The sequence below is a fragment of the Diadema setosum genome, chromosome 5 (assembly GCF_964275005.1).
Source record: "Diadema setosum chromosome 5, eeDiaSeto1, whole genome shotgun sequence".
Lineage (NCBI taxonomy): Eukaryota > Metazoa > Echinodermata > Echinoidea > Diadematoida > Diadematidae > Diadema > Diadema setosum.
The window spans coordinates 212,632-284,720 of record NC_092689.1 but is presented as its reverse complement, the minus strand read 5'-3'; the positions used below and the strand labels follow the sequence as shown (position 1 = coordinate 284,720).

Here is a 72,089-nt window from a genome sequence, read left to right as displayed (position 1 = left end):
TAGTACACTTTTTACTCGTGAGAAGTACTCCTTCTTCACACTTAAATAGCTTTGTTCGAGACAGCATCAAATTCCAACACACCGAGGTATTTGTAATCTCTCCTTCCTCCTTCCTCCAAACTCTGTAGTATTCTTCCATCGGGGAGTGGTATTCCTGCACTCTTCACTCGTCTCCCTCTCTTCACAACCAGGGTAGCGCACTTGTTGATGCCGAAGTCCATGCCGATGTCTTTGCTGACCAGACGAACCGTTTGGACTAGCTTGTCTCACTGCTTCTCGTCTTTGCAAAAGAGCTTAAGGTCGTCCATGAACATCAGATGATTGAGAGAGCCATGATTTCCTCCGAGATCATAACCGGCCGATACATTTCGCAGAACACGTGCAAGTGGGATGAGTGATATAACGAAGAGGAGAGGTGACAGTGAGTCCTCTTGAAATATTCCTCGTTGTATTCTCACCTGACCAAGATCTTTGCCATTCGATGTGAGGGTTGTGCACCATGCCTTCATAGAATTTGACAGTAAAGCTCGGATGTTATCTGCAAGTCCAAATATCTGCAAGCAGTTATCGATCCAAGAGTGAGGCACCATATCATATAAGCCTTCTTATAATCGATCCAGGCTACACACAGGTTGGTCCTCCTTCTCTTGGAATTTTTCATCACCATTTTGTCAATTAGTAGTTGGTCTTTAGTTCCTCTGCACCATCGCCGCTCACCTCTTTGTTCAACATAGAACAAGTCCTTCCCTTCAATGAAGCTATAGACCTCATTCGCTATGATGCCAGTCATTAACTTCCACATCATGTTTCAGCAAGTTATGGGTCTGTACTTGGAGGCAACATTACCTTTGGATTTGTCCTTCATGAGGAGGACCGTAATGCCTGTGGTCATCCAGTGGGGAACCTCCCCGCTCTCTAGGGCAAGCTGTAGTTGTTTTGCTATTCTCTCATGGACTGCCGTGAAATGTTTGATCCAAAATCCATGCAATGCGTCTGGCCCTGTTGCTTTCCAGTTTGGCATTTTGCTCAGTAAATTGTTTCTTCACTTTTTGTGTATCAATGTAGATGTTTTCTTGTTTCTCGACATGTTTGAGCTGTCTCCTGACATCTGTTAGCCATTGTGCATCCTTGTTGTATTTAACTACTGGATTACCCCAAATCCTACCCCAGAACTGCTGACATTCGACTGGGTCTGAATGTTCCTCCTGATGATTTCTATAGTGCCACGCAATTCCTCATATAATCTCTTCTGGTTCGTCTTGAAGAGCTTGTTCTGTCTGAATTGCGTTACACGTTGCTGGTATCTATTGACCTTTGCAACCTTCGCCGTCACACGCTGCTTGAGCTCTTCAATGACGACAGTCCTCCCTTTTTCTTCTACATTATTATTATTATTATTATTATTATTATTATTATTATTGTTATTATTATTATTATTATTATTATTATTATCATCATCATTACTATTATTAATATCATTATCATGATTATTATTACTACACGTGTACTACGACTACGACTACTACTTCTACTACTGTTACTATTATACTACTACTACTATAATTGTACGTAGATGCGACAGAGGTGTCAGTACTATTAATTGGATATGTGACGTGCTTTTCTCCTTTTTTTTTTTTGTAGATCCCTGTGTTCGAGCAAGTCTCATATTAGGAGGTAGGAAATTCAGAAGAAAGAAGACAGCAGTAAAGGAGTCTGAGCGGAACCCCGTCTTCAACGACAAATTTTTCTTTGCCATTGAGCACGAAAAACTTCATCGCGTGCAGATACTGGTGTCCGTGACAAACGAACGAGATTCCGGACAAGACTCGGACACGGATACTGGTTCGCTCGATCATGAAGTTGGACAGGTGCTTCTGGGCTATCGCAGCGCGCCCCGTGCTCATCATCACTGGCAGAAGACACTTGAGAATCCGCGCGAGACTTACGCGCAGTGGTATGAACTTACGGCGTGAGTACCTGGAAATCAGAACGCCCGAACAGGATTTCGAATGCATTTACTGTATATGGAATGGTGACAGCAAAATGACTGAAAGGGAATAAGCTGAGATAACTGGTAGAGAGAGAGAGAGAGAGATAGACAGACAGAGAGGGAGAGAGAGAAGGAGAGAGAGAGACAGAGAGAGATGGAGCAAAAACTCGCTGACAAAAAGACTATCATGCAACTATTTTTTTTTTTCTCTTGCCAAGGTGTGCATTAATAAATCTTAAATTTATCAAGTATTCTGTTCTTCGGCAGTAGATCTGTAGATGCCTGATTATCGTTGTTACAATAAGCCAGTTCGGGGTTAGCTCATGTACAGCTGGGTACAAATGACCTTTCTTCTTTCTCAGTTGTTTAGGCACTCCACTAGTCTTCAAGCAACAGAATGCATTAGCTTGCCCAACGTAACAATTCATGGAATTCATCAGTCATGTTTTCAAACAAAGGATGTACTCGCGTAGACCAGGTGATAAGAATGATCCATAAATTGACATTTCGGAAAACATCTATTTATTTTGCATTGAATGTAATGACAATCTTCTTCTATTGATATTGCAAAATACTGCTTTTGCTGCAAGGTGGATGTGATGGCAAGCACCACTTTAATACAAGGATTACTTGAATAATCATTGCATCACAGATGCTTGTCTCAGTGAATTTAAAAACCAACATTCTCTGCTGGTACAAATGACCTTTTTCTGCTCATGCTCAAAGTGGAACTCCGAACAAGCTTTATATAAACACAAGGGCTGCATAACGCTGGGGGGGGGGGGGGGGAATTGCCTCTTGCCCTTTACCCTCACCATGAGCACGTTAAACAGGAAGTCCCCCAAATGCATGTGGATTGAGTGAATACAGCAGTATTAATAAGTGATGATGAGGAAAATCTGACCATCCGTTCAAAAGTTTTGATGCTGCCATCGCTGGATTTGAAGACTACATCACTTTGTGACGTCACTGCAGAATAACTATGTTAAGAAAATGTAAAGATAATTTCTTAACATTTCATTTTAAAGTGCACATTCCTTTGACTAGCTACATAAAATCAAGTAATATCATCCCACCTTCTTTCTGAAAGCTGCAAGTCCATTGCTCTTTCATTACCCTAGAAAAAAAGAATTTGGGGAATTCTCTTTATAAAGTGCACTCCCATTACGAGGAGCACAGCTATAACAAAGTAAAAATTCAGGTCAAAAATTTCTAATCTGTATATCTTTGCATACTATTTTGTTCGGCTATAATGGAATTTTGAATGAACAAAAGAAAATTGCTCGTCCCCAGAACTCTGTTATAACGGGAGTCACCTGTGCTGAATAAAACAAATGGCATGCAGGACAATCCAATGTGCAGTTTTCAAGGCTGATTGCTTACCTGAAATTTACTAGACTTGCACATCTAGTCATGACTTTTGTAAATGGATAGCATGCAGTCTAGAATGATGTGTAACAAATCATGCCATAGTTTTATTATCAGGTATCTGGAATCTAGGCCCAAATTCATAAAGGTAGCCTATTAGAAAAGTGTGAATAGACAGACCTTTCACATGCACGTACAGGTATTCAATATTGGATGACTATTGGTGTATGGAAAATCAATGCTCTACATTCATGCTACCTTTATGAATTCTAGCCAGAGCTTGAAGGCTACTACGTAATTCATATCAATTCCTGCGTGTAAAAGCAGTCATACTGTTCAACCCTTCATAATAATGAGAGCAATAAATATAATGTGGTGCTATTGTCAACTCTTTCTACACGAGTCATAATTTTGAAATGCACTATTATATGTACAGTATTTTGCTAAACTTATAGATACTATAGATACTTAGATATATTCCTCATATGACATATAATAAAGAAATAAGTAGATACAGTTAACAACAACATTATTTATACCCCTCGGAAATTCTTAGTTTTGAGCAGATTTTTTACAAATGAAGGATGGAGTGATGGTGATTGGGTGTGAACTTTTTAGTCTTATTTGTCCTCTATAAATTGACATTAATTCCAGTTTCACCTTATTTGCATAACAATAGAAATGTTGACATAGATATTTAGATTTTGGCCTTTACAGAATTATTCATACCCTTATGAACACACTGTCAATGTCATTGATTTTTTTCAGAGGACAGACCAGGAAGTGTTCTTGTGTTTGGTCACTGAGTTTGTATAGGTCTCCACCAATGCATTTGTTGCTCTTTCTGCCAAGAAGACCTCCATTAGCTAAAGATTTTAGAGTGTCCATGGCAGCATGTGATATCTAGTTCCCAACTCAGATTAAAGATTGCTTCAAGAATGTAGAAATTAATTATACATTGGAGTACATTTGCTGTAAAAGACCCATAAACATTACTTTCAACATCAAACCCACAAATTTTGCACCTGGGTTAGGCCAAGTGGCCCTAAACTGGCTGTTCTCCTTGAAGACATTGCTGTAATAACAGCCTTGTGGAAGTCTTCTCCCGATAGTCTGACTCTATTATCCTTGAGATTGTTTCGGATTGCTTTGATTGTGATCTTTGGGATGGCATTGTTCCAATGTTGCCATGAAAAGCTTTACCCTTGAGCTCCAGACACATCCGAAGAGATTTGTCACAATGTGAAACTGTCCATTCTCGAAACAGTAGTTGAATATTGAAACTACAGACATTTATGACAAAGAGTATTCACATTCCTTTCTCATTGAACAGGCTAATTGGTTAGCAGTAGTACACTGCATCTCCCAGCAAAGATGAAAGACATTTAAAGACATGTCTGTAGTGATATGAGGTGGTCAAGAGTCACTAACGCCTTAAACAGCATACATCCAAGGTGTGCGTTTTGTTCAGTACAGAGCAGAATCCTTCAAGGTGTGTCCGGACATCAAATTTGTCACCTTCTTTACCATGGAGAGATTGCTAATGAGTGACAATAACCTGAATATCACATCAGAGACATTCCAAGTGCATCTTGGGCAGGAATAGATCCAACTTATACTGAGACAAACTCCTTGAAGCATTTCACTGTCCAGGATTCCATGGACAATATCCAGAAAAGAGCCTCTCCTCCAGCAGAGACACAAAATAGTCTGGTATGGTATTTACAAGTAATGGTCTCAGGACATTACTGTTGATGTTTTGGGGGAAGACAAACTATTTCCAAGGTATTGAATGAATATCTAATATGCATTGTAGCTATAAAGATCACATGTCGGCATGGACACTCTGAAACCTCAAGTTACTGGAATACTGGAGGTCCCCTTTGAGAGAACTTGGAAAAATGTCTTTTGAAGACCTGCACAAACCCAATGGCAAAGCAAACAGACTCTTCAAAGTTGCACTAATGAATAAGTCAATGACAATGACAGTGTTTTCATAAGGGTATGAATAATTCTGTAAAGGCCCAAATTCAAATATCTCAACATTTCTATTGTTATGCAAATGAGGTGAAACTGGAAGTAATGTCAATTAGTAGAGGACAACTAAAAGTATAAAGTTAACACCCAATCACTCACTCCATCCTTCACTTGTAAGAAATCTGCTCAAAACTAATAATTTCTCAGGGGTATGAATAATTTTGTTGTTAACTGTATATTATACAAATGAATAAATATATACATGTATATATATATATATATATATATGAAGAGTTTGTTTGCAAAAACCGATAAGTCCATTTTTGAAGATTTTGAAGTACGGTCTCTGTTATAAAGTACAAAATAATACCTTTCAAATGATATATTGGTCACTACATATAAAGGTACATTTTTGAAGTTATGGTCAAAACAAGCAAAAATTTTCTTATTATTCTCTTTATTTTTCTTGACCTTTAATCGCAAATATCTCCATTTGGCAAATATGGACTTATCGGTTTTTGCAAACAAACCCTTCATTAAATGTGTATATGTATATATACACACACATATATATATATATACATACACATAATATATATCATATACCTCATATATAGATTCCTCTCATCTGATTGGTTAAAAGTGGAGTCATGAAAATAGCTGTGCCCCATTTTTGATCAAAATGACGTCATGATTTACTGTGCCCTGTAAATAGGTTTGGATACAGTCGCAACCTCGTATACATAGATCACTCATATGTACGCACCAATGATACGACCGCCGCGCTGTTGATCGGCGTTGATTACGAGTGCTGTAAAAGAGACTAGAATGTATATTTTCGGTATCTATATTTCGGAATCTTTATTTTCGGTATATAAAACAAATAATGACAGCTTTGATATTCGGGGCACAGTTAAAATTATGTAGGCCCTCGGTGATGTGAAAACAATAACTATGCCCTCGCTGAGGGCATAGTTATGGTTTTCACATCACCTTGGGCCCATAATTTTAACTGTGCCCTCATAGCAGTCATTATTTGTATACTATTTCCAGCCATAAAGGGAAACGCAAAATGATGGGGGAATTTTGATTAAAAAAAGCATGGTAATATTCAGAAAAAATGCAAATATTCCCCTTTTGAAAAATTATGCACTAATATTGGCTCAATGAAGCACTGAATTGAAAAGCACAAAATGCATCTAATACCACTTACATGTAGTTCTGTATGTTAATGAGATAATACAACTTTTTTTAGAGAAAAAAAAAAAAACCTACATTCCCCTAATAACTCGATGATACAGTCCTCAATCTACATGCACCATGCCATCCTTGTTCTACTGTGGAGTAGCCTGAGGCCACAGATCAATGGTAAGGCATTTAAAAACTTTACCAAAACGGTAACGGGAATAAGAAAATTCCCCTTTGGATGCTTACAGGTATCCCACACACAATATGTAGGGGGGGGGGGGGGGAAGGAGTAGACAAATTCATGCATCCATAGATCACCAAGAGAAATCTTTCACATTTCTTTGTTGACAGTGTCACATACCAAGTACAGCAATAAACATAAGATCTGGCGCCATATGATATTTATTAAACCTGTTACATCAACAAATTTATTTTCTGATACAATTCGCAATGACAACATGCTCACTTTCAGACAACCACAATCCACATACCAGGGTACTGATTGTACACAGAAGCACCATGTTTGGCACAATGTCAATATAGCCACAATGACCATATATACATTATTGGGGCAGGCTTGGAATACAATGACAATTGTGAAGGATAGAGTAAGGACAATTCAAGCAAAAAAATCTACACACTCTGCCACATCAGAGAAGCTACTGAATAAGATTTTATCCACTTGTGGCAATATCTGTTCTTGACGTAATGTTTTCTAGTGTACATGCTTGTTTGAGGTTGGAGGGCTAAAAGAAAGGCTTGTAGTGAACTGCCTTAACATTTTACATCATTAAAAACAACCTAATATTGTGGAGAACATTATACGTACTTATACCAAAATGTATGACATAAAAATACATTAATCGAGCGTTAATTTTAAAATAAGGCATAGAAAAAATATGTTATCTTCAATATAACTCTGTTACCAATATGCATTAATCGGCTCACTAGTAATTGCACTTGTTCTCTTGTCAACAGAAACATCAAACAGTAAAAGGTACTATGGGCTAATCAATTCAACACATTTAATACTTACACTCATATAATTACATTGTCATCTTATTATTAATTAACATGATTCTACTGTTGACCCCAGTTTCCCACTGACAATTGCAGGTATAAACCTTCAAAAATATGGCTTGTCATAATAATTCTTAAAATACAAACAAACAAACAAACAAACAAAACAACCCCCCCCCAAAAAAAAAAAAAAAAAAAAAAAAAACACACACAACAAATCTAACAAACAAGACCCATGCCATCCATTTCAAATTCTCATCACAGTCAGAGAAAAAGTTCCAGTCTTCCTCCAGGGGTGTGTCAATGGCTCACACATGGGTTGTGACAAGCACATGGGTTGTAGTGTTGCCTGGCTAGTATGAGGAGGAACAGAGTATACAGAGTGTCTGAATTATCAACGCTGCAATGTTGGCACCTGGACATTGCTGTACGGGATTTGACAGAAACTGCAAAATATTACTGTTTATGCAGTCACAGTAATCTCAAATACACAGAATCTTCAAAAGTTCACCTCCATCCTGAAATGTAAGAAAGATTGTACAAGAAATCTAGTTCATTTAAATTTTGTGTCAAATTCTATGAAATTTGATTTGACTCATGATTTATCAACCCTCTCCCCCTTACCAGTTCATCAGAAACTTGAAACAAAACATCAAAAAAGAAAAAATAAATAATAATATAGGGCCAAAAAAAAAAAAATTCTCGCTCAGAGACAGTGTTAACATCATGAAAGCCCTGTAACACATGACTGAGATTTGAAGCAGTCAGTATCACAATACTTATTTTTACCACCTTTTCAGGCAGTCTGTGTTCTTCTCATTCCAGTGTATTGTTTCTTCATAAAGGAGGGGTTTTCTTAAAGCAATTAGTTATGGCCAAATGAAGCATATTATACATTGCTGGCTAATGTATACCACTATTTACAAAGGAAAATGTAATGATGTATGTATGCTAATGAACACATTACTGTATATACACACTAAATTTGCATTGAAATTGAAGTTAGCTACTAATGAAATAAGAATTGATGAATAACAGAACATACACTGTATTTAGACTTTTGTATGCATTCCTCTCAAAATTGATGTACCAATATACTAGAAAAGCACTCAGAAAGCACAGACCTCCGCCAAGTCAGCAACTCATTTCCATGTCTGTATCCTTACACGCATGCAATCTCCCAAAATAGAAGCATTTTGTTTATGTCACTGCACTGCGCCTTGCCCGAGCAGAGCACGCACTTTAGTGCAAATATGTAAACCTCCAGTAAGCACAGCTTGAACCTGAAGTTCATTGACCTTATATGCCGAAAGATGAAAAATCCTTCAAGATTCCATAAAAATTCCTGTATTATGACCAAAATTGAATGAGGTGTTCCTTGTGTCAACATTGACTTTTTAGGCAAGTTTTATTTTAATATCGTACATAGCTTTTTGAGTTATTTTGCAAACAGACAAACCAACAACGATGATCACTAAACCTCCTCCTTCCTTGGTGGAGGTAAATATAACATATAACATATAACATATAACATATAATCATTGCAACAAACACTCACTTTCCTCTGATAGAATTGCTTACACTCCTTGGTTTAATCTGGAAATACTTGCTGTGCAGGTGTCAAAAATTTCCAACACACTCCAAAGAAATACGAGACAATAATTAATACAATACCGTTTGTATGTACACAGTAACTGTTCCTCCCATACAGGTCACTGTGAGTGTAACAAGCAAATGCAACAAACCACAACATTGGTAGTAAATGACAATTTTTTTTTTTTTTTTTTTTTTACTTGACTTGATCACACTTCAATATGTCAATGGAGTGAATGTATCTCTTGTTCTCATCAGCAGCTCAGTGCAAATCACAAAAAATTATCAGTGTGAAAATTTAAGCTAGATCAGCATTACATTGGAAATACATGTACTTTCAAATAAGATATCACAGCAACAATGTGTAAATGTACTATTGATGCAGTGGTGTCAGGGCATCCAAAAGACTACTTGCATTTCATTGTTTGTACAAGTTGAACTATAACATGTACATTACCTGCAAAGACAACTGTAATTCCCGTCTTTAACATGAGGCCAAAATCACAGTTTGACACAAGAAATTACAAATCACATCTTTAAAAACAGTCAAAACTGTTTAAAACAGAGACTGCTGCCAAATATCAAATTTAATCTGCAGGTTGAAGACAAAGATTGGATCAAGTCTATGCACTTGACTATCAAAGGCTTAGCATTTCACTTCATCTTTATTCTTCTCTTGGCTGAACATATTTTGCAGTCATCATTTTTTCAAAGATTTTTATATCGGTATTTGTGAATTCAAATAATACTGCCTTATTATATGCCCTCATCTAAATACAGGTATTCATTAATATGTATGATGTGCAAGTAGTAGAAAATCTTCATTAAAACAAAACATTCTGGAAAATATCAAGTGTCCACAAAGAAGTAATGTTTTTAAGAAAGAAAAACAAAACAAAACAGAATGTTCCTACTCAATTTACACCCTGTGTAATTTAGCTTTCAGTCAATATATTCAAAGTGCTTACCCAGGATTACGCCTGGCAGAAATTAGGAGGAAAACAAGAGTTATTACATGAACGTTTGAGGTCCATCCCAATGAGAAGGTAACACCCTGACATCACTTCACAAAAACAAGAGACCCAGGGGTTTCGCGCTCACCTGAGTATCGCAAGTTCACCTTCCATGCATTCTAGTAGACTCTTACCTGAGAACATTGGAAACTTGTCATGGAGGTAGCTTTGAGAGCTGGGGGCATGGTGCCCATTTGCATATTCCATCATACTGGTAAAAATATCTGCCAAGTACACTGTACTTTATATAATATTGGACTATGCAATTCAAAAAAAAAAAAAAAATGTTGGACTATGCAGTTTGAAAAAAAAAAAGACTTAAAGCTCTATCACTTCTGGTTCTAAAGAAGAAGTGTGTGTGTGTGTGTGTGTGTGTGTGTGTGTGGGGGGGGGGGGGGGGGGTTATTGGGCCCCCTAGGGGCCTCCAAGGAGAGCATGGTGCCCTGTTGAATAAATTGAGATCTTAATCCCCTGGCATGCTAACTGCCAAGTTTGGTGAATATTCATCAAGGGGTTTTCAAGAAGAATATGTACATGTACATGTACAATTTAAGTCCCCATTTGGACCCATCAAATCCCAATCCCCTGGGTTCCTTGGGGGGGGGGGGGGGTTCACCCCTGATTCTGCTATGAACAAACTTGAAACAACAGTAATCAATATACTGACTTATTGTATTAACTTAGCTCAATCACTTTTAATTCTATAGAAAATCTCTAAAGATTCCTTAATGGGGGTGGGTTGGGCCCTCCTGGAGAACCCCCATATGGAGCATGGTGCCCATTTGGAGAATTTAGATTCTATCCCCTATTGGATGCTACCTGCCAAGTTTTGTGAAAATTCATGATGGGGTTCTTAAGAAAAAGATGAAATTTACAATTTGGTCCCAATCTAGGCCCCCTGGGGCCCCAAGGTGGGGCAAGGTGCCCATATGATGGGCATGAGATTCTATCCCCCTCGGGATGCTACCTGCCAAGTTTGGTGAAAATTCATTATAGGGTTCTCAAGAAAAGAGATGAAAATTTATAATTTGGCCCCAGTCTAGGCCCTCTCTGGGGCCCCCAGGTGGGGCATGGTGTCCATATGATAGGAATGAGATTCTATCCCCCTAGGGATGCTACCTGCTAAGTTTGGTGAAAATTCATCATTGCATTGTCAAGAAAAAGATGAAAATGTACAATTTGGGCCCAATTAGGACCCCTCCCCAACCCCCTCCCCTGGGTCCCAAAGGGGGAACCCCTGATTCTGCCATGAACAAACTTGAAACTACAACCATCAATGTACCAACTCATAGCATTAACTTAGCTCTATCACTTCTGGTTCTAGAGAAGAAGATTTTCAAAGATTTCTTTTTTTTTTGGGGGGGGGGGCATGGTGCCCATTTGAACAAATTGAGATCCTATCCCCCTAGGGATGCTACCTGCCAAGTTTGGTAAAAATTGGCCATGGGGTTCTCAAGAAGAAGATGAAAATGTAAAAATTAAGCACGACGCACGCCGGACGCCAGACGAAGAGCGATCGCAATAGCTCGCTTGAGCCTTTGGCTCAGGTGAGCTGTTGATGCTGGCATTTTATACTAATTCATGTCCATTTGGTCATGTGTCTTGCTAATAGGGACTGCCATGTTATTTTCATGGTAAATGCATTATACTCATAATGTACAAATGTTTCACAAGCATTCTACTTATAAATTGTGAGATTGACAAGACATTAAAAGAAAACCTTTTGAGACTACTCTACTTTGTATGTGCTTGAAGAATATCAGTGAAAAATCTGGTGCGCTTATACAATTCTACCACAATGCACTCCTTGCCATTATCAAAGAGCATTTCAAATGACAGGCTATCAGATCTCGGGTTTGACAGCAGAGAGACAGCTCATACCCCAGGCCTGTCTATTCACACACAGAAACAGAAGTAACAATTCTGTCATCAGTAATGCTTATCATAAGCTCATTCACTTGGGCTATGATGCTGCGCACACACACATCAAGAAAAACATCAGATGGACTTGATTTCAACACCATGACAATTTATCTTACGGCACAGCTCTCTGTCAATACAACAATACATGGATAATAACTGAAATCAGGTGAATAACTCATCCAGCACAAAGCTGATAGGAAAAATAAGGTTAACTTTGCATCCTATAAAGCTGTTGGTCTCGCAGGAAAAACAAAACAAAACTATTGAAAACTGTGCATTTACATATTGTATACACGCACAAAACACTGAAATAAAGATCTTTGCAGTTGTACTAAGTTTCATCACCACTCCCGGTAACTTCCCCTCACAAAATTGTATTTATGATTAATATTCCTTCACTTTGAAAATAAATTCTGGTCTTTACTATTTAAAGCACCAGCAAAAATTCCATGTTATGCACATTATTATTCTAATGTTGGGACACATGCTGAAATGAATTGGTTTCAATGAGAAAATAACCTGGGTATTCTGTAGCATTTTGTCTTGTTTGGTCACCACCATAAATGCTACTACCAACAAGAAAAAAGTCAAGTCTCCAATTAAAACTTCAAGAGAAGTACTGTATAAGCTGTTATTTTCGCGAGGGGTTAATTTTGGTTGGATCGCGAATTTAACGACATGTGAAAATGCCTCCATGCGCTTTGTCGATAGAGCATTAACGTAAGCGTTGATGTCAATTCGCGAAAATAACATCTCGCGAAAATGTCTGTGACCTCGTCATTCGCGAAAAGATCTGTACGCGAAAATAACAGCGTATACAGTAACATTTTTACACCTTCATTGCCACATACATGTAATTACAAGAAGCAACATTTACATTTATCTGCAAGACCCACAACAAAAGTTTGAAAATGTTTGAAAATGACAGCTCACACTTGGGATTGCCATCAATACTAAAAACAAAGGCAAACACCAAGCAATGTCTCCCTGCATATCACAATTTGTGACTAGAGTGTTTTTTTTCTATGTGAGTTCATTGACCTTTTGACTTTTGACCTTGTCTGACTTAACTAATATTCAAACTGGACCAGAACCTTTATGTGATGTACTTAGTGGTATGAGTTTGGTGGTCATAGCTTAATGCTGTGCATAGTTAAAGAGAGTATACAAGATTGCTGATGACGCCACCACCACCACTGCAGGTGATGATGGTAAAGTGACACCTATGTCTCACTTTCGGAACATGGGCGAAATAACAACAACAGCAAAACACCCTCAAAGATAACTATGATAATGCATGTTGAACAGCTATTTGCTTCGTGATAAAATACCCTATTCCCACAACATCATAATTGGAATATTGCTGCCCATATTCTGCTTCCATGTAAACAGTTGCCTTTATGTTAATAGACTACTACTAGTATCTGTTTACCATATAAATGCTAGTACAAATAGACACGGTCTGAGTTAATAGCATGGAAAATGAATAAGACTCTAGAGCAAAGCAATGCCTAATACTGTACATCAACAAAGTTGTGTTATCAGCCTTCTGCAGCAAACTTTTGTGAGCAGTGCAATGTAATATAATCAAGAAAAATATGCAGGTGCAATACATCTTGAAGAAAAGCTACATATTCATGAACACAGTTTCTGTAGTTCTAGTGATTTCTCACGTATGATGAAACTGGCAACAAACACATGCCACAACAAGTTCAGCATGTAATGACAGAGGCTGAACTAGAGTCCCAGAATACCTTCGCATAAAGAGTTTGCCTGACATGAATCACCTCCAGCCATCTTCTCTGGAAGCCAGACAAACTCCCGCACTTCCTTCCGTGTTGATGGGGCACAGTGCACAATACCTGTAAGGAGTCACAACAAACATGCATAGATGATTAGGTTAGTATACCTTTGACATTCTTTGAGTCATCTTTTGCAAGCCACTTGCTACTGTGTACTTTGCTAAGTACATGGAGCTTTTGTTACATGTCAATATCACAATAATGACAAGGAAAAGTAGAAATTACGCGGTGCGTAATATATGTCCCCGCCGGAAGTAGCATTTTGTAACAAAATGTGCAATATAGGTAAAAAATCAAGGTCAAAGGTCAAAGAAGTCAAAGGTCAAAATTCTGTGTAGAAGTTTTGAAGCCCTCACCTAGTGCCATCACAAAAAGCAAACGGAATCGAAATCGGGTTAGAAATGGCAAAGGAGTAGCATTTTGTAGCAAAATGTACAATATAGGTCAAAGGTCAAGGTCAAAGGTCACAACTGAAATTCTGTGTAGAAGTTTTAAAGCTCCCATGTAGTGCTATCATATAAAGCAAACGGAATCGAAATCGGGTTAGAAATGGCGAAGGAGTAGCATTTTGTAGCAAAATGTACAATATAGGTCAAAAATCAAGGTCAAAGGTCAAAGAAGTCAAAGTTCAAAATTCTGTGTAGAAGTTTTGAAGCCCTCACCTAGTGCCATCACATAAAGCAAATGGAATTGAAATCGGGTTAGAAATGGCAAAGGAGTAGCATTTTGTAGCAAAATGTACAATATAGGTCAAAGGTCAAGGTCAAAGGTCACAACTGAAATTCTGTGTAGAAGTTTTAAAGCTCCCATGTAGTGCTATCATATAAAGCAAACAGAATCACAATTGGCTCATAAATGACAGAGAAGTAGCAAATTGAACATTTTGATCACACACGGACGCACACATGGACGGACGGACGGACGGACGGACGCACGGACGGACGCACAGACACACACACGTACGGAGCCCGTTTCATAGTCCCCTGCTCGAACTTGTTCGGCGGGGACAATAACAATGTGTAATTGAAATCTAGGTACAGTACTTAAAAGACAGGTTAACCTCTACATGCAGATTGAGTGAATACAACATAATTTAGTAGAACACACTCAGAGAAAGAATAAAGGAAATCACCCTTTTTAAAAAAATAATGTTCAACATCAATTTGTGAAAATATTATCCAACACAACACAAACTAAAGAAAAAAAAAAATAGTCAGTGTTTCACAACTATCATTCAAGGATTAAGAAAATGACCACTAAAATTTGTCTAGAGAAGCAAACCCCTAGTTTTTCAAGCACAAAATCCTTGCTGGTCATAAAAGGAGGAGTTTCAGGATCTTTGCATACATGTACGAGTACGGGTATCATATTCCCTCCACTGAAGCTACAGTACATGGCCTATGGGATAGTGCCAATGGTGCATGCAGTCTTTTTGGCACAGACCCCTTAAAACCAACAAGGATTTGTGTCTGCAAACTAGCAAACTCCACCCATATAAAGTGTTAAATCATTCTAGAGTTTAAGACAGTACAAGGTAAAGCATGACAAGTGTTCACATAAAAGTCATGAGAGCTGTGGCCACTTGTTTAAAAAAAACTTTATACAAGTTGATTGGTGAGAGGAGACTAAGTAATGCTTGACAAAATTATCATGTCATCGGTATGCAATAAGAATATTTTGAAAGCTTCAGCTTCCTGTGATCAGCTGTTTTTCACGTCTTCATTTCAGATGTTGTCAGAACTTGTAAAGAAAAAGAACTGTACTTTCATGTATAAAACATATGATTTGAGTATTTACAGATGACCTTGGCTTTAACAGAGTTTCACTCTGTTAAAAACACAAAATAATGGACTTCACGGGAAGAAATTAAAGTGTTCTAACTATGGGAATCAAGGTTTTTTTCTTTTTTTATTACATGAGAAAGTTGGGCTGCATACAAAAAACAAGTTGGATTGAGCAAGTTATACACCAAGCCACTGCATGAATGTTTAACGTAATGTCTTCAATCATGATTTTACAAAGTTCATCTATGCTGGTAAAGTTTAAAAAAGGAGCTGCCTGACAAAAACAAAAACAAATAGAAATGTTACTATGGTGACTGGTATGTCTCCACCATAATGCATGGTTCTCCCAACAGGTCTATAGTACATACTGACAACATGTGATGACAGTTTCACATAATTGGCAAAATGTTAAAATGACATGGGACAATCAGCATATTTGTGACAAACATGATGTTTGTCACAAATGTGCTGATTGTCCACTTTCCCTGAACTAGGTTTAATTGGATGAATGGCTATATTGTCTATGAGAGCAGGTAACCAGGTATTTGGGGATTTGTAGGATTTTTACTTGACTTTACTTTTAATAACATTTTACCCTGGCTTTTGACCCTTGACCTTTGACCCTAAAATTCTCAAGAGAATCAGCGTAGGGCAGTACATGCATAAATATATACTAAGCTTCATGATGACACCTTGGCCACTTCTGAGATGGGGAGGAAGAACTGAGATTTAGCATTTTCACCTGACCTTTCACCTTTTGACCTTTACCCTTTTGGCAAAAACCTTTCCCAGCAAATCTCTACTGGGTAATACATGTCATACACTAACTTTCAAGAAAAATCCTGCAGGCATTGCACAGATATGAGGAAAATAAGCATCGCCCCCCCCTCCTCCTCCCCCCTCCTCCCCCTCTCAGTGTCTCTGTTTAATAACAGACTAAAGTCAGCAGTATTTGAACGATGCATAAAAGTTTGGTGAGTTTATGGTAATAACAATAAATAAAGTAATAGTAATTGGGCCGGATGCATAAACGCTAGTAATTGCTTGTACTAGCCTTTTACTTGAATCTGTATGCATTACTAATGATATGCATAATGACGTCAACCCCACGCGACCCTAGTGATTGTAACTAAGTCGGGCAAGCATTCATGCGTGTATTGTCTACGATCATTACTCGCTGCGGATAATCGACAACTTTTGTTTGCTATAATCTTGCTTTGAGATGGCGTCAGCTTCAAGTTCTAGCCAAAGTTCGAGCAAGCCATGGAAGAATTGGACAGTTAGGGAATTAACTGAGTATTTTAGGGATATACGTAGGTGTGAGTACAAGTGGCTACAAGGAAAAACTCATCAAACTAGTGCAACTGCCGTAGCCGATTTGGATTTGCCCATCGATCCCGACCTCTCCCGGGCGGACACTGGCCGGTCACTGCAGGAGAAGCTCGCTCTGGTAGGCTGCTCGTTCTCCGATCCTAACAAGCTTGCTGGGTTTACATCCAACTTCGAGAGTATGCCAGATTTTGGACTCTGACGTGTTCAACTACCTGATCATCAATCGGACTGACTATGACTGGAAAAGCTATAAGGGATACAAGTCATTTGAGGACTACCGTCTTTTCGCGGATGGGAGTGTTTCAAGCCTGAAGTTCAATGAGGTTTCGGACACGAGCCCTTTTTGTGTTTTCCTAAGTGAGGTTAGGCCGACCGGACATACCTCAACAAACCAACGTACCAGACCTGGGTCGTGATGAATAAGTCAACGGGGGAAATAAATGTTGGCTACTGCGAATGTCAGGGAGGTTAGGTCTATCATTGTTTTTGTTTTTAATTTTAGGTCTACGTCTAGATCTACTCTAGATCTACTCTAGATTCTAGATCTAGTCTATAGGGCTAGGCCCCCTAACTGTTATTGTTAATAGAAAAATATGTCAAAATCGTCATTCTATTCCATGAAGTCTAATCAGTCTGAGTCTAACTTTAAAAAAAAATCCTTGGGAACATATCGATTATGAGAGATTCGTTGTCTAGTTTAGATTTCATAATCAATCATAATGCTTAAAATCATTGAAGTTTGAAGTGATGCGGTCATACTGTTGTATGTTCCGTAGCAGCAGTGTTTTCCACCCATTTTCAGAACTACTGAAGACAAAATCGAAGCCAAAATTCAATAAAATCGAAACTATAGTCCAAATTGCGTTTGATCACAGCAGAATTTTCCCTCATCTAAGGTTGGGAATTGATTTAGAGCCACACGAAATGCCAGGAGATAAAGTCAAAGTTGATGCATCGCACACATGTACACAACATACACGTAAGTCTACATGTGGGGACGTGTCGGGGACGGCTGCAGCAGCCGACGTTGCAGGCTCGCATCCTTTGTTTGCCCGAGATTGCGGCCGTGTGCAAAATTAAAGATCTGTGCATACATTACTAAACCGGCCTATTGCTTGCAAGCAGAAGCTTTTGCTAGCAAGTACAAACAATTGCTTGGAGACCAAGCATTTGCTTAAAAAAATGAATGCATAAAACATACCTTTTGCTAGTTCTTGATAGCAATTGCTTACTATTTTCCAAGCTCTGTAAAATGAGCTTGAGCTTTTGCTTAAGTGGGACGTTCCCTTTTAAGTATCATTTTCATATTCATAAGAGAAAGACCAATATCTACAAGAAATTACTCCTAAGTAGTGTAAGAAACTTTTTCGTTTCAACAACAGGAATGTCCAGAGGTTAGCACGTAAAATGTGATGAAAAACCGGTAGGATGTCTGATTTGGTGGAGAGCAAGGAGACCTCTCTCCATGTGCAATCTGGCAGATCTGGGCTACTATAAAGCAGTGATGGGAATCAGCCAGTACGTGTGTGTGTATAGATGTGTGTGAGCGTCTGTATGTGCATTTATGAGTGTCATTTCATAGCTCCTTTGCTATGTCAGCAAATGTTTCCACACACACATGTCCTTTCAAATACATGCTGTCACACTCGCCATTATTCTTGTGTTCACAAAGGCATGACATCCCTTTTGTTGAAAATGCAAGCAATTGCTTGTGCGGGAAAAGCAAAAGGTATAAGCACAAGCAAAAGGTGATGCATATATGGATTTAGACAATTGCTTGAGCTAGACCTTTTGCTAGACGAGCTTATGCTTTTGCTTGAATAGCAATTGCTTGTTTTATGCATTTGGCCCATTGTGGTACTACTACTGCTGACAGGATAAATATAATACTGTAAAAGTGGATATTTTTGCACAACTAATTTTTCGCGCTTGGCTGTGTATGAACAGTTTCGAGTGTTAATTCCGTGGAATCAAGACATCAAGTACTGGAACATATGGCACGCAAAAATATTAGTGTGCTTTTATTTTCGCGGTAGCTTCTGGTTGCGTGAAATGCGTGAAAATTTCAACACCGCAAAAATTTCCAGTTTTACAGTATCACATCATAAATTACAATATCAATAATAACATAATCATAATGCAATCTGAAGTTATGATGAAAGCAAGAGACTGCTGGGAAAAACAAGAGACCCCAGAGTCTTGCGCTCACCTGAGTATCGCAAGTACACGTCCTTCAATGTATTCTTGCAGACTCTGACATGAAAAAATTGGAAACGTGGGGCGGGGAGCAGCTTTAAGAGCTGGGGAAATGGTGTCCTTTTGCATATTCTGTCACACTAGTAAAAATACCTGCCAAGTACACTGTACATATAAACTTGTACTATGCAATTATGAAAAAAAAACAAGTCTTAAGGCTCTATCACTTCTGATTCTACAGAAGAATATTATTGAACAGCCTTTTATTTAGGAGGTTTGGGCCCTCTTGGGCCCCCATGGAGAGAATGGTGCTCATTTGAACACACTGAGATCCTATCCCCCTAGGAATGCTACTTGCCAAGTTTGGTGAAAATCCATTATGTTGTTTTCAAGATGATTTTAGATGGAAATGTACAATTAAGGCCTACATTTGGACCCCCCCCCCACTCCAAGGGGGGGGGGGGGGGGGGGAAGCACCCCTGGATCTACAATGAACAAACTTAGAACCACAGTACTACAGTCATCAATGTACTAACTCATGGTATAAACTTTGCTTATCACTTCTGGTTCTATAGAAAAAGATTTGTAAATATTCTTCAAGGGGGTCGTTGAGCCCCCTAGGGGCCCCCTAGGGGGCCCCCAAGGTGAGTATGGTGCCCAGGTGAACAATTTGAGATCCTAACCCCTTAGGCATGCTACCTGCAAAGTTTGGTGAAAATCGGTCACAGGGTTTTCAAAAAGAAGATGAAATTGTACGCATGAAAGGACGCACAATGCACAACGGACCACGGACAAAGAGTGATTGCAATAGCTCACTTGAACCTTTGGCTCAGGTGAGCTAAATATCACTTATGAGGAAGAAGTGAAATAGGGACAAATTTACCAGAGTCTCGAAGTCTGTTAATCACTTTCTCCATCTGCTCATTGTTGGCTGCAGATGCTGTCTTGTGCTCGACGATGGGTTCTGGGTAGTCCCTTCCCACAATGCAATTAGCCTTCTCTTGGACAGCCCTGGGGGCCTTCCATGGTTCAAAGAGATAGCGTATTGGCATGTCCTTCAGGACCGGTAGATATCGCCTGTAGCAGACATAACAGAAGGATTCAAGTTGAGAAAGTCAGAAGACAAAACAAAATTGGCACTAGATGCAGACAGAAGAAATAAAACTTACTGAAACTGAAACTTGCTGATCTCTATCTTGGTATAGCTACTGTCCCATATTGGAATTGAACATCAGAAAAGTCAACCTCTCATCTCAATGATTTGGTGTCATATTCATCTGATGCAAGACTAAACCTATCACTCATTGTGATTAATATACCCCCATCCACAACTGAGGGAATTAGGTCAACCAGGATTATTATTTTTTTTTTTTTACTTTTTAATGAAAAAAAAATGTTACCATGGCAATACACTGTTCAACAGTGAATAAGTGTATTGCTAACTGTCAGTCACATGTCCCACATCTCAAGTCAAGTGCTCAAAAACTGAGTGACCAAGATAAATAAACTGACAATTTCTATGATTTTCATTAAAAATTGCGTTACCATAGCAACACAAAGTTGGACATTAAGAAATTATAAAAGTTTACACAATTATATAACACTAGCAGCACCCGTGGAAATCCACGGGTCTGAGGGCCTCATATTTTTTTGAATGTACAATGTATTCATATTATTTTCGCCGCGTTTTTAGTAGTCAAAAAGAAAGACCTTTACTATTTTCTCCTTCCTTCTTTTGCACCCTCTTCTACCCATGGCGATCCCCTCCTAACACCTGAGATGAGGAGCCGGTCCATAGAATGGGACTTTAAAATCGCCCCGTTTGCTTTTATCACAGATCAACTTAGCAGCACCCGTGGAAATTCAAGGATTGTCTTCTTTGCCCAAAGATTCTTCCCGTCGAAGCACGGGGGGGGGGGGGGGGGGGTGCCATTGACATTTTGCCCTGCATATCTCCCCCTTCCCCATGCCATTCGCCCTCAGTCTCGACGCCCGTTAAAAAAAAAATACATGAGCCCTATCTGGCCCCAACGCACATACACATCTTTTCTCTTCATGAAAAAGCTGAAAAGTGGCGTCTGTCATGAATAATATTCATTTTACCACGTACGTCATTTGAAAAAAAAAACATCCCACACAAAGACAATATGTTTACATATCCTCGCCCGTTTACCTGCTTCAGACTGTACATTATCATTATTATCATTATTATATGAATACTATTATTGTATCATGATTTAATAAATATTATTTTGGGAGGGGAGATGATATAGTCATTATAGGTTTAATAAGTAGGCATCCGTGGGTATCCATGGGTGTCAGGGCCTCGTATTTTTTCTTTAATACTTCTTTTCCCACGTTATGGGAAAAAGAAGAATATTTTTGTCTTCATTTGCTCCCTCTTTTTTATTATTATCACCAAAACTTGGTTTGACGGACTATAGAACCACCCATTTAATTTCCACTTGTAACTTCAAAAATAAGCGGTCGTCAAAGCGAGGTTTTCCACTACGTCCGCACGTGTCTTATGAATTATTCATGTTTACAGCAGCTATGCAAGAAACTAATGGACAGCGGCGTGTGTAATCTGAAATGGAAGGGCACGATCGGCAAGGATGAAAATTTAAGTGGATATTTAGCCGTCCTAAACAGTCTGACTACAATGATACCTGACGTGACAGCAAACTAAATGACGTACCTGAGCTGCATAGTATCCTGTAGTTGTGCAAAATACAATAAAGTAACAGCATTCGCTGTTTTCATTTGGGCACGCCAATGGCAAACTGTACGTAAATGCCCTTTTTGATGACCGAGCCGTGTATTACCATATGAGAGCCCATATCACGTGCACGCAGATAGTGTGTTTCGTGTAACCATCGTCAATACATACACAGCCGCAGGCCTGTAATCTGATATGGAAAGGCATGATCAGCAAGGACAAAATTTAAGTGGATATTTAGCCATCGACATCACTGCTAAACGGTCTGAGTACAATGATACCCGACTTGAGAGTAAACTGAATGACGTAGCTGAGCTGCAGAGGATCCTGCGGTTTTGGAAATACAAGGAAAAGTAGAAATTACACGGTGCGTAATATATGTCCCCGCCGGAAGTAGCATTTTGTAGCAAAATGTGCAATATAGGTCAAAAATCAAGGTCAAAGGTCAAAGAAGTCAAAGGTCAAAATTCTGTGTAAAAGTTTTGAAGCCCTCACCTAGTGCCATCACATAAAGCAAACGGAATCGAAATCGGGTTAGAAATGGCGAAGGAGTAGCATTTTGTAGCCAATGTACAATACAGGTAAAAAATCAAGGTCAAAGGTCAAAGAAGGCAAAGGTCAAAATTCTGTGTAGAAGTTTTGAAGCCCTCACCTAGTGCCATCACATAAAGCAAACAGAATGGAAATCGGGTTAGAAATGGCAAAGGAGTAGCATTTTGTAGCAAAATGTACAATATAGGTCAAAAATCAAGGTCAAAGGTCAACGAAGGCAAAGGTCAAAATTCTGTGTAGAAGTTTTGAAGCCCTCACCTAGTGCCATCACATAAAGCAAACAGAATCGAAATCGGGTTAGAAATGGCGAAGGAGTAGCATTTTGTAGCAAAATGTACAATATAGGTCAAAGGTCAAGGTCAAAGGTCAAAGAAGTCAAAGGTCAAAATTCTGTGTAGAAGTTTTGAAGCCCTCACCTAGTGCCATCACATAAAGCAAACAGAATCGAAATCGGGTTAGAAATGGCGAAGGAGTAGCATTTTGTAGCAAAATGTACAATATAGGTCAAAAATCAAGGTCAAAGGTCAAAGAAGTCAAAGGTCAAAATTCTGTGAAGAAGTTTTGAAGCCCTCACCTAGTGCCATCACATAAAGCAAACGGAATCGAAATCGGGTTAGAAATGGCGAAGGAGTAGCATTTTGTAGCAAAATGTACAATATAGGTCAAAGGTCAAGGTCAAAGGTCACAACTGAAATTCTGTGTAGAAGTTTCAAAGCTCCAATGTAGTGCTATCATATAAAGCAAACAGAATCAAAATTGGCTCATAAATGACAGAGAAGTAGCAAATTTAACATTTTGATCACACACGGACGCACACACGGACGGACGGATGGACGGACACACACACGTACGGAGCCCGTTTCATAGTCCCCTGCTCGAACTCGTTCGGCGGGGACAAAAATACGGCATTCCTATAGCTTTCCGTGTACCGAGAACGCATCATGATATGCAATGCAACACAGCGACAGGCTCAATGTGTACACACATCTCTCTGCGATATATTGCCCGTACCCGGTACCCATAGTGTGTGTGTCATGTCTGGGCGAGCGAGAATGCTCACTGTGCTACCATACAGATTGTATAGAGCTCTGTGTGTGCGACCCGAGCCTGCGAGCTGGCGCGAGCTGTATATAACCCGTATACATCGTGTGCGTGTGTGTGTGTCCAAGAACGATGATAGAGCTTTCGCCACGCACTGACGCGGGATACCAGCGCACAAACGCTGCATGTCGGTGTTTGTCTTTTGTTTTTCTTTGTTTTTTGTACCGCTCTCGACGTCGACATGGAGGAGGAGCGCAGATGAAACCCGAACGGGAAATAGAAGAGACCCTCCCGCTGCCGACGGCACCGGTCTCGGGGGCCCGGAGCCGGCGGCTTCGGAGGAGATAGCCGCACAAAATGAAGCAAGGGAAGGCATGGGGCCAATCCTTACACGATTATAATATAGATAGCCGTCACATGTGCCAAATTTTAAGCCAAATGCTCAAAGGCTGAGAGGCCTAGTTGAATTAACAAAATCAGTGTATCATTTTCATTCAGAATATATTGTTACCATGGCAACACATTTTCAACACTGACAAACGATAATTTCTGCACAACTAGGTAATGTAGAGGTAACATGTGCCAAATTTGAAGCTAAAATGCTCTAAAACTGAGAGAGTTAGCTGAATCGAAATGTTTGTAGGATTTGCATTCAAAATACACTGTTACCATGGGAACACATTGTTCAACAATGATGAAATATGAAGTTTGCGCATCTCTGTGTGCATCTCTATGTGTCAAATTTCAAGCCAAATGTTCAATGGCTGAGGGGCTTAGTTGAATTCACAAAATCAGTGTATCATTTTCATTCAAAATATGCTGTTACCATGGCAACACATTTTCTACACTGACAAAAGATAATTTTTGCACATCTAGGTAATGGAGAGGTAACATGTGCCAAATTTGAAGCCAGAATGCTCTTAAACTGACAGTTAGCTGAATTGAAATGTTTGTACGATTTCCATTCAAAATACACTCTGTTACCATGGCAACACATTGTTCAACAATGATGTATGAAGTTTGCACATCTATGCTGTATTGAAAATCATGATCGTATGTGCCAAATTTCAAGCCAAATGCTCAAGAACCAAGGGAATTACCTGAATCCACAATATGATGCATCACGCGTTACCCCAGGGTTACTATGCATGCATGGTACACTGTGCTAGCAATAGCGTGTGCTTCAGTGCAGTGCAGTGCAGTGGCTACGTGTAGTATACAAATATCGACTGCTACAGAGGGAGATGGTAAAACTATTTGCACCGAGGTGATTTCTCAACAGTGCTATGTCCCGAGACGAAGTCGAGGGACATGGCACTGTTGAGAAATCACCGAGGGCAAATAGTTTTACCATCACTCAAAAGAAAGCAGTCAATGTTTGTTTTATATCCCTCTTGAGCATTTTACTAGAGTGATGACACGGTTCCCTTTTGGAAATGTGCAGGTTTAACCGTGGCTGTGCAGCAGTACATGCAGCGCGTAGCGAACGACACCGCTAGCGCTGTGCTTATGTATAGGCCACCGTGTATTAAACCGTTGTTGATCCCTACAAGCTACACAGCGTAGAACTCCGAGAGAAGGAGGTCCAGGACTAGAAGTAGGCCTAAAGCGGCTTCGTTATCCAGATCATCTTCAAAATCGGTTTTAGTTTATTAAAATAATTCCTAAACCGTACCTGACATGTTGTACTTCTGCTGCAATCTATGAAATTCCTCTGTTACGGTACTTGAAGCAGTCACTTTGTAAATTGAACTGAACTGTGTTCACACACACAAGTACGCCATCGCACCACAGATTTCTGTGATGCTATCGGCACCGGGCTAGCTAGCCACTGTCGCTAGCATGCAAGTATCGCTACTACGCGCATTGCGTACATTCTAATGTGAGAAATTTAGATATCGATCACACAATCACGATTGCGTGCAGATCGTAGATTCCCAAATGTACTATATCATGCTAGATAGTAAGCCTTTGGACCGCATCCAGCTGCTCGTAGATAGCTATAGTAAAACTACACCCTTTTCGTGCTCTGCACAATCATGTTGCAAGAAACTTTACATGAGGGATAAAACAGGTGCTAGCTCCAGCTAGCTATCATGTGTGGCTCGCCAAAATAATTTCCCACTTTTTGGCAACCTAGGGTACAACCTTAATAAAAAGATAAATATTTCAACAAAATGGCTGATTTTTATTTGGTACCCCAGGGTACCATTTATGTCATCATATTTGTGAATTATTTTCATTCAAAATATACTGTTACCATTGCAACACATTGTTCAACAATGATGAAATATGAAGTTCGCGCATCTGTGTATTATCGTGATCGTATGTGCCCAATTTCAATCTAAATGCTCAAAGACTGAGGGAGTTATCTGAATCCACAATATTTTTGTATGCTTTTAAGTAAAACTAGAAATGTTGCTATGGCGACTGATGCCTCCGCCATAATGCATGATTCTCCCAATAGGTGTTTGTTACAATGTCTTCACAATGTGTTATGACAGTTTCACAAAACTGACAAAATATTGAAATGACAGGTTTGTCAGAAATATCTTGAATGTTTACTTTCCTTGAACTAGGTTTGCTATGGAGTGCAGGTACCTGTATTTGGGAAATTGAGAATTTTTACTTGACTTCTGACCGACCCTTTTATAAGTTTATGCACTGAGTAATTTTCAAGGTATGAAGAAAGAGTGAAATTACAGTATAATATATATATATAATATATATATATATTGCATTTAAACCTGGCCTTTGACCCTTAACCTTTGACCTTCTGGTTGGAGATTTCCCAGAGAATCTCCATAAGGGAATACATGTATATATCAAGTTTTAGTTTTAAAAACAATAATGCAAGCATTGCATATAATAGTATATGAGGGCAAAAATAAAATTTTGAGGAGTTGACCTTGACCTTTAACCCCCTGACTATTGACCCATGACCCCTACATTCCCTAGAAAATCCCTGCCAGTCAGTACATGTGTATGTACCAAGTTCCATGAATATACATTGAACCATTTGCGAGAAAAGTGAAATTGTGACATATTCACCTAGCCTTTGACCTTTTGACCTTTGACCTTATGACATGAAACTCCCTCTGGAGAATCTTTATGCAGTAGTACATGTCTACACTAAGTTTCAAGAAAATACCTTCGGGAATTGCATGGATATGGGGGAAATAGCAACGTTTTTAGCATTTGACCATGACCTTTTGACCTTTGACCTCTTGCCAATGTCACAAAAATCTACTCAACTAATTGCCCCATCATACATCATCCTTGGACCAAGTTTTGGTGAAAGCTGCTTCATCCAGTTTTGAATTAACACGTAAACAGATAAATTTTAGGATTTGACCTTGATCTTTGACCTTTGACCTCTGTCCAATTTCACTCAAAAACTAATCACGTAATTGTCCCATCATACATCATCCTCAGACAAAGTTTGGTGAAATTTGCTGAATCCAGTCTTGAATTATCGCGTGAACAGTACAATTTAATGATTTGACCTTGACCTTTGACCTTTGGCCGATTTCACCCAAAATCTCATCAAGTAATTGCCCCACCCTACTTTATACTTGGACCAAGTTTGGTAAAATTCCAGTCAATATTACTCAAGTTATCGCGTAAACGAATGCGGACGGACGTACGTATGGACGTACGTACGCACGGACGGACAACCCGAAAACATAATGCCTCCGGCACCACTTCGTGGCGGAGGCATAAAAAGGCTGTTACCATGACAACGCATTGTTCAACACTGACGAAAGACTAAGTTTGCACATCTATATACTATAGTGGTCATGTGTGCCAAATTTAAAGCCAAATGCTCAACGACTGAGGGAGTTAGCAGAATCCACAATATTTTTGTATGATTTTCATGCAAAATATGCTGTTACCATGGCAACGCATTGATCAACACTGACGAAAGAATAAGTATGCACATCTACGTACCACAGTAGTCACATGTGCCAATTTTCAAGCTAATGCTAAAAAAACTGAAGGAGTTAGGTCAATCCATATATTTTTGTATGTTTGGTTAAAAAAACTGCTGTTGCCAAGGCAACAAATTTATTAACACACACATCAAAGGTGTCTTGCACAACTACACATTACATTGATCACATATCCCAAATTCAAACTGAATTGCTACAAAACTGAGAGTAGTTTGACCTAAATCATTTTGTAAAATTTTTATGAAAATCTACCATTGTCATGGCAAACGCATTATGCAATTATACTAATGAAAAAGGTGTCTTGCACATCTGCCTGTGATAACGGTCACACATGCCAACTTTGGAGTTAACTGCTCAAAATATGAGAAAGTACTTTGATTCACAAATTTTAAAGAAAATTTGTTGTTGCCATAGCAACCTATTATGCAATATTAACGAAAAAGGTGTCTTGCATATCTATCTTTGATAGTGGTCACACATGCCAAATTTGGGGTCAATTCCTCAAAATATGAGAGAGTAGTTCGATCCAAAAGATTTTTTGTTAACGGCCCGCAACGATCGCCCTGTCACTGGTACAGGCATGCTAACCTGGAAACATTAAACTGCACATTACTTGAATATGAGACCATTCTGAAGCAAATAATTTTCACACAACAATAGATATAAGTACTCTTAAATGAATCCCACAAGGATTGGAACAATCATCCCCAGCATTCCCACTGATTCCCAATGATCAGTTACTAGCCATCCCCTTTAAGAAAAGATGATGCTACTGCTTTGAAAGTTGGCAGTAATCATGGACAAGGGTTTTAATATAGCATGCCCAATTTCAGCTCAATCTCACAATCCCTTCATTGTTCTTGCTCCAATGGTTTACGTCTTGTTTTTGTCACATTCATCGCACAGCTAGCACGGCTTGGTAAAGATTAAGCGCTTGAATAGACCCTGTACTCCAGAGCCTCTTTTCTCAGTTCACACTTTTCCAGAGTGTGTGCTTTCTTTCCAATATTTAGATAGGCTAGGAGTGTCCAATGAAGCTGAATTATACATATTTAAGCTTAGAGTCTGCTCTTTCAGAATCTGCCCTTAACTAAAAATCCATGTCTAGCGACTTTTTGTTGGTTTTGTGATGCAGGGTCACAAATGAAACCTTAAACCTGTTGAGGATGTGTCCCAAGTATACTCGGGCAAGTGTCGATGGGAAATGCGTGTTGTAGCAAAATCAGCACATCCCAATGGGTAAAAGTTTGCTGCATAAACCAGTTCAAAACTGCCTTAGCTCACACAAAGGCCAGTAGGATTTGAATTACAACGTAAACTGGAGAAAGATGCTGCTATAAAAAGGGTTTAATTTTTCTTAAGACTGGTAAGTTGCAATGCTTGATATTCCACCATACCTCACATACTCTCCATTAGGGTCCATGCGCCGCCCATAGCGAACAGGGCAAAAGCAGTTGGGACACTGCAAAAACTTCTCAAAAGCAGAGCTTGAGATCCACATCCAGTTACCAGCACAGATACTCCAGTCTGCATCAAGGAGGAGCTTGTCAAACACCTTCAAAGAAACCAAAACATTTAATACACACAGTGTTTTCAAGCTTTAACCCACTGCAGACTAGCCCTGATAATACTTGGCAGGTGTCTATGGGAAATGTGTGGTAAAGCAAAATCAGCTCATCCTCAACAGGTTAACTGGCACATGTGCTATGTAAAGTAAACAAACAAACACTGACAGAATATTTCACAGACACGTGTAGTTACTGAAAGCTTTTTAAACTAATTAAAGTCCCTTTCATCTGTTGTTCATATACAGATTTTTTTTCCTCCGAAGTGACTATCAAGAGTGAAATGAAGTTACCCTAGAGGCTATATTAAAGAGGAATATAAGTACTATGCATCGCATGTTGTTCATAAAGAGAATTCTATATTATATTTTTGGAACCCACATCCTACAATCAAATGGAATATAAAATTTGTATGAAATGTGGAATATGGAACATGAATAATAAAAAAAAAATTCACAGAATTATGCATTGCATATCAAATATGTTTCTGCCTTTGACTTCCCACAGGTATGACTACCAATGACTACCACTTTTCTGCAGCTTATTCCAAAGCAACAAGGCAAGTGCCAAATTGTGTCTCGCCCATTCGTTTACAAGGAATTAATATTTTTTATAACTCCCAGAAGTTAATTGACCTGCTTATGACCTTCGACCTTGTGGTGACCTTCAACACCCCAAGGTACATTTACCATCCAGGTTTGGTCACAAACGGACAAAGGGATCAAAAGTAGTGAGCCATAATCGAAACGTGCCATAGAAACATACCATTGGGCCCTAAAAATTTGTTGGCCCCTTTCTGTAACCTTTGACCTTGTGATGACCTTTAACTCCCCAAGGGAAATCTACCATCCAAGTTTGGTCACAAATGGACATAGGGATCAAAAGTTATGAGCCACAATCAAAATGCGCCATAAAAACATAACATTGGGCCCTAAAAGTTTGTTGACCCCTGTCTGTGACCTTTGACCTTGTGACGACCTTCACCTCCCCAAGGGACATCTTCCATCCAAGTTTGGTCACAAACGGACAAAGGGATCAAAAGTTATGAGCCATAAACGAAATGAGCCCTAAAAACTTAACATTGGGCCCTAAAAGTTCGTTGACCCGTCTGTGACCTTTGACCTTGTGGTTTACCTTCAACTTCCCAAGAGACATCTACCATCACCCAAGTTTGATTGCCATTGTAGCAACATGTGCTGAGTTACGTGTGATAAGAGAGTCTTGCAAGTAAACTTTAACGTATGATCTCAAATGACCTTTGACCTTATCATGTGACCTCTTACGGCACCATAACATGAAGGTACCCCCAGTGCATCCATCACCCAAGTTTGATTGCCATTATAGCAACATGTGTCGAGTTACGTGTGATAAGAGAGTCTTGCAAGTAAACTTTAACGTATGACCTCAAATGACCTTTGACCTTATCCTGTGACCTCCAACGGCACCATAACATGAAGGTACCCCAAGTGCATCTATGACCCAAGTTAGGTTGTAATCCAAGCAACTTATGTGAAGTTATTTGTCAAAAGAGAGTCTTGCAGGTAAACTTTAACATAGAAAAGAGCGTCTTGCACATACTCTTTAATATATGACCTCAAATGACCTTTGACATCATCACATGACCTCCGACAACACCATAACATGAAGATACCCCTAGTGCTTCTATCACCAAAGTTTGGCTGCCATTGCTGTAACAGTTGCCAAGTCATAAGAGAGTCTTGCAGGTAAACTTTTACATTTATGACGGACGACGGACGGACGACGGACGGACGACATTTGGATCCCTTAGTCTCGCCTTCACCTCTGTTGGGCGAGACAAAAAGGGACAGTAATGGTAGAGGACAGGTATATCTTTCCATTAGGCAAGGTCTTATGTGTGTGTGAAAATGTGCGCATCAGCAATTACCCATCTTTTGACACAAAATTTGTCATGATCTCATCATCTGTATTCATTCAAAGACATTTCCATCTGAAAAAGGCACATCAGCGAAACAAGACTGAAATGAGGGAGGCAATTCTTTTGTTAGTGACGATACATGATCACACAATCGTTATTATCCAGACACTTGAATGTACTCATTAAGATGCATATAATCATGCGAGGATGATTACATCAAAGAAAGACTGCCGCGAACAATTGTGACCATGCACCACAAAACAAACAAGGAAAAGTAGAAATTACGCGGTGCGTAATATATGTCCCCGCTGGAAGTAGCATTTAGTAGCAAAATGTACAATATAGGTAAAAAGATCAAGGTCAAAGGTCAAAGAAGGCAAAGGTCAAAATTCTATGTAGAAGTTTTGAAGCCCTCACCTAGTGCCATCACATAAAGCAAACGGAATCGAAATCGGGTTAGAAATGGCGAAGGAGTAGCATTTTGTAGCCAATGTACAATATAGGTAAAAAATCAAGGTCAAAGGTCAAAGAAGTCAAAGGTCAAAATTCTGTGTACAAGTGTTGAAGCCCTCACCTAGTGCCATCATATAAAGCAAACGGAATCGAAATCGGGTTAGAAATGGCGAAGGAGTAGCATTTGGTAGCAAAATGTACAATACAGGTCAAAAATCAAGGTCAGAGGTCAAAGAAGTCCAAGGTCAAAATTGTGTGTAGAAGTTTTGAAGCCCTCACCCAGTGCCATCACTTAAAGCAAACGGAATTGAAATCGGGTTACAAATGGCGAAGGAGTAGCATTTTGTAGCAAAATGTACAATATAGGTCAAAAATCAAGGTCAAAGGTCAAAGAAGACAAAGGTCAAAATTCTGTGTACAGAACAACACACGCACTCGAACCTGGTTGACAGAGAAAACAAGGAAAAGTAGAAATTACGCGGGTGCGTAATATATGTCCCCACCGGAAGTAGCATTTTGTAGCAAAATGTACAATATAGGTCAAAAATCAAGGTCAAAGGTCAAAATTCTGTGTAGAAGTTTTGAAGCCCTCACCTAGTGCCATCATATAAAGCAAACGGAATCAAAATCGGGTTAGAAATGGCGAAGGAGTAGCATTTTGAAGCAAAATGTACAATATAGGTCAAAGGTCAAGGTCAAAGGTCACAACTGAAATTCTGTGTAGAAGTTTCAAAGCTCCCATGTAGTGCTATCATATAAAGCAAACAGAATCAAAATCGGGTTAGAAATGGCAAAGGAGTAGCATTTTGGACATTTTGATCACACACGGACGCACAGACGGACGGACAGACGGACACACACACGTACGGAGCCCGTTTCATAGTCCTCTGCTCGAACTCGTTCGGCGGGGACAACAAAAAGTCACACCCCTTGATTTTACGTGAGGACTCAAAACAAGTGAAATGGGTCAACTAAGCCAATCTTGAGTTTTTCATATTTTTAAAAAGAGCCATCTTTCTTCTACGTTATTCTTTAGTTTGGGATCATAACGCGAATTGGAAAGTGTGTTTTCAGCAGTTTTTCTTCAACATCTTTTGGGGGTAGAGTAGAATGATCAGGTATGTATTAGAGGCCCCTTTTCATTTCTAGAAATCCTTTGTACACTCTTCATTTTTCAAGTCTACTAACTTTAGAAAGGATAATGCTACTGCTTTGTAAGTTGGCATCAATCATGGACAGAATGTGTTAATAGAACATGCTCAATTTCAGCTTAATCTGATAATCCCTTCATTGTTGTTGCTCTGGTGGTTGACATCCAAGTGTTTCGTCACTTTCATAGAACAGCTAGCATGGCTTGGTGCAAGATTAAGCACTTGAATAGACCCTGTACTTCAGAGCCTCTTTTCTCAGTTCACACTTTTCCAGAGTGTGTGCTTTCTTCCCAGTATTTAGGTAGGTTAGGGGAGTCCATTTAAATTGCGTTATACATCATTTCAAAGCTTAGAGTCTGCTCGTTCAGAATCTGCCCTTACCTAAAAATCCATATCTGGCGACTCTTTGTTGGTTTTGTGATGCAGGGTCACAATTAGGTCCATGCTTGCACGTATGGCTAGATCTGACTGCTAGTGATCACAAAAAATTTTTGCATTTATATGTCACAGGGAGAATTGTAAATCAAAGCAATGTTGTGTCATGTCAGCTATACAGCAAATATGCCTGTCCTATTCCCTACCTTAAGACCTTCCTCCCAGCTAATCCACAGGTCTCCACGAGTCAGGAAGCAGGCTGTGGCATGGCGGCACACCTGGTGTATCCAGCCCTCATTTAGCAGCTGCACCATACAGGCATCAATCCATGGGTAGCCTGTTTGGCCCTGCATTCATTCATAGGCAAATGACTGTGGCCATTAATCACACATATTAAATCATTTCAATTGTCCTCATAATTCGTTTCAATTGGAAAATCATCATCAATCAACAGTATTAACCATTGTGGTAGCAGTAAAGTGGAGGCAGAAGTAGTGGCAACAACAATAGCATAATAAAAAATCGTTGCTGGGGTGACAAGACCTTGTATCTGCAATTTTGGTGAAAATGACTTTTTTTGGATTAATAGTCAAATAATGGGTTAAGTGATGTCCTGTCCAAATCTCAACAGTCTTACTCCAAAAATGAAGCTACCATGGCATGTCAAAGGAAAGGCTATCCCATTCGCTATGGTGCTTTGGCTGTCATGTTTTTTGGCTCTCCTGAACATTTGACATTTTGTAGATACGAGGTCTTGTCACCCCAGCGACGATATATTTAAAGTTGCATATTAAAGCATTATCTTTATACAGCATGTATAAAAAAAAATAGGTAATCCAACTGATAACGTAAGAGGGATACCGTTTCATATGTTTACGATGGAGTGCACAATGTTGGTTGTGAGAAAAGGGAACTCTTCTTCTTTCCATTAGCATCTGTAATTGTGCTGATAAATGTCATGCATGACTGAGCACACCAACTTTAAAGACAACAATGGTAAGTTGCACTTTTTCCAAGTCTCACTGACCCCGTTTACAGTGCGGGGCTGGGCCGAGCCGCGGCCGAGCTGCGGCCGAGCCCAGCCTCAATTGCGACGCTGAGCCCCGCAATTTTGTCCGTTTACACTGCCGGACTCGGCCGCGCTTTTAATTCAAACCTTTCAATATTTTGTTGTAGTGGCGCTCTGCTTGTAAACAAACACAATTTGGTATAGTCTGGTTTTCAGACCCTTTGCCAACTGGATTCCGTGGCAACGAAGTCGCCGTTCGGGCAAAGGCCTTTGCTGAAGGAAAAATCCTTTGCAGGACAAAACCACTATACTAGTTTTTGACGTTGAGGGGGTTAATATCCTGAAGAGCGAAATAGTACTGACAGAGGGTTTGGAAGCCAGACTAAAATTGGCCACGCATTTGGCCCACTTTGCGTTTACACTGAGAAAAGGCGCGGCCAAGACCACCTCCAGAGTGTGGCCAAATGCGCGGCCAATTTTGGCCTCGCATTTGGCCTTTTGCGCGTTTACCCTGAAATGAAGGCGGGCTCAGCCGCGGCCGAGCCTCGCACTGTAAACGAGGTCTTAGACATTCGTCAATGGAAATGGTCAAATAAACAGACCAGCCTGCACGACTGCAGGTTTATGTTTAAGGTTTCCTCTTAATTATATACCTTTCATGGTCCATAACCTTCAACATGGCCACCTGTCAAAAAACCTGGTCCCTCCCGCAAAGGCCAACACAAGAAATTCAGTTTTCCCTGTAGTGTACATTTTCAATACATGGTCTGTCTTTGCCAACTGTGCGTCCAAGTGTGTTGAACCCATAGGTGTTGTGCTCAGCAAAGAAAAATGGACTGTTTGGGATGGCCTTTGTCCGAGTGACCAGGTTAACGGACAGGTGACTATGTTGAGGGTTATGGACCGTAAAAGAAAGAGGAAACCCTAAACCCAAACGTGCAGGTGAGTAAGTTTATTTGACCACTTTCATTGACAAATCTCATTCACTACAGTAAGACATTCATTATTCCTTCATGATAATGCTATTAAAACTTATTACTGTTATCCTTTAGGTTGATATGCTCAGTCGTGCATGACATTTATCAACATAATGAGGTACCAATGGAAAGAAGAAGTTTTCTTTTCCTAACAACCAACATTACGCTAGCCATAATTGACAATTATGAAACAGTAGCTCTCTAAAGTTATATTACCCTTTTCCTTAATATGTACTGTATACCATTGTAATTATCCTTCTTTACAACATTTGCGTATAATTACGTCTTTGTAAATTGCTATCAATCTACAAAAGACATTTTGCTGCATTTCTATTGCATGCAAATAACAGTTCACTGGAAAGCCAATAACATATCACAATTTTGTATTTTGTCATCAGTCAGTGTGGGGCTATTAGACACTAGCAATAGTGTCTCCGCTGCCTCAGTAGCTAAAGTTACATGTAAAGTTTTAATGCACCTTAGTCCATTTTTCTAGCTTTTCCTCATCTTCCCGCCAGTCAATGTCAAGACAGATGGGATTCTCTTTCATTTTGTTGAAGTGGATGTTGCCTATCGACATGGTGTAGAAGTATTCCCTCCATATCAGCTGTGCAGTTAGATGGGATGGAGACACATCATTGGTTAGCTGTAGGCAGAGGAGTAAGAATGATAATATGAATACAAAATGCGTGGCAATGCATGTGAGGTTTTAACAGTCTCATCATAAATTGTTTCTGGATGAGAAAAAAATCAGACAGACCAAATGCAAGTTTTGCCTGTCCATATTGCATATGTTACACACTAAGTCTAGAAATGCTATGCAAAAAATAAAATAAAATAAAAAAATAATAATGTCAAACAGAATTTTAGAGTTGTTATTATCTCTTAAAAAAAAAAAACTAAATAGGCCATTCAGTTGAAAAACAGCAAAACTTTCAATGAGCACTCATTATTTCGCCGCGCATCACCGTGTATCACCACGAATCACCGCGTATCACCACGAATCACCTCGCATCGCCTCGCATCACCTCAAATTTTCATCGCTCAGTAGAAACATGCTCAATGAAAATAATTTAATTTTTCTTACATTCTAGACAATTTTCTTACAACGGTTTTCGCCTGATTGTCACTGTCTTTTCTATTTATTGCTTTTGTAGTCTTGTCACAAGTGTGAAATGTCTTGTTAAACAGGGAGATGTTTTAGGAATAAGCTTCCAGCAAGTGATCGATGTCAGTCCCACAGGTATGTTCCAGCGTGTTCTCAGTGGACAGAGCTTTGAAATTTTGCCTTTTTAGTGATACATGCATTGACCTACATGCAGTACAACTGTAAATGGTGATTTCAGAATTGTGTTTAGAGCTTAGATGTTTAAGACTTGATTTGGGGTCAGAGTTTAAAAGTTACAGTAGGCGAAAGTTTTCATCTAGGGTGGTGTACACCAGTATCTTCATGATTACCAAGTACGCTGCTGTATCTAACAAACATGTGTAATCATTACTTGTGATATGGTGATGATAACAAAGCCAATATCAATGGATCCTGTAGGCTTATTTGGTTCAAATTTATCCTCTATATTGTCAAAGAATTTGAGGTAAAAATTGGAAATGTGGAACATGAAATATGAGCACAGTACATTAATATGAAACTGCATTAGTGCCGTAGGCCAAGGGCTACCTCAACTGGTCACAGTACATTAATATGAAACTGCATTAGTGCCGTAGGCCAAGGGCTACCTCAACTGGTCAGAGTCACTACCACCATTGTAGGTCAGTTTTAGCACACCGCACACTACAGGATACTACTAGCAGTCACGATGGAGTAACAGTAGATTAATAGACCATGGAAGAAAATTGAATTGAGCCACAGTGCCTGGCTAGACTTCTAGAAGTGAGAGTAAGAGCACACTCCATCTATTTCCACCTCCCTGGTTTCATTGCAATTGTACTGTACATCATAAAATTTTCAAATTTGGATTGGTTGAGAACTTCTGAGGTGACTTAAAATAATTTCACCAGTGAAAAAAAAGGATATGGTGTGACATCAGACCTCAGTATATCTTTTGCTATACCAATATTTTGACATCGTTGCTTTAATACAATAACAAGATATTTAACAATCAGTATCTCGACAAGCTCTAGCTCTTTGCTCTAGTACTACTGTTTTCTTTGTAAATGTACTGTGTACTTTGTGTTTGAGTTAATACAATGTACTCTTTATCATTACTATCATTGCCATTTTCATCTACAATGTACATCTAGATTTTTCTCTTGTAGGATAAATGAAATATTGCCCTCCACTCTTTTCAAAGTACCAGCTGAAATTATGGATTCTTCGGTGACCACTATGCCTACTATTTTTTGAGGGGCACAGCTCAGAAAGTAGTGCTATGCCACTTACAGAGAATCCATAGGTTTAAATGGAACCTCTCAGTGCATGGTATATTTTATCAATATTCTCTAGCTTCCTTTCTATAAAATCCCAGTCTGGTCTTTTCCTGGGTCACTATTAATGGCCAGCATCTACGTACATATTGCCTATGCATGTACATGCATGCAATTACGCAATTGCATGCATGTACATGCATGCAATTACGCAATTGTATGCCTGCACGCTTTGAGTATTGTACACTGTCCATGTACATCTGTATGTACTAACATTGTACAGTGCAATCTGTGCTTACCATGCTTGAAACTAGTTTGTGACTAGTTCGCAACTCCAGAATTTGCTTGTTGCAGAGACGTCTCCTGAAAATTACAGAGTCTCTGAGAAGTTGCAAGAAATTTAAACATTTCAATTTTTTTAAAGACTTTTTCCAGTCTCCGTGAAGTCTCCGCGACATCTCCGAGACGTCTCCATCAGTTGCAGAGACGTCGCGGAGACTAACTATATCCGTGACTGCTGAGACATCTCCGCGATGTCTCCGCTATGACCTGCTGGAGACCAGAAAAACTGGTGAGAGGTCGTAGAGTCGTCTCCGCGACTCTATTTGATGCTGTTTGACCTACTTTAGAAACCACGTGACCCATCTGCGTGCTGACATCCTGCCTAGATCAAGTCAGGTGATCCTGCAACGGCTCCATCATATTTGCTTTTTGACACCTGCCATTACTTTTACAAACATGCCACCCAAGGCCATGCAGTGGGGGCCGCAAGAAGAAGGCTGATAAGTTGTTGTAGAAACTGTTACTGCTGAGGAAGCATGCGAAGCCAACATGGCCAAAGAGGCCAAACAATATCTCTGGAAAGAGGAGCATCAGCAAATGTTGGCGGACTTCTGGGAGGATCATGCTGAATTTTATGACAAATCCCACAAGAAATTCAAAGATAACGCCTACAAGAGAGCAGCTGTTGATTCCTTCCTTCTCAATAAGACAAATATGTTTGAAGGTCAGCCCCTACCTACATGTGAGTTTAAAATACTTTCAATAAAATGTATTACATTCAAGGCCAATAAATGTGAGCGTACATCTCAAAACCACCAAAAAAGCGCTAGACCGTGATTTTTTTGATTCAGTTAATATCAAATTCGAAAAGGAGATTTTTAGCTTTAAAATGATTAGGTTCAGTGAAAACGAGAAGAGAACCCAAGCTTTCTATTCGTTCAAAGAGCCTACTGCTTGAGACGTCTCAGAGACATCTTCTTGGTGAGACCACAAGCCATTTTCATATTGGAGACGTCTCCACGACTGCTGCGACTGATAAGTTGGAGACGTCGCAGAGACGTCGCTGTTGGTGAGATACAGCCTTTACTGCTTAATCAGGAGAGGTCGGAAGACAATTTTTTTTTCCCGTTTAAGCAGGGCTCTCACTTTAACGGTGGCTAATATTAGTTATTGGTTTAAGCTGGAGCGCCACTAAAATTTGTCTCCAGACCCCTCCCAATTAAGCTGTGAGCACTGAACCATGAATGACCTTGAAAATACAGTCAAGAATGTATATATCTCCATTAGGGGGTTCTGGTGTCCTCGTATTAAACGTATTACAGGCACATGCACACACACAAAATACTGTATTTTAAGCTGTTCTTTTCGTGAGGGTTTAATTTTTGCGAATTTCACGAATCACAGTTGGATCCCAAAATTGTTACCAGATGCTACAGTAATAGTACATTTAAAACAACGTTGGTGTCAATTCGCAAAAACAACATATACATACCTGCCAACATTTCAAGATGAAATATCTTACTCGTGGATTGCAAAATTTTTTTTTTTATATGCAAACTGAAGTTAAAAATCTTACTTTCGGTCAAATCTTCAGAAAATACACATGAAAGGTATATCTAAATATTTTTTTAAAATCTGATTTCTCTGACAGAAAATCTGATTTTGCTACTTTTAACATAAAAAATCTTACTGAATCTGATAAAATCTTACTAGTTGGCAAGTATGCATATAGCGAAGCAAAGATGTCTGTGACCTCCTCATTTGCGAAAATATCTGTACGGGTAAATAACAGCATATTCAGTAGCTGGATGGTGAGCATGATCCGAATCGCAAGTTTTTTTGCAAACGTTCAAAAGCTCAGAATTAACGGATTAGTGATCCCGCACCAATTCTCTCGTGTATTGCTGTCATGTGCCAAAGAGGTTTAGGACCTCTTCGTGGTGCACACGCTGTTGTGACATGTGCTTTGAAATGATTGGATGAAAAATTTTGAGCTTATTCAGTTGAGCGTTCACATTGTTACCACATCATGCGCTAATTCAGAAATAAGCAAGAGATTGCTTGGGTTTAGCATCACGCTGCTGATCGCGCTAATTTGCGGGTTTTTTGTGTCTACACATGCAAAAAATTCAAGCTTGCGATCATGCTCGAAATCTCAAGATTTGTAACCTGTTAGTTTGTGTACCTGTGAATCCTCCTATTGTCACCCACCCTAGTGATATTGCCTGCCATGTTTGGTGACTACTTCTATAGGAAAGAAGTGTTAAATTTCCCTTTTTTTTTGGGGGGGGGGATTTGTCACAATCCCCCTCCCATTGTGCCCATCTGTACAAGGGTTAGGGTTTGCAGTTGTTTGATGATGCATCTAGATACTCTTTTCTGTGTTGGGAGCAGATATACATGTTCGACGATAGTTATTGTCCCTTAAAATTCTTCCTGCTCTGTTCATTACACTTCTAGTAACCATGGCTACATACCACACAGTTTGATTTCTGTGCTAGTACATATCCAATAAGTACTGTAAAAGTGAATATTTTTGTATGAACAAGTTTCACATTCAGCCAGGAAGATGAAATTCATGTGTTTTGAATTCTGCTGGATCAAGACATTAACTAGTAGAAGGTATGGTAAGCAAGAAATATCTATGTGCTTTGATCATCCCGCTAGTTTCTGGATGAAAATTTTCACATCATGAAAATTTCCACTCTTACAGTATACAAAATACTGTGCGCAGATTCGAGGATACACACACAGAGACACAAATCCAAATCAGTCTCTTCTCCTGCACATTCTCATCAGTTTCCTTTCATATGATCATGTCAATGCCCTCATATTCCTCCAGATGTACGAGCAATTAAAATAGCACACATGCTGTAAAAGAGAAAAACAACATCAAGTATGCTGTCTCGACATCTACCATTCATTACTTGGAACTCTGAGGGGAACAATTTTCTTTATTTTCTTTCCTTTGTTTGAAAAAAAAAGTTTTAACCATCCACCATGTTTTAGCATTGACATTTTAATCACTCCTTTGTTGTGCACAGATGTGTACACTAAATGATGTACAATTTGTAATAAAATATATGAACATGAAAATATGTACTACTCTAAAAAAAAAAAGGTTCTTCAAAATGTGTAGTTCTGCAAAAATTAGAAGTGGCATGATGGTACATGAGGCAAAGGCAGCATAACAAATGAAAGCATGTGCTTGGAAAGAAGAAAAACATCTTTAAATGGATTTTTCCTTTTATTTGGTACTAATAGGTAGTAAAGCATCCAAAGATACAGTACTGACATGTTACAACATGTACCAAATTACATGAATGCCTCACCTCAGAATATGTGTCATGAATCTTCCAGTAGAACTTGCGGACAGAGAGACAGCCAAAGCGGAGGTAGGCACTGAGGCTCTTTGGGGTACCAAGTAAATCAGGCATGTATTGGTTGGGCAGACAGTAGCCTCCTCTGAAGGCCTGAGGGAAATGAGGAAGTGCTATTGTATCAACTAAGATTTGTTCTGGGAAGGAAAATACAGCTGATTTGTCAGAATACTCATGAATAACACATACTAGTGATTGAAATGAGAGAAAAAAAAAAGCTGCATGAAAATCTTCATCATTTTCCCCTTTTTTTAATGATAGTGTATCATTCATGTACGGTACTTATAAACAGTGCAAGAACAGAATATTTCCCTGAAAATACCAAGGAGGTATCATACCTTGATGAAAATGCTGTTTTTCTTGCCTATCAACTGACAAACCTTTGATTCAATCAAACTGTTATCACTTTCACTTTCCCTACTGTACTAACATTTTACAGAAGGCATAGAATGATAAAAAAGATCAACATTACTAATCAAAACAATTATCACAGACACATACTTCAATAGCAATTTTCCAGGACTGTACATGTAAACTCACTACCATTTTGACTGTGAAAAGTAAAAATGATCTAGTGAAACATTAACTTTCAATAATGAAGCGAGTTGGACCCCCCCCCCCCCCAATCATAGGAAGTTTTCTTTGAAATCAACCCCCCTCCCAAAAAAAGAGAAGAAAACAAGGACAGCCATGGCCCTGTTGGATCTTAAAGCTTAAAGTGAACATTCAAAGAAAATCATCATTTGGCACAAATCTATGCTGTGTTTATGCTAAAATCTTGGAAAGGACAAAATGTAAGATTTTTGCTCATTTCACAATGGGGAATACAACAAGAATAAAGAGAAAATTCATATGATATAATAAACGCAAGCACTTCGGATGAATTTTTGGAAAATCCGGCAAAGGTTGTACTGAAGTCACAAAATGGACCAATCTAACGGCAGCAAATGACATATCACTGCTAAAACAAAATCATACGTGCATTCATTGCTACTGAATTACTTTGAATTATGCTAATTGTGATATTCTTCAAAAGAAAAGGTGGCACATAATGCTACTATACCAGTGCCCAGTTTAGAAACTATCACTGGAAAGGCATATCTAAGATTTCAGAATGTACTGGCCATCGCATTTTCGAGCTTGAAAAGCCCATTTAACAACAGTGAATGTGAATGAACAGCAAACCACCCAGCTTGGCAGTGCGGCTGAATGCATAACTCGAACAGCAGCAAAGACCAAGCGAATGCTGCCAATGACTTTTGCTGAAGTGTTCAGGCTGGGAAAGTGCATGAGAGACATGGAATTTCACCTTCTATATGAAAGACTGCTGTTACTGTTGATTTTTTTCATTTTTTTATCTTTTAAAAGCACATCATTCCAATAACACAAAAAAGCATTAGATTCACTTTGCATTGGTATGGCATTTATCCTGGCTAAACAAATATCAATATAATGCTTACCACGGAAAACAGTTACGCCTTTGAAACTGCGCATTGTCTGTAGGATGTAGTCCGCTTTAGCTTGCTGATTCCATCCAGTGATGTCTAATATATCAGGCGTGTTCGGTGAATTTTGGTAGGTTTCCGAAATATAAAGGAAAATGGTATTCTCCTCCCTTTATGTTGCACAAATCTTTTCCATGAGGTCAGGAATTGTAATTAATGGGGCTGGCTTAAACTCTACATGTATGTGCAATTTCATAAAATATTATTCATGTTTAACATCTTTGAATTTTAAAGTTTAACATTCTGTCAGGCCAGTGATCTCAGTCAGTTATGAATTTATAATAGTTGAAGTGATGAAGTCATAGTTACAAAAGTCTCCAATCTACTTACAAACAATTCGTATCCAAATTTAAAACTTGTACATAAAACTACTCACAAATAGAAATTCAGCAATGATAGCATTTTAAAGGGGAAGATATCTATGAGAAGCATGAATAAAATCATTTCACACAAACATCAATGAAGGAGTTTAATAACTAGCATACCTCTTCCTCATGAAGGATTCGGATGCGGAATAGTTCCATGGCTCTGATCTCTCCACCTTTCCAAATCTTCTTTTGCTGTGCCTCACATTCTGGAGAAACACCTGATTCACAGATATAACACCTACATAGTATTATTTGCTGCACTGAAATCCATTAAATTGTTAAATGAAAGCACAGATAAAAATCCTCTCTTCTTTCTGCAAAGGATATATCATCGCTGGGGTGATGAGACCTTGTAAATTCTATCTCAAATTTTGGTTAAAATCATTAAAAAAAAAAATTACTTATTAAATCAGATATTCCTTGATATCCTGTCCAAATCTTACAGGTCCGTCTGTCACTAACAAAATGAAGTATCACAGCATGTCAAAGGAAAGGTGATCCCATCTGAAACAGTGCTGGAATAGGTTTGCCAATTATAATTATTATTTTTTTATTATTTTTATTTTGTTTTTGCTCTCCTGAGCATTTGACATTTTTGAGATAAGATGTTTTGTGGCCCCAACAGCGATACATCAATATTATGTCTAGCTAATGCATTATTTCAATACCCTTTCCCAAGCCCATCCCCAAGCCCATCCCCTCCTCTATAAAGGAACATATTCAAGGCGTGTACCACCAATTTGAAATGCACATTGATTTTCAGCTGGAAAGAAACAATATGTCAATATCACTCCTGTCTCTATAACAACAGAGGAAACACGTACACAGTAAGTTTACATACACTGGAGATGTACAATAATACGCCCATCACATGGTAAAAGGGTCTACAAGTGTATCTTGAAAACTGTGACTTTTTGTGAAAACTTCAATATTTACTTCATTCTACATGTAGGTGCTCTTTCAATTGGTGACATCAGCTTGTCTAAAAAATGTTTTGTTTTTAGATATTTCTGATCCTTTTTCTATCTTAAGATAGATATAATCAGTACTATCGGCGATGTTTTACTCGGCAAAATGGGCTATCTTCGAGTTAGACCGTTTTACTAGAGAAATCTTCCCATTGCACATCGTGGGTTTTTATGGTAAAGTCGGCTTACTTCCAGTTAGACCCTTTTACCACAAAATATCAGTCAATGTACCGTCTAACTCATAGTTAGCAGATTTCAACATGTTTGGTAACAATGTGACCTACCACGGTCGCCGCCTGTCTTGAGTTAGATTCTTATAAGTTAGCAGATTTTCAGGCCCCGTGCAGCCGTCATGCACACCTGGGGCTCCCGTGTAGATACAGTCTATACTACCAGTACCGCATCCTAGACTAAGGCCCGTATTCTGCTAAAAACTTAACTGACTTTAATCCAGTGTTCGGTCTATTAAAGTACAGTGTTGTAGGTGTGAAGTGGGTTTAAAATGGCTTTAAAACACTAAGTTTAAACCCACTGTTTTCTGAGGTTTTATTTGTATTCTACTAAGTCTAGCTTTGGTCTAGATCGGGTTTAAATTAAATCTACCCAGGAGGAGGTTTATTTTTAGTTTAATTCGATGGGTGAACAAGACAGCATAATACCTAGCACACAGAACGTGCTGGATACAGCTAGCCGACCACACGCGTGTGTGCGAGATACGTAAATAATTGTAGAGGATCTATTATACTAGCTTTCTAGACCTACAAAGAGAACGGTACTTTTTAAAAGAGTCTATTGCAGTCTAGTATTGGGCAGTATCAGTGCTGGTAGGCTTTATAGGACTTGGTTTAGGCCTACACCTATCCTATCATCAATGATAGATTAAAGATCATATGTGACCATGCATCACAAAGCCAACAAAAAGGCACACCCCTTGATTTCACGTGAAGACTAAAAAAAGATTAAATGGGTAAACCAAGCATTTTCTGAAAATGCTACTCTTCTTCTTCTTTGAGCAGTTTTCCTATGCCCTTTTTATTTTTGTAAAGTACTGAGATCAGGTATGTCTTAGATGCCCCTTTTCATTTCTTGAAAATCTTTTTCACACTCTTCACTTTCAACTCTAATAATTTTGAAAGGATAATGCTACTGCTTTGAAAGATGACATTAAACATAGACAGAATGTGTTTATAGAGCATGCTCAATTTCAGCTTAATCTGATAATCTGCATTGCTGTTGCTATGGTGGTTTAACTTTACATCCTTTTTTTTTGTCCCATTCATTGCATAGCTAGCATGGTTTGGTATAGATTATTCAAGCACTTGGATAAACCCTGTACTTAATCAACAAGCCTCTTTTCTCAGTTCACACTTTTCCAGAGTGTGTGCTTTCTGTCAAATATTAAGATAGGTTAGGAGAGCCCATTTGAAATGAGTTATACATCATTTTTAAGCTCAGAGTCTGCTCTTTTAGAATCTGCCCTTAACTAAAAATCCATGTATGGCAACTTTTCGTTGGTTTTGTGTACAGTATTTATTCTTGGTACAGTATGTGCCAATGACATAATAGTGAAAGTCATGGCATGGTGTTTCAGTAACTTTGAGGCCATGATCTTGTGTACTTCAAATTCAAATTCAAATTGTTGATTTTTTTTTTTTTTTTTGTCATTGAACATATCACAACGAAATACAGACTTTAAAAAAAAAAAACAATACTGTAAAACGAGAAATTTTCGCGTGCATTTTAATTTCGCGAATTTCGCGAGCGCCAAAATTCGCGAAATTAAAATGCATGCGAAAGTTTTTGTCTACACTACATGCATTGAACGCCAGTGGCAATTCGCGAAAATTTCATGCCGCGAAAAAGGCTGTCAGCTCCAATTCGTGAAAATTTCATGCCGCGAATATATCATGTTTTACAGTAACAGGCACAATCAGTATACATTAAAACTAAAATTACATGTACATTGTGCAATAGTCTAAAAAAAACAGGATGGAAAGATATGTCGATTTAGACCAATCTACGATAGAGAAATAAAAAGTGATCTGAATTATGGTAGAGTATATTGATGGGAATGGAATGCAGAATGCAGTCATTGAACAAGCAAATACCTAGCCATTTGACAAGGCCTCCAGGCTGAAAATGAGACTAATTGCCACGGAATGAGTGAATGCAAGGCCGAGTGGTACAGCAAGGGCCTTTCTAAACCTGACACGAATTTCTAATCTTCAGCAATGTTTCTGTCAATTCTACTACCAAAAAGGTAGCGGCTAATCAGCAACCGCAGTGCTTGCAAAGACCTCACAAGGCCATAGGGAAAAAACCCCAGTTTAAAAAGGTCTTGTGGCTGTGCCACTTGGTCTCGCGTTTAACTGTGTCTTGTAATGCTTGGTGTGGCGGGTTGGTCTCATTCCTCAGCCATGAGGCCTTGTCAAAAGGCTAGCAAATACCCTAAAGAGACTTTTCTCTTTCCTCTAACTCTTAATGTTAGTTATTTGGGTTTTTTATTCCACATATTAAGACTCTTGCTATAGGATTGGTCAAGAGCTGATCACTTGATAAAGCGTAGTTTTGCCTATCACATCACCTGAGAAGAAAAGTTCGTTACACTGTATGATGATAGTCATTTTGTTTCGCTGATCAGTGCACACAGTCCTAATGTGTGATACAACTTACAATTTTGAGTACGTGCGAAGTAAAAGTGCGTTGCACTGTGGTCTATCATTTGACCTGGGTCAAGTGATAGACCACAGTGCAATGCACTTTTATTTCGGTGCCATGCGCGGGGCATGGAGCAAATTCGTTGTTTTGTCATCCACGCACATGTACATTTGTACGTCTAAAGTAAACAAGCACATAGCCTAAGCCTGAGGATATCCTGAGACAGCTAAAATGGTTTCAGATGTGGAATAAAATGGGAATATTTAGGATCCTAGATGTGGAATAAAATGGGAATATTTAGGACCCTAGATGTGGAATATAAAGCAAATAATCAACTTTTAGTTTCAGGCAATGAGACAAACTATCACTTCTTCGACGATATGAATGTGTACGCTATCTTTCCTCAGCTGCGCTTCGGAAAGATAGCTACATCCAGATCGCCTCTGAAGTGATAGTTTGTCCCATCACCTTCACCAACGTTGATTATTTGCTTATTATTGAGGATAAACCTGTGAAAATAACATTGAATCTTAGTTTCCAAAATAGAAAATTTGGTCTCAAAACAAGTGCTATTTTCTCACATTTTCCTTCATTGCCCAAAAATGAAACTTGGGTATATGACTTATGGTAGTATCCATACTGTGTTCCAAATATCTTTTCTGTATCATTTGCTCACGGTTATGTCGCGGAAAAAATTTAGATCACTGTCACTTGTGACCCATGTAAAATCCATAGCGTAAGCAGTACGCAGTCGGATGTATCGGTTTTGGTGCTGCATGAAGCACATTGCAGGGTTCCTCTCTCGCCCACTCACCACCCTATGGACCGAAAAACTAACCCTACAGCCTTGCGCCGAACCTGACACCGCTGATTGGCTAAGCGTGCACTGACCAGTAGAGAACGCATGCGCAGGAGGATGATCTAGTTGTGCATGTCCAGTATTTTCTCTTACAGTCGGTTGTCTTTCTGCTCTTCGTTTCACTTAACTACTAATTGCGCACAGACGAAACTTCGTAGGTAGTGAGTCTGGTGTATACAGACAAGCAATATGTTAATCAAATGCATATTCATGCCGGTGCAGCCTTATATATGTCGGGAAAAAATTGTAACCCTTTCCCACAGTCGACTCAAACAGAACTAGAAATGTCGCTATGGCGACTGATGCCTCCGCCATAATGCATGATTCTCCCAATAGGCGTATAGTACAATGTCTTCACAATGTGTGATCCATGACAGTTTCACATAACTGGCAAAATATTGAAATGACGGGTTTGTCAGAAATGTCTTGAACTGGGTTTGCTATAATTTTCTAAGAGTGCAGGTACACATATTTGGGGAATTTTGGGAAAGTTTATGCAATGAGTAATTTCCAAGGTACGAAGAAAGAGTGTGATGACGGTACAAAATAGATTTTTTTTTTTTTTTTTTTTGGGGGGGGCATTGAAACCTGGCCTTTGACCCTTAACCTTTGACCTTCTGGCTGGAAATTTCCCGGAGAATCTCCATTAGGTAATGCATGTATTAAGTTTTGAAACTAATAATGCAAGCATTGCATATACTAGTATATGAGGGAAATAGTAAAATTTTGAGGAGTTGACCTTGACCTTTGACCCCTGACTATTGACCCATGACCCCTAAATTCCCTAGATAATCCCTGCCAGACAGTACATGCATATGTACCAAGTTCCACGAAGATACATTGAAGCATTTGAGAGAAAAGTAATATTGCAACATTTTCACCTAACCTTTGACCTTTTGACCTTTGACCTTATGACATGAAACTCTCTGGAGAATCTTTACGCAGTAGTACATGTCCACACCAAGTTTCAAGAAAATACCTTCGGGCATTGCATAGATATGGGGGAAATTGCAACATTTGTAGCATTTGATCTTGACCTTTTGACCTTTGACCTCTTGCCAATGTCACTAAAATCTACTCAACTAATTGTCCCATCATACATCATCCTTGGACCAAGTTTGGTGAAAGCTGCTTCATCCAGTTTTGAGTTATCACGTAAACAGATAAATTTTAGGATTTGACCTTGATCTTTGACCTTTGACCTCTGTCCGATTTCAATGAAAAACTAATCAAGTAATTGTCCCATCATACCTCATCCTCCAACAAAGTTTGGTGAAATTTGCTCCATCCAGTCTTGAGTTATCGCGTAAACGGATACAATTTCATGATTTGACCTTGACCTTTGACCTTCAGCCGATTTCACCCAAAATCTAATCAAATAATTGCCCCATCATACTTCATACTTGGACCAAGTCTGGTAAAATTCCAGTAAATATTACTCAAGTTATCGCGTAAACGAAAGCGGACGGACGGACGTACGGACGTACGTACGGACGGACGGACAACCCGAAAACATAATGCCTCCGGCACCACTTCGTGGCGGAGGCATAAAAATACACATATCTCAAAAGATACATCAGCATTTTCGCCCAAAAATCATATGAAGGATAATATACCCATACTGGATATATGTGTTAAGTTTCAAGGGATTTGGTGGTAAAATAAGGGAGATATGAGGAGGTGAATTTTCAAGATTTTTTGTCCTTCCCTCCAAACAGAGCTTCAATGACCGTTACGAATTCAAAAACTTTGGCCTCTTATCAGTGAGTTAATTACACCATATCGAAGGGCCTGATCTGAGTTTCCAAAGTTGGGTAAAAGCTGAATATCTATCATTTATTTTTTATGCTTCCTACATATTTCAGAATGACTTAATAGGACTGTTGTGTGCATGTACCTATCATACCACTGATCGCTGCACTATCAGGACCGACTACTGACTGCTCAAGTACAACACAAAGCATAATTCACGCAATCAAATTATTCCATAATGTGAAAAAGTGTTCTAAAAATTTCTCCTACCTGACTTTGGAGACTCAACTTAAGCCTCTGAGGACAAGAAACTATTTTCTTTTTTTACTTGGCCTAATAGTTTAGCATACAAGGTAAATACATCTTCATCTCTAAAAATTTAGAATCTCATGTGACAGACATTCTTATATACATAAGTGAACTTTTCACACTGATGAGATCTTTTTTTTACATTGATGAATTTTGTAAGAACAGTATTATGAGTTTTTCTTTGTGAGCAAACAAGAGTTAAGATTTGCAGTTCCAAATGTGGTGATACATTTTTTTTTTTTTTTCAGGAGAACCATCAGAATAATATGCATGAAATAAAATCCTTTCTCTAAAATGCACATCACATTCACTAGAGCCAAAGATTATAATAACACAGTATCAGAGCCAAAATTTTGTCATGCTATCAATGAAACAACAGCAATGTCGCTTTCTCTCACAGATTGAATAGGGATCAACCATCACTGTACACACTCTTACCTAGCTTCTCCAGGCTAGGTAGAGCAAAGCGCTGTTCAAAGTCTTCCGGCACAACCATATTGACCTTTTCAAAGATTGGGTCAGGCATAGGTCGTGGTGGCAGCCCGATGACATTCACTACTTCCATGAAAGCTGAGTAGGTAATGGGTGGAGAGCCACCATTCTTCTTGATGATTCTGGAAAAGGATGAACAAAAGGTTTTCAAATATGCATATGTATGCCCTTTGCAAGACTTCTCTCCGGCAAGAATTTGTCTGTTGGAAGTGAGTATACACAAACATACTAATTCTGAAATGTAGAAAAAATGTCTGGTAATATTGCAAACTTCTGGAGCTGTAATAAATGCATCAAATGAAATAAGAGGTTAAATGATTTAGAAATATGTGGCTATGTTGATGATCAATTTGCCTTAATTCCACAAATATCAAAATCATACTTGTATGTTGTGTGTATACATGTGAACATACTATGTGTATGTTTGTATGTTCAGGGTCCTGTTTCATAAAGATGCGCATTTCTTGTAAAGTTTTGCTTACAGTATAAAGTGCCTTGACTTCTGCAAAAAGTTGTACATGAAGTTACGCACAACTCGGGAAGTTCCATAAAAAGATTATGAACAAGTGCCAGAATTTGTGTATAACTTTATTCAAGGTCTTGATATACTGCACTAAAGATCCAATGTTGTGCAAAAGTGCTTCATAGTGTTGTGATATGTGTATTAGTTGACCCGAACTATATTGTTAACTCGCAAGTATGTAAAGCGCCTAGGCAAGAGATGTAATGCGACGCGCGGAGGAACATCAGGAGCAACAAACATGGCCACTTGATAGACACCCTCTTATGAATGGCTGTCAAGAATCTTCTTTATTTCACATCTAAAGACTGATTCTTATCATCATAACAACACACATAATACAACATGGTGGCAACGGTGGGATAACAACAGCAATCTTAAAGGGTGTGTACAGTTCTGGTCGAGGTGAGGATTTAGCTTTTAACGTTTTATGAGATGTCAGAGAGCATGCAATTCTAAGGGGTATCAAAAGTTTATTTGTAGCAAAAAAAGCTGCTGAAAACTGCTTATCCAATAAGGGAGAGCCAATGGAGTAAAATGGAGTCAAAAGGGGCCTGAGCTTTCGATCCTAGCAGAATCTTCGTCAGAGGCAAAATGACAAACATGCAGGGAAAGCAATCACATATAAGGACTTTACACAACAAGAACAAACAGGGACAAGCTGGGTACACAGAACAAAGAAACAAAGGAGAGGGAGGTCATGGGCAAGGAGCCCAACAGGTAAAAGGAGGGGGATTAAAGCAGGAGGGTGGACAGACAATAGGCAGAGGAGAGGGGACAGACAAAAGGCAGAGGGGGTCAGTGATGATCATGAGGATCAAGGAGGCAACCAATGAAGGAAAAGGATGAATAGGGAGGCAACATCAAAGAAGATAGGGAACACCAGAGGGATAAAGAAAGGGAAAGAGTGAAAAAAGCAACAGCAAGAGGAAGGGAGGGGGGGGGGGGGGGGGGGGCTGAGCAAACAGTGAGCCCTGAAAGGTGTACCAGGAGGAGGCAACAAGGGGAAGAAATCAAACATATCAAAGTGTATACATATACACACACAGTAATAATAATGACAATGAAATAACAGTAATGAAAAGAATATTGATAAAAGAAATAAAATAAAGCACATATGAAAAACTGGGGGAGAGAAAACTGTATACATTGTAAGTACACAAAAAGCAGGCAAGGCAAGATAAGCACAAGTATGTGTAAACAAACAAAACCGGGTGTGTGTGTGTGTGTGTATAGGTAGAAAAGGCTGTATAAAAGAGACTCGGACTAGAGGAAGGAATCAATTGGGGAAAAAAGGGTCTGCAAATGGAAAAAGGCACAAAGAAAGAACAAAATGAAATTGAAAATTGAAAAATGAAAAAGCGAATAATAATGGTGATAATAATAATAAAAAAAAAATAAAAATATATATATATATATATATATATATATATATATATATATATATATATATATATATATTAGAGATATAAGAGGTGGTTAGTCATTTCCCTCCTGGATGTTGAGGCCATGGGGTTGGATGGTGTGAAGTCGTCTCATCCAGAGCTTCTCTCTGCTGGTTCTGACTGTGTCTGGACGAGTGCCTAAAGATTCAATGCCCTGTAGAAGTTTATTTGATGAAAATCGGTTTTGAAATGGCTGAGATATCCAAAAACAAGGTGAAACAAAGAGATCCTAATAAAAGGCGTGGCCTGTAGTCTTTTATTATTATCACTTTTTTTGGATATCTCAGCCATTTGAAAACCAATTTTCATCAAATAAACGTTGAATCCTTCTTAAAATTACATGCTCTTTCATATTTCATAAGAGGTTTCTTATTATCTCACTTAGGAATATTCAAAACATGAATCCCCACCTCAGCCAGTACTGTTCAGCCCCTTTAATGTAAACTTGCTGCAAGAGAGAGAGGAGGGCTGTACAGCCACACACATGTGGCTGTAAACACTGCCAGTTTATACATGTTGTAGCTAACTTTACACTTTTTACATCTATACATGCTTGACTGATAAATTTTTATTCTCCAGCCAAAATACAAAAGTCACAGCATAAGCACAGAAACATAAGAACTGTATCAATACACTATAAAGTTTTTGGACATATGATATGATCAACAAAATACTGGTAACCGACAGGTGACATTGCAAGACATTAGGGCATGGATCATTGTGCAATTGAGCAAAATTCCTTGGAAGGCACTCCAGAAAAGTTTTTAATTCCTACAGTCAGCTTGAAACATAATCTGCGTTTAGATGAAGGCAGTTTTGGTCGCAGTAACTTCGGAGGAAGGGTCAGAGGAAGCTTGGTCGGAGGAAAGGTCGGAGGAAAGGTCGGAGTAGTGCCCGTCTGAACAAGGTCGTGGTAACTTCCTCTGGTCAGGGGAACTTTCCACAACCTCTTCCTCCGACAAGATACTCCTGGTTTTTTCAGGAGTATCTCGCTACCACGACTACCCAGTTGGAGTAAATTGCCCGTGCAGACAAGCCCCAGGAGTATCTATGACCTCACAAACCTTACGACCTAGGTAAAACTTCCAGGGTCAAATCGCAATGTTGCATTTTCACATTTTGCAAATGGCATTTTGCGAGTACACATCCGCATGCAGTACGAGTATTCTAACCTAGCTGATCGCGACGAAGAAGCTTGTGCTCAGAAATTCTCATCAACAAGAATGGAGAAGACAAATGGCACTGGTAAAAAAAACAATCGTATGGTCGACGTGCACGGCGCTACCACTTCCGGAAGTTACACCGACCCTCCATGGTGATCCCCGCGAAGGTCGTGGCAAATCGGTCTGAGTTTCTTCCCATAACTGTCATGTGGACACAGGGTTGTGGTAAGATAAGTTTGGTTTTTTAATTGCTGGGACTCCAACTAGAAATACAACTGAACATGGTTATAAAGAACTGTGAGTGAATATTAAAGCATCTTTCATTTAAATAATTTGGTGAAATTTCCCCCAAATACATTTATATAAGGCATGGTTAAGGTTTAATGAATATATTGTACATGTTAACTGCATGTCACATTCTTTTCCCTTCTGTGCAGGTTTCAATTTAATTCCAACTGAAAAAGGTATCAGTATGCTGTATAACAAAATGAAAAATTTGCATTATTTCAGTGTGCAAGTTAAACTGTTTCTTTCGCAATTCTCAGAAAACCATTAATGCCCCAAAACAAGGATATTTTGTCCATTGACAAAGAATGGAGAGGTTGGTAATCCGCCTTTGTGGAAGTAGTCCATGTGCCATCGAACAATGTACATATTGATCAGACGTGGGATATGAATAGAGTGTGCACTGGGCTTGCAAAGTCTGTTGCCGTACACTGTAAGGGCATATAAATGAGGTCAATGATATTCAATATCTATTGGGCTCAGTCTTGATTGCTACACATGTACACACGTATGTATGTACACACATTGTAGTGTTGTATTCAATACAAGTTTTATGGCAAAGCAAGCATACCACTATATTAGAATTTGAGGATAATTATGCAAAAATACATGTAATTCTGAGAGAGAAAAAGAACAGATATTGGTAGCAGAAACTCTAATCTTATTAATACAATTGATTTTTCTACTCAGTATTATTAAACTGAGTAAGAAAATTTCTTGTATTGAAAATAAACTGCAACAACTTGAATTAACACTACAAATGCAAGACACAGATTGTGTACATTTTGGGAACCTGGTATACCCGGTTTTCAACTACGCGTACATGTGTATGAGTTGATGTCGAGGGAACTGGGTATATACCAGGTTCCAGCATTAAGGGGTGGATTAAGTTTGTATCTTGGGCCACATACATAATATATGCACATCTGCTGCATGCGGACTGTGATCTCCATACTGTAATACGTACTTGTATGTAAATTGTATGTGGCTTATCTGGAAGCATGGGGCCTTCGGTACACTGACCAATTTTAAATTTCATTCAATTAGGTGTCTTGGTAACAAAGGCTGTAGAGCCGTAATACGTTCCTGAGAGACAGTTAGCATGAATTCATGTGTGTTTCTGACAAGTTTATGAATGAAATTGAGTTGTACAATGTATGACATCATGATTCTTATATATTTATGAATATACTTCAGAATAAGCAGTATACATGTAGAGCTGTCTGAAGGTACCAATTAGGGATCAACATAGAATATCTATGACAAGATGAGTACTCATAATATGATAAAGATCATTTTGTCTGTTAGAGAGCATGGTTTCCTATTTTCCACTCACAATTTCAGCCCATTTTTCAACAGTGCATTCCTATTTTATTCTGGTCAAAATTTTGCTTTCTGAATTCTCTATTGTGAAATTTTTGGGCTGTTAATGCAAAGTCACATTTACTGATAAGCTTAGGGTTTTTTTTTTTTCCAGAGCAGGTGTCAGATTTGACTGCAAGTGACATATGTATACCTGTGCAAATGGATTGCAAAAACATACTCAGAATATACTGTAAAACGAGGAATGTTCACATGCATTTTAATCTTGCGACAATATGCACTGCATGCCAGTGGCAACTCGCGAAAAATTTCATGCTGCGAGAAAGGCCGTCAGCTCCAATTCGCAAAATTTTCATGTCGCAAATAAATCATGTTTTACAGAAATAAAAAAAAACAAAGGGTATAGCAATCAAACTGTGATTTTATGAGCAGTTACTGTCTGGGCAGTCAAAATGGGCCTAATTTCACTCAGACCAACACACAAACAACAATCCACATGGTAATGCCACGCACATACAAGATATCTGTGCACCGAAGTCAAAACATAACCTTTCTTTCTCGTGAATGGTTAATTCTCTGTGCTACACAGTCCTCCTTTTTGAACATTTTTCTTTACTTCTACATGATAAAAGATGATTGCTAACATACTGTGTCACCTCTTGGTTACCTTTTTATACCCTAGTGCTGGTTGGCAGGAACACCGATTAGCTCAGACAAGGCAAGTGCCAAAATGTGTCTTGCCCATTCACGTAGAAGAAATTGTTTTTCTAACTCCAAGAAGTTCATTGACCTGCCTATGACCTTTGACCTTGTGGTGACCTTCAACTCCCCAAGGGACATTTACCAGCCAAGTTTGGTCACAAACAGACATATGGAATCAAAAGTTATGAGCCATAATCAAAATGCGCCGTAAAAACTTAATATTGGGTCCTAAAAGTTCGTTGACCCCTGTGAGTGAGCTTTGACCTTGTGGTGACCTTGAACTCCTCAAGGGACATCTACCATCCAAATTTGGTCACAAACAGACATATGGATCAAAAGTTTTGAGCCATAATCAAAATGCGCCGTAAAAAATTAACATTGGGCCCTCAAAGTTTGTTGACCCCTGTCTGTAACCTTTGACCTTGTGCACTTTATCTCCCCAAGGGACATCTACCATCCAAGTTTGGTCACAAAGGACATATACATCAAAAGTTATGAGCCATAATCGAAATGCGCCATAAAAACTTAACATTGGGCCCTAAAGTTCATTGACCCCTGCCTGTGACCTTGAGGTGACCTTCATGTTTGGCAAAATGTGTAACTTTGTACAACCACTCTTTCCTCCAAGTTCAATTGAAATTGAAGCCCTCCGTAGAGAGTTATTCAAGTTTTTGTAGCGTTACGGACAGACGACGGACGGATGACGGACGGACGACGGACAGACGCCTCGGGCAATCCCTTAGTCTCCCCTCACCTCCAGTGGGCTTGACAAAAATGACTTGCATTGTGTAATCCCCATCACAAAAGTGGTCACTGCCTGCAACTTTATTTTGGATGGGTTTGATAATATTACACAGAAATGAATTTTCAGTGATGAGTCATTTTCCACAAACCTCTGGTCTTTCTTGTGATCCTATATCAGGGAAAAAACAATTCTTTTGAAAGGTTTTGTTGGTGTTATGTTTGCACCCAAACACTTGGCAGTACACCAGCTTCCACAATAGTACACACAAGAAACACTAGTCTGAAGTCATGCTGTCAAGCTGCGCTTCCTGGGCCTGAAATCATAATTTGACAAAAAATGAAAGAAGTGGTGGCCCCCTTGTTGATCAGAAAGCTCTCATTGCTGAGCTGACATTGCAATACTGTATACACTGTTATTTTCGCGAGGGTTTGATTTTGGCGAATTTCGCGAATCACAGTTGGATCACAGTTGAATTTAACAACACGCGAAAATGTCTCCACGCGCCCTGTTAATAGTGCATTAATGTAAGAGTCGGCGTCAATTCACGAAAACAACATCTCGCGAAAATGTCTACGGCCTCGTCATTCGCGAAAATAACAGCGTATTCAGTATTTGCAAGGACATAGCATGCCTCAGAATTACAGTAATAGTGTATCACAAAATACGTTCTAGCTGTACTTGAAAATATTGTGTGCTTTCGCTTTCATGTGTTAATTCTCATCTCTCTTCTTCACCGTTATCAGGCCCAGCCAAGATATTTGACACATTAGGCGTTTTCACATAAGCCCGATAAAAATCCAAGCTCGAAATATTTTTCGCGATTGCGAATTAGCGCGCTATTTCATTACTTATTCACATCAGCCCGAAGAGAATTAGCCCAAATTTTTTTCGAGCTTATTCGACAGCTGAGTATGTGCAAACAGCATCAGTAATGTGTGTGCCTTCTCAAAAATTCCTCATGATTTGTGTGCAATTTGCCTCAATCGATTGGGTCACACACGCTACGCATGATGGGATGCATCGCGCTAATTTCTTGAGTCGTTTTCACATTATTAAATAGCGCGCTACTATCCCGCTATTTCAGAAATTTCCCGAGTTGGACTCGAGAAATTTTCTCGATCAGAGCGATACAATTAGCGCGCTAATTTGAGTTCACATTATCAAATAGCCCGCTATTTCGTGATCGGGTTAATTTCCCACGTCAGAAAATAGCGCGCTTTTTCGAAACATCGGGCTGATGTGAAAACGCCTATTGTTTCACACAGCTGTTTTTTAACATGATGCATGGAGACAACTATTCCTATATTACAAAAGCTTTGAATGTCTCACTCAGACAATGCTCTTAAAGGGGCATTCGAGATAATTTTCATACTTTTACATCATAAAGTACATAAATCAACAGCTCCATGTATAGGCTTGTGGAAGTTATTGTGGCCCTTGAGCAGAGAAACCAATAATCTGAAAATCTTAAACAAACTACACTGAAGAGTGTTGATGACATACAATGTAGGAGCCTCACATATTTCAGAAATGTAGCAGTGTAATTCCATTACAATACTGCTTGCTTGACAAATTCACCTGTGTAGAATCTATGCATGCTTTCTTTTGTTCTTCTTCCTTGTGTCCCAACTCATGCATTCTTATGGTGGAGAGGCTGCCATGTCATCATCCTTGTTCATTGCAATTTTCTATATATTTTGAAAACATTATTCCTCATCCCAGACCCCGTTTACAGTGCGGGGCTGGGCCGAGCCACGGCCAAGCCCAGCCTCAATTGCGGGGCCAAGCCCCGCAATTTTGTCCGTTTACACTGCCTGGCTCGGCCGCGCTTTTAATTCAAACCTTTCATTATTTTGTCGAAGTGGCGCTCAGCTTGTAAACAAACGCAATTTGGTATAGTCTGGTTTTCAGACCCTTTGCCAACTGGATTCCGTGGCAAGCCATTTGGGCAAAGGCCTTTGCCGAAAGAAAAATCCTGTGCAGGACAAAACCACCTTAAACTACACTAGTTTTCGACGTTGAGGGGGTTAATATCCTGAATAGCGAAATAGTACGGGCAGAGGGTTTGGAAGCCAGACTAAACTTGGCCGCGCATTTGGCCCAGTTTGCATTTACACTGAAAAAAAAGGCCGGGCTCGGCCGCGGCTCGGCCAAGACCACCTCCAGAGCGTGGGCAAATGCGCGGCCAATTTTGGCCCCGCATTTGGCCTTTTGCGCGTTTACACTGAAATGAAGGCGGGCTCGGCCGCGGCCGAGCCTCACACTGTAAACGGGGTCCCAGTCACGACAAATTCTGAAACTCTGTACTCAGTATAACCAAGGAGGTTTAAGAGTTGGAGTTCCAACTGGCTGTAATTATTCAAACAGTTGTCAGATTTCTATTGATGTACAAAAGAATTGCACAGGTGCATTTGTGCCTTTGATGATCGATGTTCGATGCCGCCGTCTTGCTGAGCAATCTGAAGATATTATTTTGAACATTAACATAATATTGGCCATATTTTGCTTATTTATTTATTAAATGAAATGAAATTTCACTTAATGATAAAGCATGTAAAACAAAAGCCGATCCCATCCAGAACTTTGTGCAAAAGTGTAAATCAGAGCTGTATCATGTGAAAATGTTTGAAACTGTACCATCCTCGAAAGCCGGTTTTATCACTTTTCCACTTCATTTCCGCAAATAAAACTAATATGGAATAATCTTCAAGTACAATTCTTCATTGATAGATATGTCAGATTAGTGCCCGGGTATGCCCAGTCGAGTAATTTTCATCTTTATTTCAGTTACTGTATTTTTTGCCCAATTTCTATTCGCGTGTCCTCGTGTCAGTACAACCTACATTTTATAAGACGGGATAACAAAAAGTAATTACCATCACAAAGAAATATGGCAGATCCTGTTTGGCACATGTTTCAAATATTTTTGAGTGGCGGCATCGAACATCCAGCAAACCAAATAAGACAGTTGTGACTCCGTTCTCTTGAACCTCCTTGGTATAACTTAGACCCCGTTTACAGTGCGAGGCTCGGCCGCGGCCGTGCCCAGCCCCGCTTCAGTGTAAACGCGCAAAAGGCCAAATGCGAGGCCAAAATTAGCCTCGCATTTGGCCTCGCTCTGGAAGTGGTCTCGGCCGTGGCCGAGCCGCGGCCGAGCCCGGCCTTTTCTTGGTGTAAACGCAAACTGGGCCAAATGCGCGGCCAATCGCGCGGCCAATTTTAGTCTGGCTACCAAACCCTCTGCCTGTATCTTTCGCTATTCAGGATATTAACCCCCTCAACGTTGAAAACAAGTATAGTTTAAGGTGGTTTTGTCCTGCAAAGGATTCTTTCCTTCGGCAAAGGCCTTTGCCCGAACTGCGACTTCGTCGCCACGGAATTCATTTGGCAAAGGGTCTGAAAACCAGACAATACCAAATTGCATTTGTTTACAAGCAGAGCGCCACTACGACAAAATATTGAAAGGTTTGAATCAAAAGCGCGGCCTGACCCCGGCAGTGTAAACGGACAAAATTGCGGGGCCCGGCCTCGCAATTGAGGCTGGGCTCGGCCGCGGCTTGGCCGCGGCTCGGCCCAGCCCCGCACTGTAAACGGCGTCTGAAAATCCTCTAGTTTCCTAGAGTTCACAGTCATGACTTTATTCCCTAAATATATCTGCTTCAATATGACTTAAAAAAATGTAAATAAATGCAGGAAACTGTCAAAAATGAATAACTAACAAATGCATGAAAGCATGTTCTTTATTATACAACTCACATCTCAGGATTCCATAGTGTGTGTGATATACGCTCAATCCATTCCACGCCCATCTCCTCACAGAGTGCTCGCACCCGGTTGTCTCGTTCTGCCCAAATGGGCTCGGGGTCATTTTCAAAAGTTAGGTACTTGATACCCCATTCCTATTATGAATGAAATTGAAATCCAGGGTGACCATTAGAAATGACAATGCAAACATGCATTCATGTCCAACATATGTACATGTAATATTCCCTTGGACTGAACAAATGATATTCAGTTCTCCTATGCACAATTACAGTTGAAATAATCATACTATTTCAACAGAGTACTTTATCAAAGAGGATCTGTGAGTTCTGAATATGTGACCTTGCATCACAAATCATACAAAAAGTCACACCCCTTGATTTTATGTGAGGACTCAAAAAAAGGTTAAACGGTTCAAACAAGTCAATCTTCAGTTTTTCATATTTTCTGAAAGAGCTATCCTTCTTCTACATTATTCTTCAGTTTGGGATCTTAATATCAATGGAAAAGTGTGTCTTTAGCAGTCTTTCTACAACCCATTTTTGGGGGAGAGAAGAATGATGAGGTATGTCTTAGAGGCCGCTTTTCATTTCTTGAATTCCTTTGCACACTCTTACTTTCAACACTAATAACTTTTGAAAGGATGATGCTACTGCTTTGAAAGTTAGCATTAATCATGGGCAGAATGTGTTAATAGAACATGCTCAATTTCAGCTTAATCTGATAATCAATTCATTGTTGTTGCTCCGGTGGTTTACATCCTGTGTTTTGTCACTTTCATAGCACAGCTAGCATGGCTTGGTAAAGATTAAGCACTTGAATAGACAGTGTACTTCAGAGCCTCTTTTCTTTTAGTTCACACCAATCCAGAGTGTGTGCTTTCCTTCCAGTATTTAGGTAGGTTAGGGGAGTTCATTTGAATTGAGTTATACATTATTTTACAGTTTAGAGTCTGCTCTTCCAGAATCTGCCCTTAGCTAAAAATTCATGTCTAGCAACTTTTTGTTGGTTTTGTGATGCAGGGTTACAAATAACGTCTGAATATCTTGGTTTCCCTTTATCCCCACCAAAAAAAAAAAAGAAAAAAAGAAAAAAAAAGAAAAAGAAGATAAATATCTTAATCTTCTGATTGTGATGGCAGACAGAAGGTTGCATGATAACTAGCATATAGTTATTTGTTAAAGCTTTAAAAGTAATAGTGTGTGCCTCTGCTTTTATTAGATATGAATTCATGTACCATCATTGTGAAGCATGACAAGAATATGATGCACTACAGCACATCTGTAAAAATGTAAGGGTATTATTTTATTTCTGCCTTGCTAGTTTGCCTACATATAATTTTGTGGGTTTTTTAATACCTTTTATCTTTACAAAGCAAAGTCGCAAACTCACAACAAATAACTCTCGAAAGATGTCACAAGGGTCTCCTTTGAACACAAACAGTCTTCCTCCATGATTTTTGAACTGTTGGTCGAGATCTTCCAAGCTGTCATGCAGAAATCTCCAGCGGTTGAAACCTGATGTCTTGGTGCCTACAATGAAATATATTGTAAACAAAGTTGTAAATGATGCCAAGTTCAATAATATGGCATGATAAAAAAGTTGGCACTAACTGTTACCAATTTAGACTAAGACTATAGCATTCAAAACACAAGCAATATGAACAGTGAGTTGTTTAAATATGTAGCTCAAAATTAAAGAAAAGATATTTAATAGCAGCTTTTTTATATTGTTGAATCTTAAGAGTATAGCCTTTTAATACTTTACTATGACACTATATGTACATCTTTTTTTCTTTTTTGGGGGGGGGGGGGTGAGGCGGTTGTCTAATCTACTGAGTTTAGAGATCTACAGTGTAAAAGGTTTAGTTTTTCATGGCAAACACTTGTCACACACAATTTGCTTTTCCCTTGCCCACTCCTAGATCTGCCATTGAACAAACATGCAACTACAGTCATCAATCTAACTCATAGCACTACACTGTAAAGTTGATAACTTCTGGTTCTACAAGACCCCGTTTACAGTGCGAGGCTCGGCCGTGGCCGAGCCGCGGCCGAGCCTTCCTTCATTTCAGTGTAAACGCGCAAAAGGCCAAATGCGAGGCCAAAATTGGCCATGCATTTGGCCACGCTCTGGAGGTGGTCTCGGCCATGGCCGAGCCGCAGCCGAGCCCGGCCTTTTCTCAGTGTAAACGCAAACTGGGCCAAATGCGCGGCCAATTTTAGTCTGGCTTCCAAACCCTCTGCCCTTACTATTTTGCTATTCAGGATATTAACCCCCTCAACGTCGAAAGCTAGTATAGTTTAAGGTGGTTTTGTCCTGCAAAGGATTTTTCCATCGGCAAAGGCCTTTGCCCGAACGGCAACTTCGTTGCCACGGAATCCAGTTGGCAAAGGGTCTGAAAACCAGACTATATCAAATTGCGTTTGTTTACAAGCAGAGCGCCACTACGACAAAATATTGAAAGGTTTGAATCAAAAGCGCGGCCGAGCCCAGCAGTGTAAACGGACAAAATTGCGAGGCTCGGCCGCGCAATTGAGGCTGGGCTTGGCCGCGGCTCAGCCGCGGCCGAGCCCAGCCCCACACTGTAAACGAGGTCGAAAAGAAGACTGCTCAAGAGTCCCTGATCTGGGGTTTTGTCCCACTCCCTTCCCCTTTGGCTCAGGTTAGGGTTAGGGTTAAAGCAGTGAGTTACATACAGTATATTGTGCTGTATACATAAAAACTAGCAATCGCTTGTGCTAGGCTTTTGCTTGAATCCGTAAGCATACAATCAAGCAATTGCTTGTGAGCAAAAGCTGAATTTGCTAGCAGGCACAAGCAATAAGTCAGTTCGGGGTTAGCTCATGTACAGCTGGGTACAAATGACCTTTCTTCTTTTTCAGTTGATTAGGCACTCCACTAGTCTTCAAGCAACAGAATGCATTAGCTTGCCCAATGTAACAATTCATGGAATTCATCAGTCATGTTCAAACAAAGGATGTACTAGCGTAGACCAGGTGATCAGAATGATCCATCAATTGACACTTCGGAAAACATCCATTTATTTTGCATTGAATGTAATGACGATCTTCTATTGATATTGCCAAATACTGCTTTTGCTGCCAGGTGGATGTGATGGCAAGCACCACTTTAATACAAGGATTACTTGAATAATCATATGCATTACAGATGCTTATCTCAGTGAATTTAAAAACCGACATTCTCTGCTGGTACAAATGACCTTTTTCTGCTCATGCTCAAAGTGGAACCCCGAACTGGCTTATTGCCTGCTGCCCGCAAGCAATGGCCTAGAGACCAAATGTTTACTTAAAAATGTATGCATAAAACAAACCTCTTGCTCATTCTTGCTAGCAATTACTTACGATTTTCCAAGCTCTGTTAAATGAGCTTGAGCCTTTGCTTAACTGGAGTGTTCTCTTTTATGCATCATTTTTATATCCATATTACGTATAAAGACCAAAGTTCTGCAGGAGTGGTAGGGTATGATTGCACAAGCAATAGCTCAAGTATACAGATTTTATAAGCAATTGCTTGAGCTAGACCTTTTGCTTGACAAGCTTGTGCTTGTACTTGAAGCAATTGCCTGCAAGCAATTGCTAACTTTTATACATAGATATGGCCCATTGTATCAATATGTTATCTCAATCTGTCCTAAGATCTTCATGGGATGCCTACATTGTACATACATGTAAGATCTTGTCTCCATGAATTCTTGTGTCAAAGAAGGTAAGAAGTTAAAGGGATCATATAGTTTTGGTTGAGTCTTAAAGGGGCTGTACATTACTGGTTGAGGTGGGGATTCATGTTTTTTTACATTCCTAAGTGAGATAATGAGAAACCTCTTATGAAATATGAAAGAGCATGTAATTTTAAGAAGGATTCAATGTATATTTGATGAAAATTGGTTTTCAAATGGCTGTGATATCTAAAAAAGTGATAATAATAAAAGACTACAGGCCACCCCTTTTATTAGGATCTCTTTGTTTCTCTTGTTTTTTAATATCTCAGCCATTTCAAAACCGATTTTCATCAAATAAACTTTTGATATCCCTTAGAATTGCATGCTCTTTGACATCTCACAGAGTGGTTTCTGACTATCTCGCAAAACGTTAAAAGCTAAATCCTCACCTCGACCAGAACTGTACACACCCTTTAACTTCAGGTTTTCATCATTTTTAGGTGAGATAGTGAGAAACCTCATATGAAATATGAAAGAGCATGTAATTCCATGAGGATTTCAAAGTTTATTTGATGAAAATTGATTCTGAAATGGCTGAGATATCCAAAACAGAGTGATCCTAATAAAGTGTGGACCCACATTTTATTACAATTGTTTTGTTTTACTTTGTTTTTGGATGTTACAGCTATAAACTTTGAATTCCTCTTAAAATGGTATGCTCTGTCCTATTTCATAAGTATTCTCTTGGAATCTCGCAAAAAAGTTAAAGCCCGATTTTCATCCCCTTCAATACTGTGCCATCCATTTAAGTGATCACATCTCGACTTCTTGAATCCAAGAAGAAGAGAAGGCAAGTTGCGAGATCTTGTCTTTTGACTTCCTGGGTCTAAAAAAGGGAGAAGTGCGATGTAAGATCTCATTCTCTCAACATCTCATTTTGTCTTCTTGCCTTTACGGACACACGGAAATAAGATGACAAGATCTAAGTTTGCCAAAGTGAGGAGACAAGATTTTGTATACCTCACCTTCTTAGATATAATAGGTTGAAACAAGGCAAATGCCAAAATGTGTCTTGCTCATTTGTGTAGAAGAAATTAATGTTTCTCTAACTCCCGGAAGTTCATTGACCCCGACTATGACCTTTGACCTTGTGGTAACCTTCAACTCCCCAAGGGACATTTACCAGCCGGACGATGGATGGACGATGGACGGACGGACATTGGACGGACAGACATCGTAGGCGATCCCTTAGTCTCCCCTCACCTCTGGTGAGCTCGACAAAAATGATAACTCATATCTCCCTTTTTGCCTTCTTGGACCTGAGAAGTTGCGATCTCCGATAGACCTTGCCTTTCTGGACTCTAACAGCTGGAGTTGTATTTATAACCTTCTGCAGGTTGAAGCCCCAAGTCTGAACATACACAGTGACTTTGATAAATACTGAGCTGATATGGATCAATGCCTTTACATGAAGCTAATACAGTTGTACAAACACATTTGTAAAACCCAAACTGTACCTGCCACTTCTCCATCAAAAATGAAGACAGGATAAAACTCGCTCCCTAATGTCATTCCCTCCAAAAGGGCTGGGTTGTCATGGAGACGTAGACCAAGACGAAACCAATGAATAGTAGCTCCACCAGGCATTTTGTCTTCTGCAGTTGTAAAATTGATGGGTAATAAACCTGGGATGGAAAAAAAAAACAAAGAAAACAAATGCATATGTTGTATATAATGTGTTGTGTAGTCACCGGTCTTTGGGTCTATAGAGAATGAAATAAAGCTCAATATTAATCATCACTATAAACAAGAAAACAATAATCATGGTAATAGTTTTCCAAATCACTATCATCATTTTCATGAGTTATTGTAAATGACAATTAACATTATCATCATCATTACTTTTAAACTGACCATAAAAGTGAAAAAATACGACTGTAATTATCTTGAAAATTGCTGTAATGAGACTGCAAGAAGAAATTGGCAGTCAGCTGCAAAAATTACTTTTATTTCTTGCAGCCCCAAATACATGCACCTGAAGGTCTAGTAATGGCTCCTCAGCTTTGATCCTTCATTACATCACACAGATTGCCCCATGCCAAAGCAGACCAGTACATTTTTCTTGTTTTACAGGTCACATGCATGCTGTTCATGGCTGTAGCATGTTTACCATTCTGAGTGAGTGTGTAATAAAGAGACATTTAATGGTACATGTACATATTGGAGTACATACAGTATGCACGTTGTACATAGTATACAAGTACAGTGTACATGTACTCCAAAATTTTAAGTGAAAATTGTAACATTTGTGTTGTGAACACGTATAATTTCTTCAACATGCGCAGCATGCAGTGTTTTTTATTTTTTTCCTCTGAAACTCACATATTTTCTAATAAGGGCTGATTAAGAAAAAAGAAGATTAGATGAGAGGGAATAGAATAAGTTTTTAACAAATGAATATTCCAGAGAATTTTCTTTCTACTGAAAACTCAGAAATTTTCACAAGCAGATCCTGGGACATGTGATGGGGAAGGGTGGGGGTGGGGGTTATGGAGGGAACCAACTTTGGCCTAATTTTCACATCAATGAGCAATTTTGTCACAAAATTTGGCAGACTAACATAAATTTGGACTGGATTTCCTCTTTAACTTAGCTCATGGTTCAAGAGAAAATTTTTAAAGATTCCTTACTGGGGGATGTGTTGGGCCCCCCTTGGGGCCCCCTCAGTGGGGCATGGTGCCCATATGAAGGAATTGAGATTCTATCCAACTAAGGAGGCTACATTTTGTACCTGCTAAGTTTAGTGAGAATTCATCATGGGGTATCCCAGAAGAAGATGAAAATGTACAATTTAGGCCCCACGAGCTAAAAACACTGGGCTCATTACCTTCATACCAATTTCAAGACAATGACCTTTCTTTTTGCTTTGTTTTGCTTTGTTTTGTTTAAAGGCTAAGGACTGGATCATTCCTTGTTCTAACTGCAACTCACTTATAATTCAATCCCTCATTAAGAGCTTTTGCAATACTCGAAACGTAAAATTATGTCAAGTTATTTGAGTTACCAGTACCGCAAAAATGTTTACAAATTTTAGAACATACAAGTAATGGTTACATCAAGGAGGTATGACCTCCTTGGTTACATGTACATGTACAATTGTATGTACAAGTTGCTTCTAGTTCCAAAAAGGTAAACTATTTACTTGAAATGAAAAATTTTGACCATCAACATAATGCATTGATTGTCACAATACAGAACAAGGGAGTGCATTTCAGCATTAATACAAGTACTCCATGTTTTTCAGTGAGTAACCTGAAAGCAAGTACCCTCCCACATGACCCTGATTTCAGAAACAAGGGCACAGGATTTTTTTTTCTCTACATGCTGCATACTGTCATGCATGTATATATCATCAGAATACACGTACAGTGTATGTGGTACACAACACTGACTATAGATTGCCTCATGCAACACAAGATGAAAGAACAAATGTTAATAACCCTTTATATGTATTTTCATATTTTTAAAAAAAATTTATTTCATTTTTCATCTTTCATTTTTTCATTATTATAATTTTTGTTTTTACATGGGTAGATCATAAAATGCACAACCAGAGTGGTTAAGATGTCCACTCCCTCTACCTATACGAACATTAGATATTTGCCTGACATCAACAAGCACAAGGTCTGCAAATCTCACAACACAAGCTTGCATCACATCACACCAAGCATAAAATACAATTCTCTAATATGAGCTTTTTGTTTTGTTTTTTCTTTTGCATTACAGGTATATGTACATGTACATATGTATGTTTTGAATGCAATGACACTAGTCAGTCCATATTTGAAGCCCAAAGAATATACCCTGTAGGTCCTACGGGTGGATGTAGAGTCATGTGTCACATTGTTATCTGAAGTGATGTTCCAAGATAAAGTTGTGTGAGGATACATGTATCTTTGGTCTTTTTCTCGAGTCTATGAATATGTATAATGCTTCCAATTTTGATAATTATGAAAACAACAATGTTTTCAAGACTTTGGTGATCACTGGTGAATTTTGAAAACTGCCGAGTTGTAGTTACAGTGTATGCATAGCCCAATGTCTAAATCTTAAGTCCAAATAATGTATAATTACTGGTAATGATCCAGGATTGAAATGCAATGACACACACTTGCACATCACACACAAATCACATTTCACAACCTAAACTACAGCTGTATTTTGTATACCGCATGTATGTACTTGTGACTGGGTCTCCAAAGTCAGGTAAAAGTTGAATAATTACTGTTAATTTTCAAATGTTTTACAAATTTTGGAATAACTTTACAGCAGTGCTGTGTGGATACATATTGAACTGACAGCTGCACTACTGACATTGTGTACATTATGTACAAGATTGTATGTGTACAATGTACGTACAGTCAACCTTGTGTAAGTCGACCTCGCACAAGCCGAAAATTCGGCCAAGTTGAAGCTCCAGAAATGTCCCAATTTTCTCTTTTCTTATTTCTTTAAAATGATCTTTCACAAATAGAAGTTTTACAAGTCAAATCATTCAAACATGGAAGTGACGCATTCTTTCATAGATAAACGAAGGAAAAAATAATACTACTTTTGTAACCAAATACTCCCAAGGGTCGAATACAAGTTAACCCTAATTTCTCTTGTACTCTCCGAGTGCAGCTGAGAAGAACATAAATCACATAGGTACCAGGGTAGAGGTGAGCCATGTGCGGGTAGTGCAGCAGGATTTGGGGGGGGGGGGGAAAAAGAAGAAAAAAACCCTCACAATCCGGTATATGATGCATCAGGCGTTACCCCAGGGTACCGTAGTACCCCGGGTTACCGTGTTGTGTAGCGCCACCTCACGTCCCTCAAGGACAGCCGCAGAGAAATGCATGCACTGTGTGTGCTTGTACATAGTTGCTCCCATGCCACTGCATGTTATAATATGCATGCATGGCACGCTGTGCTAGCAATAGTGTGTGCTTCAGTGCACTGCAGTGCATTGGCTAGCGCGCGCTAGCTCCAGCACCAAAATAATTTCCACTTTTTGGCAACCCAGGGTACAACCTTTTTAAAAAGAATAAATAATCCAACAAAATGGCTCTGATTTTTATTTGGTACCCCGGGATACCATTTATGTCATCATATGCCACCAATCTCACTGAGTGGCGAATGTTTTCAAGCGTAGCGTGTTCAGAATTTCTTTGCGACAACAAGAACTGTTTGACAATTAAAACAGTTTGCGAGTTTGACTGCAATTGTTTACAAATTTAATTGACTCTGTTAAAGAATCCTGACATTCCCTAGTATTCGCTATGCTTACAAACATTCGCAGCTCAAGGCGGTGTCACACCTGTCCGGGCAAGCTACGCGGGCTTGTGGCGAGGAGGTAGTTTAAAGCACGTAGAAGATTTTCCGCGGGCGGACAAGAATGTTTGCAATTTTCGCACTTGTTTCTTACTTACTAGACGTGTGTTACTTAGCTTCTACTTGCGTGCGTTCCGTGCGACTCGCGTGAGAGCTTTGAAATCGATCCATTTTCTGTTACGAGCGACTTACGGGGATTGCGAAGTACCTGCTTTGGAGTTGCCTGTGAGGTGCTACCGGTAAGGGTTTCCTACTTGTGTTCTGCGCTTACCTCTACGGGCAACTCCCGTGACTCTTCCGGAACAAGTTTTGAGCATGCTCAAGGCCTTGTCATACCGTATCTGGGGAAGTTTTGCGGCTGGACTTATGGGGAAACAAATTTGCTACCCGGAGCTCTCTGCAGTTGGCCCGAACTTGACAGTACCTAGCACTTTTCTCGTCCTTAGTTGCCTGAAGGTGCGCACGCTAGTCCAATTTTCCCGCAGCAAAGTTTTGAGCATGACCAAAACTATTTCCGGATGAGTCGCGAGGATTGCCCGAAGAGTTCCACGCAGAACACCCGTAGGAGGGCCGTAGCCGCCGCAATTCACAGGCATTTGACCCACTTAAAGTAGGTAAGTTGCCCGCTGATCTATGCCTATGTGAAGGGAGTGCGTGTCATTTGTGGGCTCATTCTCTTCTTTGTCCTCTGTGGCGTCGAGGACTACCTGGTCCCTTTCGGACAGGACTTCATCCGCCGAATGGACTTCAGCAGCAATTTGATGAATTTGCTGTTAATCTTCCGGGCTTTGTGGCTGTCTATCCACTGGACGTTCTCTGCCCTTGTGCACTTTCCGTCTACGGGGCATCTTCACTTCTTGAAAGCTAGTTGACAAATGATTGTTTGCCCATCCACTCGAACCAGCCTATTGTTCAGGCTAGCACTCACCTCGCAGGCGACTAGTACGCAGATAACACGCAGTTGTGCCGCAGGTACTTCGCAGAGCCCGTATGTTGCCCGTAACTGACATAAAAGAAGCTATCACGAAGCTATCATGTGACACCCACGCGCCTAACATGCAGTTCAACGGAATAAACGCAAGAAGGACTTAGGTATCACGCGTTTATCATGTAATACCCACGCCAAACTCGCCCTACACCTTGTCCGGCCGCAGAAATTATTCTGCGTGCTGAAAAATCTCCATACGCAATAAGCCCGCTTAGCTGGTGTGACAGGGCCTTTTTTGGCAGCGGGTAAATAGAGCCAGCGTGCGCACCTCCGGGTAACTACTTTTGAGATACATGCTAGGTACTGTCATGTGCGGGTCATCTGCGGGGACCTCCGGATAGCAAAAATGTTCTTCGGAAGTCGCACGCAAAGCTGGTGTGACACGGCCTTCAGTGAGATTTCACAGAAAACGTGAACGAATTTGCCAATGGCAAAATCCAACATTCCGAAGTTTTTATCTGAATGTGTTCTGACAATGAAGCAAAAAAAAAAACAAAAACACACATTGTTGTGCAGTTTGTGCCAAGTTCTCACGATGTATGTGCAAATGTTGTGTGTACCGTTGCTAAAATACAGCCAGTTGTACCACGTAAAAAAAAAAAAAACACATGACGGAAATGCAACAAAGCAAATTTTTCAATAATCATTAAAGAATAATGTTTCCAAGGAGGTTGATAGCTGTGTTGAGTTGAAGTTTTTCTCTTTCCTGTATTTCTCCTTTATTTCCCTTTCATTTCTCTGTTGCATGTGTGTGTGCAGACCGCATCTGTTTTTTTTTTTTCTTTTTCTAGGTTCCCGCACACATTATCTTACATGTAAGTTTCAAATAACTTTGGCGTGCGTTAGTGTAATCTAAATGTATTTTGGGATTTTGGGGACTTACATCAACAATTTCGATTTCAGTTGCTTGATGTGTGAATGTAGGCCTACCAGTTGCTATGATTCCGTTTTGTAGAAAACGTAGAGCTTTAAAGAGGTCATACATCAAAGATGCGCCAAATATTCAAGTGAGAATGTTTCAAAAGGTACGTGAATAGGTATAAGAACTTTATGTCATAAAATGATCTGAAGAACTTCAAGGATTTTGCGAAACATAAACAAGACATTCTCCAAAGTTTCAGGGTCTGTTTGGGGTTTCACGAAGATTTTGCGAACATCGCCATCTGGCAAAGGTCTTCCTGATATGACGAGACTTAAAAGACAAATTTCAAGAGCAAATCACGACCAAGTCATGACTCATTGTGTGAAAAGGTTGGCAAAAGAAAAAAAAAGTGGAATAGTTTTGAAATTCTTGCCGAAGTAAAAATGACATCCCCAAACAATTGACAACGCCTCCGAAATCCTGCGTTCGTCTGGTGATCTTTTGCAGACTAAAATGCGAATGTTGAATTTTGCCATTCGGGACCTGACGATGTAAAAAATGCACATTACAAATGCAACGCATTTCGATTATTGCAGTCCAATAATTGAGCTTCACGATTCTTTTTTAAAACTCAAACAAAACAAAAAAGCTAAATACAACATGCACATATTACTACTGTCTACTGTAATTCAAAGGGGAAGTCCAGACGATTATCAGCCGTTTCCCGTGTAAAGAACAATATTTCATGAACCTATTACCCTTTTCCCGACGAGAAAAGACCATCAGATACATTTAATATGATTTTTTTTAAAAAATAAGGTAATTCTTCATGTTCGAATCCGTCGCGAGCAGCCCTTCGTACTATCTGTCCCAGTATGCATTGCGCGTGACATCACAGACTCACTTTCCTCAGCAGAGCACCGCGAGCGCAGCCCAGCTACGCATCGATCTCCCATTGCACTGCTGACTGCAGCGCGGTATCTGCATGCCTGCCCGCAGGAGTCCGTACACTGTTTTAGGAGTGCTGTTGCCAAATGCTGTATTCCTTTATTCAAATGATCTTCGGTATATATAAAATCCGTAAAAGATTAATGTAAAATAGAACTTTGCAAAAGGAACATTTTCATTTTATTGAAATATTATATGTATTGTAATACTGCCGTACTTATTAGTGTCCACCCCATCATTTACAATTCATTGGCTATTGTTGTCATCAGAGTGATCAGGCATACATTTACATCTGCTGCTACCAAATGCTATCACAATCCGCGATTGTTTTTTTTCAACTTCTGAGTGTGAACAATCTGAAATCAGTCTGTCAATTTCAGAATTATTGCCTCTCTTGTTGTCCGAGACTGTTGAGTATGTCTGACGGTGGTAAATTGCGACAGTATAACTTGAACCCC

The 72,089-nt window shown here is 39.3% G+C and overlaps 2 protein-coding genes across 2 annotated transcripts in view; one reads left to right on the top strand and one right to left on the bottom strand.

The window, feature by feature from the left end:
* Positions 1-1,973, top strand: part of LOC140228399 (synaptotagmin-1-like) — a 31,204-nt gene extending 29,231 nt beyond the window's left edge. Inside the window, exon 6 of the mRNA XM_072308617.1 lies at positions 1,642-1,973. Coding sequence (XP_072164718.1) covers positions 1,642-1,973 — 332 coding nt within the window. The remainder of the gene's footprint in view (positions 1-1,641) is intronic.
* An 11,836-nt stretch (positions 1,974-13,809) lies between these two features.
* Positions 13,810-65,141, bottom strand: LOC140228969 (cryptochrome-1-like). The gene is made up of 11 exons (XM_072309227.1): positions 64,978-65,141; positions 61,171-61,310; positions 59,773-59,915; positions 49,780-49,955; positions 42,913-43,013; positions 40,875-41,015; positions 35,357-35,524; positions 33,099-33,239; positions 28,849-29,006; positions 20,070-20,263; positions 13,810-13,934 (listed from the first exon to the last, which is right to left on the bottom strand). The coding sequence occupies exons 1-11, from the start codon at positions 65,105-65,107 to the stop codon at positions 13,810-13,812; spliced, it is 1,617 nt and encodes a 538-aa protein (XP_072165328.1). The 5' UTR covers positions 65,108-65,141.
* Positions 65,142-72,089: the final 6,948 nt, after the last annotated feature.

Bases quoted from the DNA above. Each gene is read 5' to 3' on its own strand.
- LOC140228969 (XM_072309227.1), bottom strand. From the start codon at position 65,107: ATGCCTGGTGGAGCTACTATTCATTGGTTTCGTCTTGGTCTACGTCTC. The intron at 33,240-35,356 runs GTGCATTAAAAC...GAATGAATGCAG, and splicing joins AGCTAGAAAAATGGACTAAG to GGCCAAACAGGCTACCCATG. The intron at 29,007-33,098 runs GTAGGGAATAGG...GTTTCTTTGAAG, and splicing joins GCTGGGAGGAAGGTCTTAAG to GTGTTTGACAAGCTCCTCCT.